Below are 72,089 nucleotides of genomic sequence, written 5' to 3'. Positions count from 1 at the left end.
TATAGGATGATGGCTCCTCGGTCGGCTTATTCCCCTTGGGTAAAAGGACTAGCCGCTGTAGCTTCCATGGTCTGGGGAAGGTCCCTTCGGACATGCACGCATTGAATAAATCCACGTACATTTGTGGATTGGTCTCAATAGCCGTGCGGAGAACGGCATTTGGGACCCCATCAGGTCCTGGTGCTTTGCCGTTCTTGATCCGTTGTAGAGCTTCGAGGACTTCTGCTCCCGTGGTGGCTTCTATTTCAGGTGGCGGTATTCTATCCATCACCCTCTGGGCTGCCACTTTCTCTGGAAATAGGGTTTCTACTATGTTAACCAGCAGATCTGCACACATTGGCGGCGGGGGACTGAACACTCGCAGTCTCTTCATTACCAGCCTGTATGCGTAGCCCCAAGGGTTCGCATCTGCGTCATCGCAGAGCTTTTCGAAGCATTTGCGCTTGGCATCCTTGATCTGCCTCTTCAAGCAGCGTCTGCTTTCCTTATATTCTCCTTGGAGCCTCTCGAATTCCGGGGAACCTCTCGAACGCTGGTATAGTCGTCTTTTCCGCTGGCACTCCTGCCTGGCGCTACCTATTGCAGCGTTCCACCAATACGTTGGCCTGCGGTTGTTCAGGCTTCTTCTTTTCCTTAGCATGGAGGCATCACATGCTTCCAGCGTATGTATAGCCAGTTGGCTTGCTCTCTCGTCAGCCGTACCATTGGTCTCGTAGTCCTCAAACATGGCCCGGACCATATCCGGCTCTAGCGTTTCGGTCTTATAACCGATCTGCTTACCAATGAGCGGGTTAGGTGCGCCCGTTTCCTGGATTTCACATATGAGGGCTTGGTGGTCACTCCCGGTGTATAAGCCACTAACTTCCCACGTTGTCCTGCGGCTGAGGCTGCTGCTCACGAACGTAAGGTCTATTATAGACCCCGTTCCAGCTCTGCCGAACGTCTGCTGTGTGCCTGTGTTCAGCAGTACGGCATCCAACGTCGCAAAGCATTCTAAGAGCGCCTGTCCCCTTGGGTTCGTTCTCGGGCATCCCCACTCCGTCGCCCAAGCGTTGAAATCGCCGGCTATGAGCGTAGGGTGTTTCTCCCGCGCATCTTCAGCAATCCTTTCCAGTGCCTGCGTCGCCTGCTGTAGACTGAGGCTCGGGGGCAGGGAGCAGCTATATATGTGCACTCCATTTATCCGGGCTCTGGCGAATCCGTCTCCGACGTATGTTTGCAGTAGTTGCTGTGTGGGACTCGCACAGCTCCATATCGCTGCCTTCTTGCTCGAGTCAGCAATCCACTCTCCCGAGTTGCGATTCCGGTATTGCTCGCTTATGACTGCTACATCAATACGGTGCTCCCTTATGGTCTGGTCCAGCAGCTGCTGTGCCATCTCGCAGTGGTTGAGGTTTAGTTGGATGATTTTCATCTATCCTTCATTTGCTGCATCGCCTTTTGGTACTGCGGGCACCTCGAACTCGTCGTTTGGTGCTTCGGGTCCTTCACCCGGTGGCGCTTGCAAAGAATGCAACTTGGTTCGTCTTTGCAATCTTTGGCCTGGTGGTCGGCTCCTGCGCAATTGTAGCAGCACTTCGTGAAGTCTTGGCTGCTCTTACAATTAGGCGCGATGTGGCCAAATTCCATGCACTTGTAGCATCTTCGGGGAGTTGACTTGGGTCGTATTCTGCAATACCCCCACCCCAGGCGAATTCTTCCTTTCTCCAGGAGGGGCTTTGCTATAGCCGGTGGAACTTTCAGAGTCAGGGTCTGCGTGCTCCTATAGGCTGGTCTGATGGAGATGGCTGCGGCCTCGCAGATTTCCACCCCTGCCTGCGCTTTGAGTTCCGCTAGGACTTCCTCTTGGGTGGACACTTCGTATATGTCCCTTACCTCCAAGATGACAGTTTCGGTAAGACTCCTTACTTCAACCGTGCTTCCTAGCGCTTCCTTGACTGCTGCCTGCATCTCGTGGGTTCTCGGGTCCGCCGATTTTTCCAGCATCAGCAACAGCTCTCCTTTTGCCGTGCGTCGCTCCCCTTGCACCGATTGCCCTAGCTTTTTAAGACTTGGCTCTGTCTTGACCTTCCTTAGAATGTCTGCATATGAGACAGTGCTGGTGGCGGCGATGACTATTGCATCGCTGCGTGGCGGTCTTGGTCGTTGCTGCTGCTTTGGCTTTGGCCTTTGCCTAGCTACGACCTTCACCCACCCCACATCTCGATCCTTTGGGGCGTCCTCCGGTCCCTTGCGAGCTACGGCGTCCCTCATTTGGCCTTCCTGCGGCTTCTTCTCCGTTTTTTTTGACTTTTTGGGTCCATGTTTTGGCTTCTTCGGCCTTGGGGACGGGGACGGGGACGGGTGGGTGGTGTTCCTGGGCTCTGGCCGTGCCCTCTTTCCCGCCCTCTCCGTCACTGCCGGCTGTGTAACCTTGGCTACAGCCTGCTCCGCAGAGATCGCCTGCCAGCACGATTCCAACTCTCGCTGCAGATATTCGATCGCATCCACCAGATCCCTCATTGGGTTCGTGATGGACCGCTTTGGGAGCACCATCAGCTTCCTCAACTCTCTGGCTTTTTGGCCCAAGCTCGCCAAATGCGCCATGGCCCTCTCCTTCTGGTCTGCTTGCTCCTCTTGGGGGCGCTGCAGCGCTGGAGGAGAGGATCTTGCGCGCTCTTCCACTGCTTCCGCCAGCTGGTTTGGCGATCGCGCCAGAGCATTTTTCCGGCGGAAGGGATTCTCCTCATCCCAGGCGAATGAGCTTGTTAGTGGAGTGCTGCAAGCCGCAGCTTGTTCCCGCTGATCGCTCATCTCCGATCTGGCCGTTGATCTGGCAACTCCGGTTGCTGTGGCCGCGCCCTCTATTGGCCAGACGCTGTCGTTTTCCAGCACTTAGCTCCGTGCCTTTAGTCAGCTGTTCTTCAGTCGTTATCCAACACCACTTGCGGTGTGCTTGGCCAATTTTGCCCAAAAACAAAAAGAAGGCAGCAACCAACAAGTGGCGCCAAGAATCACAGCGAAGAAGAATAGGAAAACAGGCACTTACCTGCTGTTCCTTCCCCCCCCCTTCGGCCTAGGGCTCGACGGCGTCCCACTGGGATTTCGGCCAGTACTATTGGCCTGTGTGTGTGTGTCTGTGTGTGTGTTTGTGTGTGTGTGTGCGAGTTTGTGGCTTTTCATGGCGTCACTGCAAGTGGCAGACAGTTGGCTGAACGCGAATGCCGAGTCGGAGAGTGTGCTCCGAGCTTGGTCTCTCTTTTTTTCCTGCCGTGTAAAGTTGGTGTGTTAAGTGGCATTTTATTGCCGCTTCACGGCTGTGTCACGTCCAGGTACAAGTGAGCACTCACCTCACTCATTATTCGCAGATTATTCGCGCTCTCAAAAGCACAGAAAACATGAAGTAGCTGTCTGCTTTGCTCTGCTCTTCTCATTCGAACATTGAGCTGGAGTTACTCCATTCTCCATTATCAAAGGAGGCGGCAGCAACAGGCAAATAAATTAGATGTTTAATTTGTGTGTCAGCTGTGTTTCTGCGTAGTTTAAGTGCTGACAGCTTTGGAAGTGCATTTCTCAGAAGGCAAACATTTGCGCAAAGAGCAAAAGCAACACATTACACGAGTGCATACATGTAGGAAACGAAGGAAAGAGAGAGACACGAAGCGGTCGTGTTTTCGTCGTGTCGTCGGGATAGAGCAGAACACGAGACTGGTGACACAAGAGATCGGTCGCGGTGCGAAATTGAATTGCAGTCTGGCCTATAAGTGCGAGAGAGACACTTGTCGAAGAAGGCGCATTAGTGTGAGCAGACATTCAAGAGAGCTGGAGCGACAAAACGACGGCAGACGGCAGCAAACACAGCAAGAATCAAAACCTTCGTTGTTGTTGTTGTGCATTGCGTCTGAGAGGCTAGAGCTACAAGGAGACAAGCGGCACAGAGACGACAATCTGAGCGCGTTCGTTCCAAAGAGAGCAGAAGCGACAAAACGACGGCAGACGGCAGCAAACACACCAAGAATCAAAACCTTCGTTGTTGTTGTTGTGCATTGCGTCTGAGAGGCTAGAGCTACAAGGAGACAAGCGGCACAGAGACGACAATCTGAGCGCGTTCGTTCCAAAGAGATCAGAAGCGACAAAACGACGGCAGACGGCAGCAAACACAGCAAGAATCAAAACCGTTGTTGTTGTTGTGCATTGCGTCTGAGAGGCTAGAGCTACAAGGAGACAAGCGGCACAGAGACGACAATCTGAGCGCGTTCGTTCCAAAGAGAGCAGAAACGACAAAACGACGGCAGACGGCAGCAAACACAGCAAGAATCAAAACCTTCGTTGTTGTTGTTGTGCATTGCGTCTGAGAGGCTAGAGCTACAAGGAGACAAGCGGCACAGAGACGACAATCTGAGTGCGTTCGTTCCAAAGGAAGCAGAAGCGACAAAACGACGGCAGCAAACAGCAAGAATCAAAGAACATTGATTGTTGTTGTGTTGCACTGCGTCGGACGGAGACTACAACTACAAGAAGAGCCAAGCAGCAAGGAGACGACCATTTTGTAACAGCAGAAGCAGCGACGATTCGGGAAGCGACAACGAGTTAACGGCGAACAGCGAGAGCAAGGCAACAGTGTTTCCAGATTTTGAGCGTCAAAATAAGCTAGATTTCACAAAAACACAAGCTAAAACAAGCTAAAAATTGTAAAAAACAGGTCAAAAAATAGGCTAAAAATAAAATTAAAAAAAAGACACATAGAAATACACATTTCTAATTGTGTTATTATTTTATCCAACTCGCTATTACTCGAATCGGTATATTTATCGCTGGAACGTATTAAATTTCAATATATCTCCGGTAATTGGTAGTTGTGGCAACATTTGCCATGACGGGGCAATCCATATCTGTAAAGTTCAAAAGAATTATAGTCGTATTCATCAGACAATTAAATATTACTAAAACAAACTTTATATTTAATATTGATATTAATTTTAATTAATATTAATATTTAACAGTCATTTTGTTCCTAAGCTTGGTCTTAACGATATTTATTTGACTGATTACACGTTCAATGGCAGCATTTGACCACGGTAGACTTAAAATTTCAATGGCAAATAAAGCGATTTCATCAAGAGGTTTGTTTTTGCCAGCATCTTTATAAGTCAGTACTTCTGACCAAAGCTTTATAGTGTCATCTGTACTTTGCCAAGGGACTAAGTGAATTTTGCCATATTGGGCAAGAACTCCATCTATATTGCTATAGTTGAAGTGTTCCAATATGGAACTGAGATCATTAGGATTTTTATTATGTTCGAGTACATTTTCTGCTGCAAAAACTTGCAGTTTTTCCAATGTCTCAAAATTATCTGGAAGTCTGAAATTAAACAGCAGATTATTATTTATTTTTAATATCAAATCCTATTGAAGTTGGAAAATAAGCTCCTTTATAAAATCCTTGCACCTCAATTTTACACAATTACACATTTCACACGATCGCCAAGTTTCTGTGTAGTAGTGACCGAAACTTTTCAACGAAAATATACCATAAATGAATTCTAAAATACCATGATACACCAAAATATGTACAACAAATATACTTTTTGTTCGATTTGCCTAAAAATATATGTAGGATATAAAAAGGGAAACATAAACAGAGTGAAATTAAAGAAGGCTAGATTTAAGGCTATAAGCATTTTCATAATATTTCAAGCCTTTCCGTTTTCAAATAAGCTAGATCTAGCCTTAAATAGGCTAAAATGGCAACACTGCAAGGCAAGGCAACAAAGAGAGGACGGCAACAGCGACATCGACAGGCAAGCGAGATCTGGATGTGGTGGTGTATGTGCGTCAAATTTGGAGTCTGGAAAGTTCTGCGCAGAAGCGAGAGTTAACAAGGGTATACCCATAGTAAGGTGAGCGTTAACAGAGAAGCGATCGTTTACAGTGACGACTTTAAAGGCGTTTTCGGAGTCGATGTTAACTGGAAAATTGTTAACAGGCCAGCAGTAATAAGGTTGTTTAAGTTGATTTAATTACATTTTCTTAGATATAAGCTAATATCAATTATTTTGTATTTAAATCGTCACGATGCAAGTTGAAGAGATAATGACACTGAGAGTCGCAGATTTGCGAGAGAAGTTAAGAGAGCTTGCGTTGCAGACGACAGGACGAAAGCGCTATTTGCAAGATAGACTATTAATACATCACGGTTTTCCAGTTGAGGATGACGAAGAGTCAGAGGATGAGTCCGTAGTAACAGCAGTGGATGATACCGTAGCAGTTCGACCAGGTACGCGACAGGCAGAGTATAAATCTTGGGTTACGCTAAAAGACGTGGAAGGTAGTGTGTCACAATTTTCGGGGTTCTAATAACCCCGACATCAATCAATGGATAGAGGAATTAGAAGAATGCGCAGCTACTGTTCAATGGAGTCAATTGCAATTATTCATTTATGCCAAGCAGTTGTTAGTTGGTGCAGCAAAATCTTTCGCTCGTAGTTTGCGTGATATTCGTTACTGGAATTTGTTGAAGGCAACTCTGTTGGATGAGTTTAGTGTTAAACTGTCGTCCGTAGAAGTGCATAGAATGTTGCAAAAGCGCCACCAAGCCAATTAAACTAGATGATGAGAGTTTAATCGAATATTTTGTGGATGGTATACCAGACGCTAGGGCAAGTAAGGCAATGCTGTACCAAGCTAGAAACTTAAAGGAGCTTAAATTTCAGATCGATGTTTACCAGAAAGCTAGAGGCGGATCCAAGCCGATGAGTAAGAATTGGCCGCTGAGTAATAAAAGTGAGAGTTCGGTGAAAGGGTCGATGGCAGAGAATTTTAGGAAATGTTTTAAGTGTGGAGAGAAATCGCATTTGAGGAAAGATTGTCCCAAAAATGATTTTTGTTGTTTCAAATGTGGCCAACCAGGACACCGTGCTGCAAGCTGTAATGTCAAGGTCGAAACCAGACAAGAAAAGAGATCGAATACGAACATTATTCGAGATAAGGAAGTCGTTGATAAGCAGTCAGGTATTTTCACTCCATCAGGTTTGGAATTAAAGGATATTAAGTACACGAATTTGGTATTCCAAGGTTTGATTGATACTGGAGCAGATTTGTGTTTAATTCGCAGGAGGGTATTTTTGAAATTTAGAAATCTTGAACTGATCGGCCAGGAGAAATGTTTAACAGGTATTGGAGATAGTCAAGTTGTAACTTTTGGTAGCTTTTCGATACCAGTGAAAATCGATGGGATTAAAATGGAGGTAGAATTTCATGTCATTCCAGACGAGGATATTGGTTTTGAAGCCATTTTAGGAAGGACTATTCTGGATCATGTTGACATGCAAGTTTCTAAGACAGGAACAAGATTTGTTCGTAGAGTTTGTGGCGAGGATAAAGATAAGAAACTTGATCAGGTAGCATCGTCCTCATGCGTGGAATTGTTTAATGAATATAAAGGCATTTGCATGTCAAGTATTGACGAAGTTGAGAAGGAGTTTTCAATTGATGTTGGTCATCTCAGTGAAGCACATGCTAGAGAGGTTAGGGGTATGGTAGGAAAGTACCAACCTCAGAGAAATGTAGATGCGCCGATAAAAATGAAAATTGTATTAGTGGATGAGATACCAGTTTTCCAGCATCCGAGACGATTACCGTTGTGTGAACAGGAAATCGTGGACAAGCAAGTGGAAGAGTGGCTGGCTCAGAAGATTATAAAGCCAAGTACATCGGAGTATGCATCACCAGTAGTGTTGGTACCCAAAAAGAACGGTAGCAAGAGACTATGCTGTGATTACCGAAAGCTGAATGAGAAAATAGTTCGCGATAACTTTCCGATGTCACATATGGATACAGTGTTGGAGAAACTGCAGGGTGCAAAGTATTTCACCACGTTGGATTTAACGAATGGTTTTTTCCATGTGCCTGTAGAAGTCGAGTCTCAAAAATATACGTCTTTTGTGACTCAGAATGGTCAGTTCGAATTTTTATATGTACCATTTGGAATTTCAAATTCTCCAGCGGTGTTTACCAGATTTATAATGGCTCTGTTGAGAGATTTGGTAAGGAATAATGAAGCAGCAGTCTATATGGATGACGTTATTATTTGTAGTCAAGATATAGAAGAGGGTTTGTTAAAATTGAGAAAAGTACTGAAGATAGCGGAAATGAATGGGCTACGTATAAATTGGAGAAAGTGTCAGCTGTTACGACAAAAGGTTAATTTTCTGGGGTATATAATAGAAAAGAATACGATAAGACCAAATGATGAGAAGACGAGGGCAGTCGAAAAGTTCCCAGTGCCAGTGGATAAAAAAGTAGTGCAGCGTTTCATAGGATTGACTTCTTATTTCCGAAAGTTTATTGAGGGTTATGCTGTTTTTGCAAAACCATTGACAGATCTGCTGCGGAAGGATGTTAAATTTGAATTTAAGGAGAGACATCAGGTTGCGTTTGAACAACTAAAGGTAGCATTGATTAGTAGACCTGTTTTAGAAATGTACAACCCGAAGTTGGAGACAGAAATCCATACTGATGCATCAAAATGGGGGTATGGAGCCGTGTTACTGAAAAAAAGTTTGGAAGACAGCCAATTCCATCCAGTTCAATATATGAGCCGGAGGACTAAGCCATGTGAAGAGAAATATCCTGCTTATGACCTTGAGGTTCTGGCAATTATCGAAGCTTTAGCGAAATGGCGTGTATACGTTTTGGGTATAAAGTTCAAAATTGTCACAGATTGTAATGCATTTACAATGACGATCAAAAATAAAAACGTGCCTTTGAGAGTAGCACGTTGGACCATGTACCTACAAGATTTTAATTATGTTATAGAACATCGCTCAGGAACGAAGATGATGCACGTTGACGCGTTGAGTCGTGTATCTTGTCTTATGGTGACCGAAAGTATAGCTCATCGTTTGAAAGAAGCTCAGCTAACCGACGATTGGGTTAAGGCTGTTAAAAGTATTGTGGAGGACAAGGAATATGAGGATTATTATATTCGGAATCAGATTTTGCTTAAGGATCCGGATAAGGAGCTTATCGTAGTACCAGCTCAGTTGGAAAATGAGATTATATCAATAGCACATAAGCAAGGACATTTTTCAGTTAAAAAGACACAAGATATCATTGAAAAGTCGTATTATATTCCGAAGTTAAAAGACAAAGTATGGCGCGTAATAAATAGTTGTGTCGAGTGTATCATTGTCAATGAAAAGACAGATAAACGTGAGGGTTATTTGCAACCAATAGACAAGGGTGATAGGCCGTTACAAACGTATCACATTGATCACGTTGGACCAATGGAAATGACTAAAAAACAGTACAATTATATACTGGTTGTCGTTGATGGATTTTCTAAGTTTGTTTGGTTATATTCTACTCGTAGTACAGGCGTTGAAGAGGTCGTTAAGTGTTTGGAAATTCAGGGGACTAGTTTTGGTAATCCGAACAGAATAGTGACGGATAGGGGTGCAGCGTTTATGTCCAATTTGTTTCGTGAATATTGTGAGAGGGAGAAAATACAGCATTTAATGATTGCCACAGGCGTTCCACGTGGGAATGGTCAAGTCGAAAGGATGCACAAGATATTGGTGCCTATGTTGTCGAAATTGTGTCAGGGTAATTCCGGTAGTTGTTATAAGCATCTAGGAAAAGTACAGCAAATGATCAACAGTGTTGAGCCGCGAAGTACCAAGGTAACACCTTTCAAGATATTGACTGGGCTAGACATGCGTATAGGAATGGATCCAAAAATAAAAGAAATATTGGAAGAATCACTTATCGAAGAGTTGAACAAGGACCGCGAAAAAATTAGAAAGGAAGTAGTTGAAAACATTGCACGGTTACAGCAGGAAAACAAGAAGAGTTTTGACTTAAAAAGGAAACTAGATAGACAGTATGAGGTTAATGAGCTAGTAGCTATCAAGCGTACTCAGTATGGTACTGGATTAAAGCTAAAAGGAAAGTATCTAGGGCCGTATAAGGTGGTTAGGGTAAAGAATCATGGAAGGTACGAAGTCGAGAAGATTGGGGATACTGAGGGTCCCTATAAGACCTCTACAGTTTCAGAATATATGAAACCTTGGCTAGACCCATCCGAGGCGAATGGTCCGTCAGGACAGCCGAATGTAGGAAACGAAGGAAAGAGAGACACGAAGCGGTCGTGTTTTCGTCGTGTCGTCGGGATGGAGCAGTAATCGGCTCTGAGAGAGCCGATAGCAAGAGAGAGAGATCAGTCAGTTGTCAGTTCAGCCACGCATCAGACGTACACGCATATAATTAGTCACAAACATACTTGTAAAACTTGGAGCTGTTATAATTTTAAGTCCAACATACTTATCAAATAAATGTTACTCGTTGCCATCAAGCAACTTAAACTACTACAAATTGGGGGCTCGTCCGGGATAAGCCCAAGACAACAACATTTACAAGTGAGATTTGTGCGTGTATTTGGAAATTTTGGCGAACACGAGACTGGTGACACAAGAGATCGGTCGCGGTGCGAAATTAAATTGCAGTCTGGCCTATAAGTGCGAGAGAGACACTTGTCGAAGAAGGCGCATTAGTGTGAACAGACATTCAAGAGAGCTAAAGCGACAAAACGACGGCAGACGGCAGCAAACACAGCAAGAATCAAAACCTTCGTTCTTGTTGTTGTGCATTGCGTCTGAGAGGCTAGAGATACAAGGAGACAAGCGGCACAGAGACGACAATCTGAGCGCGTTCGTTCCAAAGAGATCAGAAGCGACAAAACGACGGCAGACGGCAGCAAACACAGCAAGAATCAAAACCTTCGTTGTTGTTGTTGTGCATTGCGTCTGAGAGGCTAGAGCTACAAGGAGACAAGCGGCACAGAGACGACAATCTGAGCGCTTTCGGTCCAAAGAGAGCAGAAGCGACAAAACGACGGCAGACGGCAGCAAACACAGCAAGAATCAAAACCTTCGTTGTTGTTGTGCATTGCGTCTGAGAGGCTAGAGCTACAAGGAGACAAGCGGCACAGAGACGACAATCTGAGCGCGTTCGTTCCAAAGAGAGCAGAAGCGACAAAACGACGGCAGACGGCAGCAAACACAGCAAGAATCAAAACCTTCGTTGTTGTTGTTGTGCATTGCGTCTGAGAGGCTAGAGCTACAAGGAGACAAGCGGCACAGAGACGACAATCTGAGTGCGTTCGTTCCAAAGGAAGCAGAAGCGACAAAACGACGGCAGCAAACGGCAAGAATCAAAGAACATTGATTGTTGTTGTGTTGCACTGCGTCGGTCGGAGACTACAACTACAAGAAGAGACAAGCAGCAAGGAGACGACCATTTTGTAACAGCAGAAGCAGCGACGATTCGGGAAGCGACAACGAGCTAACGGCGAACAGCGAGAGCAAGGCAAGGCAACAAAGAGAGGACGGTAACAGCAGCATCGACAGGCAAGGGAGATCTGGATGTGGTGGTGTGTGTGCGTCTAATTTGGAGTCTGGAAAGTTCTGCGCAGAAGCGAGAGTTAACAAGGGTAAACCCATAGTAAGGTGAGCGTTAACAGAGAAGCGATCGTTAACAGTGACGACTTTAAAGGCGTTTTCGGAGTCGATGTTAACTGGAAAATTGTTAACAGGCCAGCAGTAATAAGGTTGTTTAAGTTGATTTAATTACATTTTCTTAGATATAAGCTAATATCAATTATTTTGTATTTAAATCGTCACGATGCAAGTTGAAGAGATAATGACACTGAGAGTCGCAGATTTGCGAGAGAAGTTAAGAGAGCTTGCGTTGCAGACGACGGGACGAAAGCGTGATTTGCAAGATAGACTATTAATACATCACGGCTTTCCAGTTGAGAATGAAGAAGAGTCAGAGGATGAGTCCGTAGTAACAGCAGTGGATGATACCGTAGCAGTTCAACCAGGTACGCGACAGGCAGAGTATAAATCTTGGTTTACGCTAAAAGACGTGGAAGGTAGTGTGTCACAATTTTCTGGTTCTAATAACCCCGACATCAATCAATGGATAGAGGAATTAGAAGAATGCGCAGCTACTGTTCAATGGAGTCAATTGCAATTATTCATTTATGCCAAGCAGTTGTTAGTTGGTGCAGCAAAATCTTTCGCTCGTAGTTTGCGTGATATTCGTAACTGGAATTCGTTGAAGGCAGCTCTGTTGGATGAGTTTAGTGTTAAACTGTCGTCCGTAGAAGTACATAGAATGTTGCAAAAGCGCCAGCAGAAAAAAGGAGAGTCGTTGCATGAGTTTTTGTATGCGTTAATGGAGATAGCCAAGCCAATTAAACTAGATGATGAGAGTTTAATCGAATATTTTGTGGATGGTATACCAGACGCTAGGGCAAGTAAGGAAATGCTGTACCAAGTTAGAAACTTAAAGGAGCTTAAATTTCAGATCGATGTTTACCAGAAAGCTAGAGGCGGATCCAAGCCGATGAGTAAGAATTGGCCGCTGAGTAATAAAAGTGAGAGTTCGGTGAAAGGGTCGATGGCAGAGAATTTTAGGAAATGTTTTAAGTGTGGAGACAAATCGCATTTGAGGAAAGATTGTCCCAAAAATGATTTTTGTTGTTTCAAATGTGGCCAACCAGGACACCGTGCTGCAAGCTGTAATGTCAAGGTCGAAACCAGACAAGAAAAGAGATCGAATACGAACATTATTCGAGATAAGGAAGTCGTTGATAAGCCGTCAGGTATTTTCACTCCATCAGGTTTGGAATTAAAGGATATTAAGTACGCGAATTTGGTATTCCAAGGTTTGATTGATACTGGAGCAGATTTGTGTTTAATTCGCAGGAGGGTATTTTTGAAATTTAGAAATCTTGAACTGATCGGCCAGGAGAAATGTTTAACAGGTATTGGATATAGTCAAGTTGTAACTTTTGGTAGCTTTTCGATACCAGTGAAAATCGATGAGATTAAAATGGAGGTAGAATTTCATGTCATTCCAGACGAGGATATTGGTTTTGAAGCCATTTTAGGAAGGACTATTCTGGATCATGTTGACATGCAAGTTTCTAAGACAGGAACAAGATTTGTTCGTAGAGTTTGTGGCGAGGATAAAGATAAGAAACTTGATCAGGTAGCATCGTCCTCATGCGTGGAATTGTTTAATGAATATAAAGGCATTTGCATGTCAAGTATTGACGAAGTTGAGAAGGAGTTTTCAATTGATGTTGGTCATCTCAGTGAAGCACATGCTAGAGAGGTTAGGGGTATGGTAGGAAAGTACCAACCTCAGAGAAATGTAGATGCGCCGATAAAAATGAAATTTGTATTAGTGGATGAGATACCAGTTTTCCAGCATCCGAGACGATGTAATGTGCCAGAAATTCATATTCGTAGAGGTGTGAGATTGTATGTACGGATGGAGGTTGTACATACTTTTTTTGACGGTCAGACACCAATAGTATAGCAGGATTTCGGAACGTGTACCTCTAGCTATGCTCTAACTAGCTCGCCGGAATGTCGTGGGATCTTTCCTACTCTCCTATCTGCTATACGAACACATTCGCAAAGATGTTTTAGGTACACTTGATTTAATGTTCAAAAGGAACTCTACAAAAGAAATCAAAAAGAAAAGAATGTGAATTTTAACTAACTGTTTAACCGACTACCGACAAATAGTCAGGCTATATTCCGTCGCTCTTGGGGAACTCAGATGACTTTGACCCCTTCTCTACCCTCCCTACCTTTGTATGCCGTTTAATCGACAGCATAACCCTAATCGAGCGCATCTCTATTTGATCATTGGACTTCCTCAGGCTCTACTCAGGACAAACACGAAAGGTTTAATGTTCCATTATTATCTACTAATTATTATTTAATAATTCAAAATTTAAGGGTTTGGACTTCATGGTTTTCCAGATAAGTATAAACTTAGCATAAAGTAATTAAATAAAGAAGGAGGAAATAGTATCCAGTTATACCTAGTTATATGTATATATGTATATAGGACTTATGTGTAGAGAATATGGCGTAAAAGAAATTAAATTGGAAAGAAGAGAACAATATGATAATTATATAACTAGAAGGCAAACGTGAAAGAAAAATTAGTAGCCGATCCGCTTTAAATTATGGCACGGATATGGTTGTTTTATATACCGGAATAGAAGTTTTATAAGACAGATACATATTTCGAAAATACTCGAGAATTCCGTTTAAGGAAGTTTCGTAACTCACTCATACTTTATACGAATTATCCGGCGTGTCCGTTGAGCTCAAGGGGCGACGTAGGAACATATTCTGAGGAAGGGAGAAAAATTATGAATATACAGGTCTTCACTTCTAATTCGGATGAAACACCGATTTTCTTTCCATTTCCATACCCGTACGACGACGATTTGCCACTCAACGGCGGATCTTAAAAAAAAGGGGTTTTCATTTGCGCTAATTTCTAATTATGGGTAATTATATACATTATTGGTTTTTTTTGTTTCTTTTTAAATCTAGACAATACAAAAATAGTTAGTGCGTAGCCTAATCTTTAATAAATGGAAAATCTCATGACGAGACTCAAAACTAATACTTTGGTACATTTTCACACGACGACTATTAAACGGCAGTGTGGATCGCCGCAGAATAATGTTTTATTTTCACAGTTTGAGAGCCACTCCACACATTGCGAAGAACTACATGCGAAAGCCTTAGCCGCGCGCTTAATTCATAAGCGAGAAGGGTGACGAGTGCGGCATATTAGTTTCTCCGAATTCGTAAGAAAACTATTCTTCTCGTCTTACTCCAAAGTGTACTTCAGCTCAAGTATGCCTCCACATAACTTCGGGTTTCACTCTAGTATATCTTCGGACGGCTCTTTCTGGTTTATTTGGTTGTAGTTATCGTTGGTTTATGTAGATGCTGGTTCCTGGGAAATCCGAGGTCTTTCCCAGATCTACTAAGAAATCGATGGACTTTGACGACCTCGTTCTTGGAGGGGGGGTCAATTGGTTTTTCTTTCCCAGTGTCGAACGTAGTAAGATTTCCAGCCCTATGATACGAGACTGTTAAAGCTGTGTCACTATTGTAAGGTCCAAATACCTTTTATTTTTTCTTAATCCAAAAGGAATAATGTAGTCCACCAGAACTTCAATTTACTTGGCACGTGTTTGATTGCACAACGTTTTCAAAAGCACTTGGATCTATATATTTGTATAAAAAGACACATCCGAATTCGCACAGCTTCACTATAGCAATGATCTAGCCAGAAGTTCTATTACTTGCATTAGCCCTTACGATCGGAACTTTACCTTCCACAACCAACGGGGTAATCGTACGATTTTAGACAAAGCTTACACCTTGCTTCCCTAGATAACGGAGTAATCGTACGATGCTAAGCAAAGCTTACACATAGCTTCCACGACTAACGGAGTAATCGTATGATTTCTAGTAAAGCTTTAAAACATAACTCCCACAGATCCACGCTGCTTCTCTAAATTAGACATTAAGCTCTTCAATGGAAGCTTTAACTACTGCTCTCTTGTAATTGATCTCTTATCTTGTTTTTGTAAAGAGCAGAGTTAATGTTAAACGCGAGGGCCGTACTTCCCAAGCTGTTCTCTGGAGTTTTAGAGTCACAACTGGCCACTACAACGATTACCGTTGTGTGAACAGGAAATCGTGGACAAGCAAGTGGTAGAGTGGCTGGCTCAGAAGATTATAAAGCCAAGTACATCGGAGTATGCATCACCAGTAGTGTTGGTACTGGTGATGCGACAGGCAGAGTATAAATCTTGGTTTACGCTAAAAGACGTGGAAGGTAGTGTGTCACAATTTTCTGGTTCTAATAACCCCGACATCAATCAATGGATAGAGGAATTAGAAGAATGCGCAGCTACTGTTCAATGGAGTCAATTGCAATTATTCATTTATGCCAAGCAGTTGTTAGTTGGTGCAGCAAAATCTTTCGCTCGTAGTTTGCGTGATATTCGTAACTGGAATTCGTTGAAGGCAGCTCTGTTGGATGAGTTTAGTGTTAAACTGTCGTCCGTAGAAGTACATAGAATGTTGCAAAAGCGCCAGCAGAAAAAAGGAGAGTCGTTGCATGAGTTTTTGTATGCGTTAATGGAGATAGCCAAGCCAATTAAACTAGATGATGAGAGTTTAATCGAATATTTTGTGGATGGTATACCAGACGCTAGGGCAAGTAAGGAAATGCTGTACCAAGTTAGAAACTTAAAGGAGCTTAAATTTCAGATCGCTGTTAAACAGAAAGCTAGAGGCGGATCCAAGCCGATGAGTAAGAATTGGCCGCTGAGTAATAAAAGTGAGAGTTCGGTGAAAGGGTCGATGGCAGAGAATTTTAGGAAATGTTTTAAGTGTGGAGACAAATCGCATTTGAGGAAAGATTGTCCCAAAAATGATTTTTGTTGTTTCAAATGTGGCCAACCAGGACACCGTGCTGCAAGCTGTAATGTCAAGGTCGAAACCAGACAAGAAAAGAGATCGAATACGAACATTATTCGAGATAAGGAAGTCGTTGATAAGCCGTCAGGTATTTTCACTCCATCAGGTTTGGAATTAAAGGATATTAAGTACGCGAATTTGGTATTCCAAGGTTTGATTGATACTGGAGCAGATTTGTGTTTAATTCGCAGGAGGGTATTTTTGAAATTTAGAAATCTTGAACTGATCGGCCAGGAGAAATGTTTAACAGGTATTGGATATAGTCAAGTTGTAACTTTTGGTAGCTTTTCGATACCAGTGAAAATCGATGAGATTAAAATGGAGGTAGAATTTCATGTCATTCCAGACGAGGATATTGGTTTTGAAGCCATTTTAGGAAGGACTATTCTGGATCATGTTGACATGCAAGTTTCTAAGACAGGAACAAGATTTGTTCGTAGAGTTTGTGGCGAGGATAAAGATAAGAAACTTGATCAGGTAGCATCGTCCTCATGCGTGGAATTGTTTAATGAATATAAAGGCATTTGCATGTCAAGTATTGACGAAGTTGAGAAGGAGTTTTCAATTGATGTTGGTCATCTCAGTGAAGCACATGCTAGAGAGGTTAGGGGTATGGTAGGAAAGTACCAACCTCAGAGAAATGTAGATGCGCCGATAAAAATGAAATTTGTATTAGTGGATGAGATACCAGTTTTCCAGCATCCGAGACGATGTAATGTGCCAGAAATTCATATTCGTAGAGGTGTGAGATTGTATGTACGGATGGAGGTTGTACATACTTTTTTTGACGGTCAGACACCAATAGTATAGCAGGATTTCGGAACGTGTACCTCTAGCTATGCTCTAACTAGCTCGCCGGAATGTCGTGGGATCTTTCCTACTCTCCTATCTGCTATACGAACACATTCGCAAAGATGTTTTAGGTACACTTGATTTAATGTTCAAAAGGAACTCTACAAAAGAAATCAAAAAGAAAAGAATGTGAATTTTAACTAACTGTTTAACCGACTACCGACAAATAGTCAGGCTATATTCCGTCGCTCTTGGGGAACTCAGATGACTTTGACCCCTTCTCTACCCTCCCTACCTTTGTATGCCGTTTAATCGACAGCATAACCCTAATCGAGCGCATCTCTATTTGATCATCGGACTTCCTCAGGCTCTACTCAGGACAAACACGAAAGGTTTAATGTTCCATTATTATCTACTAATTATTATTTAATAATTCAAAATTTAAGGGTTTGGACTTCATGGTTTTCCAGATAAGTATAAACTTAGCATAAAGTAATTAAATAAAGAAGGAGGAAATAGTATCCAGTTATACCTAGTTATATGTATATATGTATATAGGACTTATGTGTAGAGAATATGGCGTAAAAGAAATTAAATTGGAAAGAAGAGAACAATATGATAATTATATAACTAGAAGGCAAACGTGAAAGAAAAATTAGTAGCCGATCCGCTTTAAATTATGGCACGGATATGGTTGTTTTATATACCGGAATAGAAGTTTTATAAGACAGATACATATTTCGAAAATACTCGAGAATTCCGTTTAAGGAAGTTTCGTAACTCACTCATACTTTATACGAATTATCCGGCGTGTCCGTTGAGCTCAAGGGGCGACGTAGGAACATATTCTGAGGAAGGGAGAAAAATTATGAATATACAGGTCTTCACTTCTAATTCGGATGAAACACCGATTTTCTTTCCATTTCCATACCCGTACGACGACGATTTGCCACTCAACGGCGGATCTTAAAAAAAAGTGGTTTTCATTTGCGCTAATTTCTAATTATGGGTAATTATATACATTATTGGTTTTTTTTTTTTCTTTTTAAATCTAGACAATACAAAAATAGTTAGTGCGTAGCCTAATCTTTAATAAATGGAAAATCTCATGACGAGACTCAAAACTAATACTTTGGTACATTTTCACACGACGACTATTAAACGGCAGTGTGGATCGCCGCAGAATAATGTTTTATTTTCACAGTTTGAGAGCCACTCCACACATTGCGAAGAACTACATGCGAAAGCCTTAGCCGCGCGCTTAATTCATAAGCGAGAAGGGTGACGAGTGCGGCATATTAGTTTCTCCGAATTCGTAAGAAAACTATTCTTCTCGTCTTACTCCAAAGTGTACTTCAGCTCAAGTATGCCTCCACATAACTTCGGGTTTCACTCTAGTATATCTTCGGACGGCTCTTTCTGGTTTATTTGGTTGTAGTTATCGTTGGTTTATGTAGATGCTGGTTCCTGGGAAATCCGAGGTCTTTCCCAGATCTACTAAGAAATCGATGGACTTTGACGACCTCGTTCTTGGAGGGGGGGTCAATTGGTTTTTCTTTCCCAGTGTCGAACGTAGTAAGATTTCCAGCCCTATGATACGAGACTGTTAAAGCTGTGTCACTATTGTAAGGTCCAAATACCTTTTATTTTTTCTTAATCCAAAAGGAATAATGTAGTCCACCAGAACTTCAATTTACTTGGCACGTGTTTGATTGCACAACGTTTTCAAATTCACTTGGATCTATATATTTGTATAAAAAGACACATCCGAATTCGCACAGCTTCACTATAGCAATGATCTAGCCAGAAGTTCTATTACTTGCATTAGCCCTTACGATCGGAACTTTACCTTCCACAACCAACGGGGTAATCGTACGATTTTAGACAAAGCTTACACCTTGCTTCCCTAGATAACGGAAGCCCTTAACATAGCTTCCACGACTAACGGAGTAATCGTATGATTTCTAGTAAAGCTTTAAAACATAACTCCCACAGATCCACGCTGCTTCTCTAAATTAGACATTAAGCTCTTCAATGGAAGCTTTAACTACTGCTCTCTTGTAATTGATCTCTTATCTTGTTTTTGTAAAGAGCAGAGTTAATGTTAAACGCGAGGGCCGTACTTCCCAAGCTGTTCTCTGGAGTTTTAGAGTCACAACTGGCCACTACACCACAGTTGAGGAAGCGCTAGTTTTAACTGGCGAAGCCTAAACGGAAAAAGGACAGTTGCCTAGTGTTTCACTTGTATGTCTTTGAGGTGAAATATTCCTAAGTTTTTACCCTGTTCGTTCTTCAGTTGATAATAGGATGAGCCAACTCGTCTAGATACCACGGCTGAAATAAAAACCGGCGCTAACTTTGCATTGAACTTTTTAATAGCATTGCTTTGGCAGAAATTGCGGGCAAGTACTGGCTCTCCAACCTTACACTCTACTTTCCGACAGCGTAGATTATATCGCCTAGCATTTTGTGAATGTGACTCTTTCACCTTTTTCTTTGCCGATTCGCGAATAATTTGTAGTGCTTCCGGATAACTAATTCGCTAATCCTCCGATAAGAGTCTTAAGTGGCGAAGCAACTCATAGTCTTTGCCAATGAGCTACATACTCACGTATTTGCTTGTTCATTTTTGGCCAAAACAAATATCTTTTAATCTTTTCGATGGTTTTCCCTACTCCACTGTGGGCGGCATTGGGCGGGTCATGGGCTCGTGAGATTACACCTTGGGTGAATTCCCTAGGAATCCACAATTTCCAAGATAGATTATCTACACCATTATTTCCCTGATCAGGTTCGGTTCTTTTGTAGACAAAATCATTGAGAATCTTCAAGTCTGGTAATTTGTCTTGCTTAGCGCGAATATTATCAATTAAGGTCATATATTCTGGTGATTTAAATTCTGCGGCAGATAGATCAACTATCGGACCCTGCTCTTCCATTTCAGAAACAGTAATTTCCTCTTTACGCGATAGGGCATCCGCTACCACGTTTAGTGAGCCCTTCCGGTGCGTTATCTCAAAAGAGAATCCCTGTAGTTTTATGGCCCATCGAGCTAATCTACCAGACAACTCCTTCTGACGCATAAGCCATTGTAATGAGGCATGATGGGTTATCACCTCGAATGCCTGACCTTCCACATAAGCACGAAACTTTTTAATTCCCTTTATCACCGCTAAACATTCTAATTCCGTGACTGAGTAGTTTTTCTGAGCTTTAGATAGCTTCTCGGACATGAATGCTACGGGTAATTCTTCTCCTTCTTCGTTTTTCTGAGCTAACACACAACCAATTCCTACAGTACTAGCATCACATAACAGCAAAAAGGGTTTTGAGAAATCAGGAGTAGACAAAATGGGAGCTGACGTCAAGCACTGTTTAAGTTTTTCAAATGCCTGATTGGCCAAAGGGTTCCACGCATACGCTTTCGGTTTCTTTAATAGTTCTGTGAGGGCGCAACTTACCGTTGCATAATTGTCGACGAAACGACGGTACCACCCAGCAAGACCAAGGAATCGTCGCAATTGTTTCACCGTCTTGGGAACGGGGAATTCTTTAATAGCTTCAATTTTACTCGGATCCGTCTTTACCTGTCCGTATCCAATGATGAACCCCAGATACTTAATCTCACGCATGCAAAAGTGTGACTTGTCAATGTTTATCGTAAGATTAGCCTTTCGTAAGTGTACTGCAACTTCTCTCAGTAACATTAAATGGGATTCGAAATCGTCTGATAAAATTAGTAAGTCATCGAGGTAAACAAACACTCTCGTACGCAAGTTAGCAGGTATTACCTTATCCATTAAACGACAGAGGGTTTGTGAGGCATTGGTTAGACCAAAAGGCATAACTTTGTATTGATACAGCGGTCGGTTAGGTATGGTAAACGCGGTGTATTGGCGTGAAGACTCCTCTAGGGGAATTTGCCAATAAGCATGCTTCATATCGAGTCCCGTTATGTATTTGGCAGGTGGCAATCGACTGAGTATCCCATCTATATGGGGAAGGGGGTATGCATCTTTTCGGGTATATTTGTTGATCTCTCGAGAATCAAGGCATAACCTATTCTTGTTCCCTTTCTTTACTAGGACGCAATTGCTACTCCATGGACTATTTGAAGGTTCTATCACGCCCAGCTTAATCATCTTCTCTACTTCTTCGAACATCACTTTCTCTTTCGCGGGGGAAATGGGCCAATGTCGTTGTTTGACGGGTACTTCGGCATTGATTACCATAGAATGTTGTATTAGGTGTGTACGACCTAGTCCGTCGCATTCATATGACGGGAAGGTTCTTATTACCGCCTCTAATTGGTTACTTTGTTCTTCATTTAGGGAATGCATTTTAGGCGTTTCCTTCATAATCGTGTCGTCTCTATTCTCCAAACAGCTCACAGTTCCTTCTCGGGTCAATAATTGGGATAGAAGACCGAAATCTTTCCAAAAGTCAACTCCTAAATAAACATCTTGCTTTAAATCTGGTATGATAAAGAACTCTACTTCCTTAACTATTTTACGGAATTCAATCGGGACCACCAATTTGGACACTACGGTACAAGCTTCGTTGCTGGCAGTGCGTATGGTTCCCAAACACTTCTGAGACTGTGGGTGATGTGCTAAAAAGGTTGCTGCTCTCCCACCCAAACAACTAATGGTTGCTCCTGAATCCAGCAAAGCCTTATAAGTTTGCCCTTCGATCATTACCTCCGTGTACAATCGGTTATCTGAACTCAGAATAACTGCTGAGACTAAACGTTTTCGAACAGATTGGACCTTTTTCCAGAACGCTCGTCTCCGGACCGTCGATCGTTTGGGCTTAACTATCAATTTAAACCACGTATTCACATTTTCTGAATCTAACTCTTTGCTCTCCATCGTTTGAGTCGCTACATCTATACCTGTACAAATTTGGTGTAGTATCATATCCGGTTTTACGTCAACTACCCCTTCGGAAAGCCCTCTTAAGGTAGTTGGTTTACTTTCGTTTTGTTGCTGTTCTTGGTCGGATGTACTGACTGGGCTCCGGTCGGTACATCCCGTTTCAAGTTTTTCGCTGGGTTACATTTGACGCATCGAGGTTTATAAATATCCTTAGCACCACAACCATAGCAGAAAATTCGCCTTTCTCCTAAACAATCATCAAAACGATGCCCTTCCTGGTCGCAGTTCCAGCATACCAGTTTCTTACGATAAATCTGCGAAACGTCTTCTTCCTCCATATCTTCATTGTCCGTAAGTATTTCTGCTACATTCGGTTTGCTGAATTTATTTCGTGGAAAAGGGTTATGGTTGTCTTTACAGAAGTTTTCATGCTTGCGAACTTCTTCTCTCAGGCCAGTTCGATCGCTGATTTTGAGATGCAAGAGTTCATATCTGAGGGCCGTCTTTGCGTTACGTTTTAAAATGTCTACTAACTTATTTTCGCTAACCTCGTGTGAGAGCCTGGACACTAATTCTTCGACGGCCGTCTGGTAATCGTCAAACGATTCACCCTCTCTCTGACGGCGTTTTCTAATCAACTCCCACAAGTCATCTTTAGCATCATCGAATCGTTGTCTAAATGAGGCAGAAAAAGTTTGCCAAGAAAACTGTGGGTTCTTTCTATGGAAGTTCCAAAACCAATCGCTGGCTTTAGACGAGAAAAGCAGATGCATATTGTCACAGAGTAATTCGTAATCGTTATTTAAAGTGGAGGATGTAAGTGAACGAACCCTGTACAGGAATTCGTCGACGTGCATAGCGTCTTTGGATCCGTCAAACTTTAGTCGCCAACTGGCTAAGATATTAGCGGCCTTCCCAGGAGCTATTGCCCTGTTAGAGACATTTGGATGTGGTAATCCCCTTTCCCTTTCATTTTCTGAAGACAACGAGTTTCCTGTTATATTAGGCTCGTGATTTTGCCTTGTCGCTTGCACAGGCGTGCTATCTGAAGCTATAGTCATCCTACCTAATTGTCCGCGTAGATTTTCTTCGATCAAATTCTTAACGAATGAACTTAGTTCCACCATCATATCTTTCTGCTCACCTTTTATCAGGGCTTGTATAACCTCAAGGGTTCTTTCCGGCATATCTCCTTCGCCCGACCTATGGCTGATACTGCCCAAAGAATTATCCCGAAATTGTTGAGACTGCAACCTAGTATGCATCCCTCTGCGCGATGTAGTTCCCCGTCCCTGTTTAGGCCTAGCCCCTCTTGACTTTTGATGTCCTCTCTCTGAAGCGTTTGACTCCGGGTTGGATCCCCCTTCTAACGGCACTATACCCGAACCCATGTCGGGTGGTAATTCGGCTGCTAGAGTATTCTCATCAAACGAAAGTTCCTCCGGATTCAACTCCGCCCTACATACGGGGCAATTTCTGTTATTTTTCACGAATTCTTTCATGCAAGTATCATGATACCTGTGCCCACAAGATGCAGTACATATTAGTTGACTTCTTCTTATGGCTTCTTGACATATACCACAGATCTGGGCGTCCACGTCACCCGACGCCTTGCCCCCTGGGGTACGTTGTACTGGTGACATGTTAAGGTAACCCAGTAATACGAGTTCTGATCACTAAATGTGGAAATCCCTAATTATAGGACCAAAGCTTCAATAAGTTCTACAAAATTCTCCTAAATACCCAATATTTGTCCTTTTCGAGCTTGACTCCGTCCGATATACGCTTTCTCTTGTCGCCGGAATATAACCTCAATGAAATCTAATTTGGTCTATGGTATGTTTATGTGATCAGTAACCTTGGCAATGGCTAATTTCCAAATCTATATCTAGAAAATTAGACTTCCGAAAGCCATCGATACTCTTCCCTCATAAACTCTTTTGGGGTTATCCTATTATAATTTGGCCGACCTATCCGCCTTTGTGAATAGCTGTCGTATATTCGCAAATTAATTCTGGTAACAAAAAAAATCAGTTTCCATCCCTTGCTACCTGGCGGATTCTATTTGGTTAGGTATTCCGAAACTCAGAATCTTAAACCCAAAATTCCATCAATATCCTCCGTTACAGTAGTTGGACGGGAAGTATTAATTTTAATGTGGAATTTAAAATTGCAACGAGCAAAGTTTTTGGGGGTTTTAACCAGTAGTAACTCGTACTCTGGCCCCACGTTGGGCGCCAATCTATGTAATGTGCCAGATATTCATATTCGTAGAGGTGTGAGATTGTATGTACGGATGGAGGTTGTACATACTTTTTTTGACGGTCAGACACCAATAGTATAGCAGGATTTCGGAACGTGTACCTCTAGCTATGCTCTAACTAACTCGCCGGAATGTCGTGGGATCTTTCCTACTCTCCTATCTGCTATACGAACACATTCGCAAAGATGTTTTAGGTACACTTGATTTAATGTTCAAAAGGAACTCTACAAAAGAAATCAAAAAGAAAAGAATGTGAATTTTAACTAACTGTTTAACCGACTACCGACAAATAGTCAGGCTATATTCCGTCGCTCTTGGGGAACTCAGATGACTTTGACCCCTTCTCTACCCTCCCTACCTTTGTATGCCGTTTAATCGACAGCATAACCCTAATCGAGCGCATCTCTATTTGATCATCGGACTTCCTCAGGCTCTACTCAGGACAAACACGAAAGGTTTAATGTTCCATTATTATCTACTAATTATTATTTAATAATTCAAAATTTAAGGGTTTGGACTTCATGGTTTTCCAGATAAGTATAAACTTAGCATAAAGTAATTAAATAAAGAAGGAGGAAATAGTATCCAGTTATACCTAGTTATATGTATATATGTATAGGACTTATGTGTAGAGAATATGGCGTAAAAGAAATTAAATTGGAAAGAAGAGAACAATATGATAATTATATAACTAGAAGGCAAACGTGAAAGAAAAATTAGTAGCCGATCCGCTTTAAATTATGGCACGGATATGGTTGTTTTATATACCGGAATAGAAGTTTTATAAGACAGATACATATTTCGAAAATACTCGAGAATTCCGTTTAAGGAAGTTTCGTAACTCACTCATACTTTATACGAATTATCCGGCGTGTCCGTTGAGCTCAAGGGGCGACGTAGGAACATATTCTGAGGAAGGGAGAAAAATTATGAATATACAGGTCTTCACTTCTAATTCGGATGAAACACCGATTTTCTTTCCATTTCCATACCCGTACGACGACGATTTGCCACTCAACGGCGGATCTTAAAAAAAAGTGGTTTTCATTTGCGCTAATTTCTAATTATGGGTAATTATATACATTATTGGTTTTTTTTTTTTTCTTTTTAAATCTAGACAATACAAAAATAGTTAGTGCGTAGCCTAATCTTTAATAAATGGAAAATCTCATGACGAGACTCAAAACTAATACTTTGGTACATTTTCACACGACGACTATTAAACGGCAGTGTGGATCGCCGCAGAATAATGTTTTATTTTCACAGTTTGAGAGCCACTCCACACATTGCGAAGAACTACATGCGAAAGCCTTAGCCGCGCGCTTAATTCATAAGCGAGAAGGGTGACGAGTGCGGCATATTAGTTTCTCCGAATTCGTAAGAAAACTATTCTTCTCGTCTTACTCCAAAGTGTACTTCAGCTCAAGTATGCCTCCACATAACTTCGGGTTTCACTCTAGTATATCTTCGGACGGCTCTTTCTGGTTTATTTGGTTGTAGTTATCGTTGGTTTATGTAGATGCTGGTTCCTGGGAAATCCGAGGTCTTTCCCAGATCTACTAAGAAATCGATGGACTTTGACGACCTCGTTCTTGGAGGGGGGGTCAATTGGTTTTTCTTTCCCAGTGTCGAACGTAGTAAGATTTCCAGCCCTATGATACGAGACTGTTAAAGCTGTGTCACTATTGTAAGGTCTAAATACCTTTTATTTTTTCTTAATCCAAAAGGAATAATGTAGTCCACCAGAACTTCAATTTACTTGGCACGTGTTTGATTGCACAACGTTTTCAAATTCACTTGGATCTATATATTTGTATAAAAAGACACATCCGAATTCGCACAGCTTCACTATAGCAATGATCTAGCCAGAAGTTCTATTACTTGCATTAGCCCTTACGATCGGAACTTTACCTTCCACAACCAACGGGGGAATCGTACGATTTTAGGCAAAGCTTACACCTTGCTTCCCTAGATAACGGAGTAATCGTACGATGCTAAGCAAAGCTTACACATAGCTTCCACGACTAACGGAGTAATCGTATGATTTCTAGTAAAGCTTTAAAACATAACTCCCACAGATCCACGCTGCTTCTCTAAATTAGACATTAAGCTCTTCAATGGAAGCTTTAACTACTGCTCTCTTGTAATTGATCTCTTATCTTGTTTTTGTAAAGAGCAGAGTTAATGTTAAACGCGAGGGCCGTACTTCCCAAGCTGTTCTCTGGAGTTTTAGAGTCACAACTGGCCACTACAACGATTACCGTTGTGTGAACAGGAAATCGTGGACAAGCAAGTGGAAGAGTGGCTGGCTCAGAAGATTATAAAGCCAAGTACATCGGAGTATGCATCACCAGTAGTGTTGGTACCCAAAAAGAACGGTAGCAAGAGACTATGCTGTGATTACCGAAAGCTGAATGAGAAAATAGTTCGCGATAACTTTCCGATGTCACATATGGATACAGTGTTGGAGAAACTGCAGGGTGCAAAGTATTTCACCACGTTGGATTTAACGAATGGTTTTTTCCATGTGCCTGTAGAAGTCGAGTCTCAAAAATATACGTCTTTTGTGACTCAGAATGGTCAGTTCGAATTTTTATATGAACCATTTGGAATTTCAAATTCTCCAGCGGTGTTTACCAGATTTATGATGGCTGTGTTGAGAGATTTGGTAAGGAATAATGAAGCAGCAGTCTATATGGATGACGTTATTATTTGTAGTCAAGATATAGAAGAGGGTTTGTTAAAGTTGAGAAAAGTACTGAAGATAGCGGAAATGAATGGGCTACGTATAAATTGGAGAAAGTGTCAGCTGTTACGACAAAAGGTTAATTTTCTGGGGTATATAATAGAAAAGAATACGATAAGACCAAGTGATGAGAAGACGAGGGCAGTCGAAAAGTTCCCAGTGCCAGTTGATAAAAAAGTAGTGCAGCGTTTCATAGGATTGACTTCTTATTTCCGAAAGTTTATTGATGGTTATGCTGTTTTTGCAAAACCATTGACAGATCTGCTGCGGAAGGATGTTAAATTTGAATTTAAGGAGAGACATCAGGTTGCGTTTGAACAACTAAAGGTAGCATTGATTAGTAGACCTGTTTTAGAAATGTACAACCCGAAGTTGGAGACAGAAATCCATACTGATGCATCAAAATGGGGGTATGGAGCCGTGTTACTGCAAAAGAGTTTGGAAGACAGCCAATTCCATCCAGTTCAATATATGAGCCGTAGGACTAAGCCATGTGAAGAGAAATATCCTGCTTATGACCTTGAGGTTCTGGCAATTATCGAAGCTTTAGCGAAATGGCGTGTATACGTTTTGGGTATAAAGTTCAAAATTGTCACAGATTGTAATGCATTTACAATGACGATCAAAAAGAAAAACGTTCCTTTGAGAGTAGCACGTTGGGCCATGTACCTACAAGATTTTAATTATGTTATAGAACATCGCTCAGGAACGAAGATGAGGCACGTTGACGCGTTGAGTCGTGTATCTTGTCTTATGGTGACCGAAAGTATAGCTCATCGTTTGAAAGAAGCTCAGCTAACCGACGATTGGGTTAAGGCTGTTAAAAGTATTCTGGAGGACAAGGAATATGAGGATTATTATATTCGGAATCAGATTTTGCTTAAGGATCCGGATAAGGAGCTTATCGTAGTACCAGCTCAGTTGGAAAATGAGATTATATCAATAGCACATAAGCAAGGACATTTTTCAGTTAAAAAGACACAAGATATCATTGAAAAGTCGTATTATATTCCGAAGTTAAAAGACAAAGTATGGCGCGTAATAAATAGTTGTGTCGAGTTTATCATTGTCAATGAAAAGACAGATAAACGTGAGGGTTATTTGCAACCAATAGACAAGGGTGATAGGCCGTTACAAACGTATCACATTGATCACGTTGGACCAATGGAAATGACTAAAAAACAGTACAATTATATACTGGTTGTCGTTGATGGATTTTCTAAGTTTGTTTGGTTATATTCTACTCGTAGTACAGGCGTTGAAGAGGTCGTTAAGTGTTTGGAAATTCAGGGGACTAGTTTTGGTAATCCGAACAGAATAGTGACGGATAGGGGTGCAGCGTTTATGTCCAATTTGTTTCGTGAATATTGTGAGAGGGAGAAAATACAGCATTTAATGATTGCCACAGGCGTTCCACGTGGGAATGGTCAAGTCGAAAGGATGCACAAGATATTGGTGCCTATGTTGGCGAAATTGTGTCAGGGTAATTCCGGTAGTTGGTATAAGCATCTAGGAAAAATACAGCAAATGATCAACAGTGTTGAGCCGCGAAGTACCAAGGTAACACCTTTCAAGATATTGACTGGGCTAGACATGCGTATAGGAATGGATCCAAAAATAAAAGAAATATTGGAAGAATCACTTATCGAAGAGTTGAACAAGGACCGCGAAAAAATTAGAAAGGAAGTAGTTGAAAACATTGCACGGTTACAGCAGGAAAACAAGAAGAGTTTTGACTTAAAAAGGAAACTACATAGATAGACAGTATGAGGTTAATGAGCTAGTAGCTATCAAGCGTACTCAGTATGGTACTGGATTTAAGCTAAAAGGAAAGTATCTAGGGCCGTATAAGGTGGTTAGGGTAAAGAATCATGGAAGGTACGAAGTCGAGAAGATTGGGGATACTGAGGGTCCCTATAAGACCTCTACAGTTTCAGAATATATGAAACCTTGGCTAGACCCATCCGAGGCGAATGGTCCGTCAGGACAGCCGAATGTAGGAAACGAAGGAAAGAGAGAGACACGAAGCGGTCGTGTTTTCGTCGTGTCGTCGGGATAGAGCAGTAATCGGCTCTGAGAGAGCCGATAGCAAGAGAGAGAGATATCAGTCAGTTCTCAGTTCAGCCACGCTTCAGACGTACACGCGCATAACTACTCACAAAAACATACTTAATGTAAAACTTGGAGCTGCTATAATTTGAAGTCCAACATACTTATCAAATAAATGTTACTCGTTGCCATCAAGCAACTTAAACTACTACATACATACTTGAGTCCCTTAAGCTATGGACGGTATGGAAAGCTTTACAAGCTATTGAAATTTGCGAGCATTTTTGAACTTTTAGATGAGAGTGATGTTCAAAACTTTGCTTTTGAAATTATAAACCCCAACAGAAAACGAAACACTCAGTTTTACCATACCATATCAATTACGCTGGATGTTGGTGAATCGAGAGAATAGTTTCACGTGCTTGTAAGTTGTCAAAAATCACTTAGTTTGAATCTCATTTAAATACCTACATACCTACATTTTACCGAATAGATTTACTTAATGTTATTGTTAGCCGTGACAAAAAGTAGCAAGAACTCTTCAGTCGACATGTTGTTAATGTTAAATTAATGAAAACTTCTTAATAAATTAAAATGTCTTTACTAGCAAAAATAACATTCAGAAATATGGGAAAATATTAAACAAAGTTGAGTAAAGCAAACGCATTGTCTGTGCCCCGAGTGGCAAGACGACGCACACGTTTAGATGTTTGAGGGATAAGTGCTTCGGCTCTAATGTACAAAAGCAGATGGCCAGAATATTGCACGAGCTTGGCCAAGATAAAAGCCACCTGAGTGGAACAGGAGTACAAGCAGGAGTGAAAATATCATTTGCTTTTGCCTTCAACTTCGCTTGTGCTTGGCAGTGATTTTTTGGCATCAGGGAGTGCACTTTAATTACTAAATCGACAGGGCGGCAGGCAGTGTGTGGCAGGAGCGAATAAGTTTGCATACAGTTGTTGCACATACGCCCTGGTGTGTGTGAGTCCTGTGGCAGGACGCACCTTTGAAGTGTCTGCCATAGATTTCTGCTCTTCCTTCTGCAGCGGCTGCTGCTGCGGGCTCAGCGTCAGCTCGGCATCGGTTTCAGCCTCATCATCATTGATACGCAGCTTGGGTATGTTGCGGAGATTCCATGTGTAAGTGGTGCTCAAAAAGTCGCTGCCGTCGTCGGTTTCGGAACTGGTGGAGGGATAGGAGGTGGCGTCTTCGACTGACGCCGCAGGCAGCTTCATAAAGAACACCGCATTCCCAGTCGCGCCCCCATCATCCTCCGACTCCGCCTCTGAGTCATCGCTGGCATCGCTTCCCTCATTTGCCGGGTAATTGGCTTCCGATGCATAATCCGATTCCAGGGTGACATCCTTCAGAAGCTTTGATTGCTTCAAACCGTCCTGTACCTGTACCAAATCATCCTCATCACTGTCAACACTGTAAGTGTCAGTGTCAATGTCAGTGTCACCCAGCACGTCCTCGTCTCCGCCATCCCTCAGCTCGTAGTCAAGAGCATCCTCATCGTAGGAGCACTTTCGCTGTATATAGGCCGCGGCCTGTGCCTGGGCCTCCTCCTCGCTCATTCTGCCAAAGCTCTGAGATACCGTGGCCAAGGTGGAATTTGGGGTATTTCGGCAATCGCCGAGAGCTTCCGCTGCATCTCCAGCAGGCGCATCTCAATGGAGCTGGCCAGAATGCGTCCTGCACGGAATCCATCAGAAAGGGCAGGATCTTTACTCGATTAACTCTGGGATTTGTTGGGGTTGGGGGTTTTATTCAATCGACAAGCACAGAGGCACACACAAAAAATATATTCCGAATTATGTACATGATAGATAGGATACAGGACAAGGGGTCTAGGGGGACTGTAGCCGGAGCTTCTTCACTTCGCCCTGGATGCAGTGGGCAGGGCCAGCAGCATATTTTCGATGGTGCTGCTGCGTAACTCCCGATTGTCGCCGACCTCCGAAAAGAAGCGCCGAATGTTCCGCATGATGCGGTGATGGGGCAACTCCTGCCAGAAAAAACGGTGGTTCGATTGGGAATTGCGGGGGAGTGCAAACAGGAGACAGGAGAGAAAACAGATAGAATGGGTTAGTTTCGCTTTACAAATGTTGTTGGCATGCAATTATGTCGGCGTTGATTCACCTGCTCCTCCTCGTCCGAGGACGAGTCCTCGCTGAGTTCAATCACCACCTCGTTGCCCTCGTCACCAAGCTCCGTTTTGGTTTTCTTTTTCTTGGGCTTTGGCGGCTCGGGCGGGTCTTGCCACATGATCGGATGCCAACAACGTGAGCCAAGCAGGGGGGTTGGGTGGAAGTCTACAAAAATATAGATACAAATCCAAGTGAGTACCGAGAAGTGTAATGGGACTGGGGCTAAAGCTGGACCTGGATGTGGGTACTCGTTAGGTGGGAGGTCATGCGATGGAGACAGACCAGAGAAAACACTCACCACTGGGCGGCGGCATCGGCTTTGGCACTCGCATCACAATCGACTTCTCTTCGCCGGCCTCAAACTGCCCCAGTTGATCGTCCTCCTCCATGCTGTGAGGAAACATACATACATATGTATTTTTGTCATTACATAACGTTAAAGAGCCCAAAAGTGTCTCAGACGCAGGCATAACACACACAGATAGATGGGCATCTGGGGCAACCTACTTGCGCAGCAGGAAATGTATCTTCTTGGGCGAGGCGTTGATTTTCTCGTGTGCCTGGGTCAGCGTCAGCTGCGTGGCGTCGTCTTCGTTTATCTCGAGTATAATATCGCCCAGACGTATGCCCGCCTTGTCAGCCAGACCATCGGGTGTAACCTGCGAAGTCGGGTTAAGGATTGATAATGAAACTGTCCAAAAGTCCCTTCACATTCCGCTGATCACATTAAACACACACTTAAACCATGCGATACGACTGTCGGGGCGCAATTGACCAGAATACTGCGTATCTCTGGTTAAGGTTGGGCAGGTATACACGATATTAGAACGACAGATGCAAATGACATATACATACTACTATACACACTCGTATTGTAGTGTACCAGAGCTTAAATATATATATATATGTAAACAGATATATAGGCCCTTGATATCAGCAGATGACTATGACTGAACTTAAGGACGGCGTACAAATATGGTTGGTCGTGTGCACTCTTGCTAGGCTCGGGTCTAGCTCGCCGGATGGTCGGGGTTCTTCCTCACCTAATTGTACTATCGTAATCCACTACATTTAAATAGTGCACTTTACGGGAAACTATAAGTGATTATACAAAAACAAAGTAAACTGAAATACTGATAGCGCCGACACGCCAAATAAAAGCCCTACTGAATTATTTCTATTTAGAGAGAACCTAGGTGTTGATTGCCCCTCTCTTCTGTACCCACCCTACCATGACAATGCGTTCGAGTTCTTGCATTGTCCCTTGATGAATCCTTTACTAAGATTTACCACATTTTATAAGATCCTGGCACGGATACTCGACAGACCATTTTTATGATTTTAAAGATTCATTTCAATTCAAAACGATTAATATTTTAATATAATGGGAGACTTCAATTTCAATATTCATTACGTTGCAGTTGTAGAAACACAACAATTGACTTAGGTTCTAATTTGTGGGTAATATTCCCTTAATCTTAATTATCATATAAGTTTAGTTATAAATTCATTATTTTAAAGCATAAAAATTATTAGGGTATAGATATATATAGTTAAATATGCGACACTTCAGTTTAAGTTTTAAAAAAGGTTTTATTCTTTCACTTAAACTTAGCGCACATTGGTTAGTTATTTCCCTGACGATGACTGAGGTCTGATGTCTTGAACGGAATTAACTTTGGTTGAATTCTCCGACGGTGTCGCGATTGACGTTTGTCTTGAACAGAACTGAGTTGGCTTCTTAGATGTAGACTATTTATATTATGATGCTCGGTTTGGGATTCGGATTTGGATTCGTAGGCGTTGGCTTCGACTTCGGCTTCGGAGATGGAGTACGTGACTCGATCGATATGTGGGAAAGGCGGCTTTTGATGAAAGGCTTCCGCTGCGTATGAGCGGTGTTGCATTACTTGGGGGTGGCTGAGAATAGGGCCTCTGATTGGTCAGCTAGGATGGTGTGATTCTTGAGAATCGATTAGTAATTGATCTCTGAAGAGTGGCGTGATTCTGGTGCGGCTGGATTCTAGTGCGGCTGGATTCTAGGGCGGCATCTATTGTTTTATGTTCAACTTCCAGTTTAGCGTGTTTGTTTACATTGCCTGCAATCGGCTACGCGTGGTCCATTTCGAGCGTGAGATTGTTTATGAGGGTTCGAAGCTGAGGGTGTCGTATTGTTTATAGTATTGTGGGTGCAGGGTAATAGACATAGACAAGGGTATGCGGAGCATGGACTATAGATATGTCACTCCCCATTGTTAGATTTAAGCCTGACCTCAGGCGATTATCCTTGGATATAGTTCAGGTGCGTCTAAAACTGTGCCTGCTGGGGATTCCTCGTCTTCGTCTAAGGATGTTTCTATGTGCGGGTCGGTTTTAGGCTTATTGCTTTTACTTAGATTAAACAATTTGTAGCTTAATCCTATTATGATTATGACAAATATTTAATCGCGTATTTTCTATTACGATTTCTTTGGTTTGCAAATAAGACAATGGTTTAATTTTTGTTACGTTATTGTTGATGTAGATGCTTTGTGCAAATTCTGGTATGGAGGTGGATATTAAGAATTCATTTGACTGTATACTGCAATTATGTATTTTTATTAATGCGTTACCTTCTTCTTTTATTTCTTGGTTTAGGCAATCTTGGTTTAATATGGTTTTTGGTAATTTCCAAGTTAACAATATATTGGGTTCTATGAAACTTATTTGAAAGTTTTGGTGTGCTTTGGTGTATGGATATTTTGTTTCTACTTGTTTGACTATTCCTGAAATACATTCGTCATTTATTTTTCGTTTTGTTTCTTTTTCATATACCTCGTTTTCTAGAACGTAATAATTGTTTTGCGTTAGGTCAGTGAGGATGTTACTATCTTCATCTGGATATGGGACAATTTTAAGTATAGGAATATTTCTGGTCTCTCGTGGGATGTTGGAAATTATTAGTATTTCGTTAGTGTCTGATTTCAACCAGGTAGATGTTTTGATATTTAATAATTTCTCTGAATCGATGTGTTTCAGGTAATCCTGCCTCAATAATTTTGGATTAAAGATCCCTAATCTTGTTAGCTGCATGCCGAATTCAATATCCTCTATGTACTCTGTAAAATGTTGAAGGTTAAATATTAATATATCTAGTTGCTTATTTCTATCATTATCCTTGTTTAATTTATTGACAACTTCTATGCCAGAATTTACTGCTTGAATTACTAAGTTTAATTCGTTAGCTTGAACACTGTGGCTAGCCAGATTGTTTATTTTCCCTTCTAATTCGACTTTATCATCTTGATCTAATGTTCCAAATAGATATTTATATACTGTGCCTACTGCATTTATAAGGCCTCTTTTGTTTCTTTTGGCTATTTTGATGCCGTTGAATTCACGTTGCAATTTCTCGATTAAATATTGAACTTGGATTACGTTATTATATTGGGTTGCCTGTTCTAGTAAACTCTGATATGTTTCATCTGTTCTTGTTATATTAATTGTTAGATAATGGTATTCATAATAATAATAATGTTAATGGTATTTGTTTTGAATATGAGATATCCATTCCTTGAATTGATGGGATCTATCTCTATATTCTGTCCGGAAGACTGTAGGACGGTGAACATTAGTAAGATTATAATCTTAATCATGTTGTAGCTCCGGATTCCCAGTACTCTCTTCGGGTACTCTGCAATTATCGTATTTACTTTTATTAGATTTTTTCTTTCTTTTGAATTTCGTTTTATAGTGGGTGATTTTCCTCCCTCTATTTTTCTCTTCAAAGTGCTTTTCGTCTCCCTGCCTAATTTCCCGTTCTTTTGAACGGGTTGGTTGTTTTTGTTTTAACTAGGGGTGCATTCTTGTAGCGTGTGTCTACTTCAAAGTCGATTCTATCGTTATTCAAATGATTGATCTTCCTAACTGTATTCAGTTGGGTGTTATAATCTGGTAGTCCGGCGTACAGGAAGATATCAGCTGGGGATCTTTTTGTAGTATTATGAACCGTTTTATGGTTATAAGTGTATAGAATTAACTCGAATTTTGTGAGCTTGTTATCTATGCATTCCTCACTTGAAATGATTCTTAATTTTTCATTGATCGTTTTATGTAGTCGTTCTACATCAGAAACTCCGTTTTTACTGGTAGTGATTTCGATTTTCACATTTTCCGCATTCAACCATGCTTGCAATGCTGCGCACATAAAGGCTGAATCTTTGTCGGCTTTAATTCCCTGTGGCTTGCCCATTTCGTTAAAGACTTTTATGATGGCTCTCTTGGTTTTTAACCAGTCACGACTCTTAACTTCTACAAGGGTAGCGAATTTAGAATATACATCAATGCATGATAGGAATTGTTGATTGCCTACCAAACAGAAATCCATGACATACTTTTCTCTGATATTTTGTATTTCAGGGTGATTTCGAAGGTTAGATTGGTGTTACGATGCTCTGTTTTAGCAACGTTGCACGAAGTACATTCATTGATAATATTTTGGATTAACTTTTGATAATCGGGGAAGTAGAATTTTCCTTTAAACCAATTAGTGGTCTTTTCGATACCTGGGTGAAGTAGCTCTTTATGATTCTTCAATATTTGTTCTTTGAATTCGGAGTAGTTCGGAATATTTATGAGTTTGGTACTGGATTTAATCAGTTTAGTGAAGTGATTTGGACTGATTATCTCCAGGAATGCCCTTTGGAACAGTGGGAAGTCTACTTCGTTATGGAAATATAGTGCACTCTTTTTGGTACACACATATTCCTTTATTATATCTTTTGCTAATGATTCTGTCATTTCGGTATATGTGATTTTTATCAGTATCTTGTGGAAATAGTGGGATGTTTCTACCTTATCCTCATTACCTTTAATCAGTTCTATTTGCCTATTATAGTAATTGATTGGTCTCTCTGTAAGTGGAATATAATTTGTATTATCTTCTTGCGCGCTATGGACCGTTGCACAATCACTATTAATAGTTTCCCCGAGTAGGTTTTTGTTAATCTTTACTCTTGATAGCGCATCGGCTACATTGTTCTCCTTTCCGGGTAAATATTTTATTTTGAAGTCAAATTCATTTAATTTGATCTTCCATCGTTGTAGCTTCATATTTGGTTCCTTGAGGTTATTCAACCAAATCAAGGGTTTGTGATCACTCAATATCTCAAACGTTCTACCAAACAGGTATGATCTGAAATACTTAGTTGCCCAAACTATAGCTAGTAATTCCTTTTCTATTGCTGAATAATTGATTTCGTGTTCGTTTAAGGTTCTACTTGCATAGCAGATTGGTTTGTGGTCTTGCGACAACACTGCTCCTAATGCAATGTTACTTGCATCGGTTGTTACCGTGAACATTCTGTTGAAATCTGGGAATGCGAGGATGGGGTCTGAGGTGATAAGTACTTTCAATTTTTCGAAGGCCTCGACGTATTTTTCCTCTGTTGGGTCTATGACTGCTCGTTTCTTTAATTTGAGTGTCATAGGTTTTGCTATATTAGCGAAGTTGGGAATGAATTTCCTATAGAATCCACATAAACCTATGAATGATTTTATTTTTGTGGTTGTATTGGGTATTGGGAAGTTTATTATGGCAGATATTTTCTTTGGATTAGGAACTATGCCGTTAGTTGTTACTACATGGCCTAGGAATTCCGTTTCTTTCTTCAGGAAATCACACTTATCCATTTGTAGCTTTAATCCAGATTTCTGTTATACAGGGGTGGTCAAAAGTATTTACACAACGAGTTTTTGTTTGCATGTTCAATTTCAGGACCTTTTCCTGTGGTTGTTGAAAGCTAAATAAAAAAAAAACTTTTAGGCCAAAAAGATTGATCTACTAGCAATTGAATGAGAGAAGAATTGGAAAAGATAACTGTTTGTACGAATAAGGAGAAGCAAATTAAGTGATGCTTATCAGTTGTCAAAATTATTTACACACATTTTTAATGCTGCAGAAGTATTTACACAAAACTTTAAGTTAATTTTTTATTATGATTTAATGATTTTTTTAAAATTTGTTGGATGAATAATAATAATAATGATTAATATTTTGTAATTCCACCTTTGGCATCAATAACTGCTTGCAACCTGGCTGGTACTGATTCCACTAAGTGGCGATCATATCCAAGTTCCAATTTCGACCAAATTTCCTTTACTTCCTCGATGGTAGCGTCGCGTTTTCGGTTTTTATCAATGATATGATAAAACATTTTCTATGATTTTGAGATCAGGGCTCTGCGCAGGCCAGGGAAGAAGAGCCACATTGAGATCTCGTAAAAATTTTGTAGGTGCCGATCCCTTGTGGCATGGAGCATTGTCTTGCTGTAAAATCCAGTCGGAGATGGGAAATAGCCTGTCACCAGACACAAAAGCATGTTCATTCAGTATAACGAGATACCGGGTCTGATTCAGAGTGCCTTCTATTGGAACAAAGTCTCCAAATCCGTAGTAAGACATGCACCCCCAGAACATCACTGTGCCTTCACCAAGTCTGTTTAATGGTTGCACTGCACTTTGTTTTTTTGCTTGTCGTAGGCATAAATCTTTTACAGAATGAGCCTTGGAACTGGAAAGCTACTTCAAATGTCCATAAAACATTGTACCAAAACTCCTTTGGTTTTTTAACGTATTCCAATGCGAATGAGAGGCGTTTTGCTTTATTTGCCTCGGAAATTTCTATTATTTTTCGCACTGTATACGTTCGTATGTCGATCGCCCTCAATCTCCGACGTATTGTAGCATCACAGACTTTTTTGCCAATCAATTGTTGCGAATCTGCAGACAATTTAACTGGGCTTATCGACGGATTTTTATCGACTATGCCAATTAAACGTCTACATTCCCGTTCATTCATCGCTTCTTTCCTTCCACTTCTTTTTAAATTCTGTAAATTTCCATTCGTTGTCCTTTTTCTTTTCCAGATTATAAACGGTTTTTCTACAAATTTTGTAAGTTTTGGCCAGTTCCGACGCTGAAACCCCGGTTTTAAATTTTGTAACGATCTCGGATCGAGTTTCAACAGACAACTCCTTTGTCTTCACCATTTTACTAAGTTAATTTTAAATTTTAAATTAAATTTACTTATTGCAACTGCAATAAACGAAAAAAAACGACTGCACTAAGTCAAACCAAGTCTAAGAATAAGCTCTAATTTGCATTTTGTAAATACTTCTGAAGCAATGCAAATTTGTGTAAATACTTTTGACAACAGTTCACATGCTTCTATTTTTAGCCCATTAACAGTTATTTTTCCAATTCTTCTTTCAACCAATTCCTAGTAGATCAAGCTTTTTGCCCGTAAAGCTTTTTTTTGTATTTTGATTTCAACAACAACAAAAACAACTCCTAAACTTGAACTTGAAAAAAAAGGTCTTTGTGTAAATACTTTTGACCACCTCTGTATGTCACTGCTACAAGAATATTTCAAAACTTTGCCCCGCCCACTTCCGCCCCCACAAAGGGCGAAAATCTGTGGCATCCACAATTTCGACGATACGAGAAAACTAAAAACGCCGAATCGTAGAAGATGACTATATCTTCAAGAGTGCAAAATCTGAACCAGATCGTATAATTATTATAGCCAGAATCAAGAAAACAATTTCATTTTTTCTCGCCCTGTCTCTCTCTAACACACACGTAGCATAGGCGGCTTTGCTTAGAGTAAAACATTAGCGCCTAGATCTCAGAGACTATAAAAGCTAGAGCAACCAAATTTGGTATCCACACTCCTAATATATCGGACCGAGACGAGTTTGTTTCAAAATTTCGCCACACCCCCTTCCGCCCCCGAAAAGGATGAAAATCTGGGGATATTCACAAATCTCAGAGACTATTAAGGCTAGAGTAACCAAATTTGGTATTCGCACTCCTGTTAGATCTCACTATAAAACGTGTATCTCAAAATTTCGCCCCACCCCCTTCCGCCCCCACAAAGGACGAAAATCTGTTGCATCCACAATATTGCGGACACGAGAAAACTAAAAACGCAGAATCATAGATAATGATCATATATAACAGATTGCTGAATCTGGATCAGATCAGATAATTTTTGTAGCCAAAAGCAAGCAATCAATTTTCAGTGGCTACGCAGCGCCCGACGTCACGCTCAGACTGATTTTCTGTCTCTCTCGCACGCACTCTTTGTCGTGTCGTTTAATACTAGCGGCGTCTGCCGGAGGAGAGCCATACTGACTTAGTATCGGGTATAACCGTAGAGTTGCGGTGTCCGCAGCAACTCACAACGTTCCCCCTCGTTATACCCGATACTCAAAATGAGTATTGGGGTATATTAGATCTCAGAGACTATAAAAGCTAGAGCAACCAAATTTGGTATCCACACTCCTAATATATCGGACCGAGACGAGTTTGTTTCAAAATTTCGCCACACCCCCTTCCGCCCCCGCAAAGGACGAAAATCTGGGGATATTCAAAAATCTCAGAGACTATTAAGGCTAGAGTAACCAAATTTGGTATCCGCACTTCTGTTAGATCTTACTATAAAACGTGTATCTCAAAATTTCGCCCCACCCCCTTCCGCCCACACAAAGGACGAAAATCTGTTGCATCCACAATATTGCAGATTCGAGAAAACTAAAAACGCAGAATCATATTTTTGTAGCAGTGACATATCACAGAAGTCTGGATCCAAAACATCGTTGCTCTAGCTCCTATAGTCTTTGAGCACTAGGCGCTGAAGGGGACGGACAGACGGACGGACGGACAGACGGACAGACAGACATGGCTCAATCGACTCGGCTATTGATGCTGATCAAGAATATATATATACTTTATGAGGTCGGAAACGATTCCTTCTGGACGTTACACACATCCACTTTTACCACAAATCTAATATACCCCAATACTCATTTTGAGTATCGGGTATAACGAGGGGGAACGTTGTGAGTTGCTGCGGACACCGCAACTCTACGGTTATACCCGATACTAAGTCAGTATGGCTCTCCTCCGGCAGACGTCGCTAATATTAAACGACACGACAAAGAGTGCGTGCGAGAGAGACAGAAAATCAGTCTGAGCGTGACGTCGGGCGCTGCGTAGCCACTGCAAATTGATTTGTTCCTATTGGCTATAAAAATTATCTGATCTGGTCCAGATTCAGCAATCTGATAGATATGGTCGTTATCTATGATTCTGCGTTTTTAGTTTTCTCGAATGTGCAATATTGTGGATGCAACAGATTTTTGTCCTTTGTGAGGGCGGAAGGGGGTGGGGCAAAATTCTGAGATATACGTTTTATAGTGAGATCTAACAGAAGTGCGGATACCAAATTTGGTTACTCTAGCCTTAATAGTCTCTGAGATTTGTCGATGCCCCAGATTTTCGTTCTTTGCGGGGGCGGAAGGGGTGTGGCGAAATTTGGACACGAAACGGTCAAGGTCCGATATCACAGGAGTGTAAATACCAAATTTGGTTGCTCTGGCTCTTATAGGTTCTGAGATCCTTGAACACATATTTTGCAATTGGCAAAACCGACCATAAAACCTGTGTGTTAGAGAGAGACAGAGCGAGAAAGAATGAAATTGTTTTCTTGATTCTGGCTATAATAATTATACGATCTGGTTGAGATCTTACATTCTAAAACATATAGTCATCCTCTACGATTCTGCGTTTTTGGTTTTATCGTATCTTAAAAAATGTGGATGCCACAGATTTTCGTCCTTAGTGGGGGCGGAAGTGGGCGGGGCGAAGTTTTGAAATATTTTTGTAGCAGTGACATATCACAGAAGTCTGGATACAAAACATCGTTGCTCTAGCTCTTATAGTCTTTGAGCACTAGGCGCTGAAGGGGACGGACAGACGGACGGACGGACAGACGGACAGACAGACATGGCTCAATCGACTCGGCTATTGATGCTGATCAAGAATATATATACTTTATGGGGTCGGAAACGATTCCTTCTGGACGTTACACACATCCAGTTTTAACACAAATCTAATATACCCCAATACTCATTTTGAGTATCGGGTATAACGAGGGGGAACGTTGTGAGTTGCTGCGGACACCGCAACTCTACGGTTATACCCGATACTAAGTCAGTATGGCTCTCCTCCGGCAGACGTCGCTAATATTAAACGACACGACAAAGAGTGTGTGCGAGAGAGACAGAAAATCAGTCTGAGCGTGACGTCGGGCGCTGCGTAGCCACTGCAAATTGATTTGTTCCTATTGGCTATAAAAATTATCTGATCTGGTCCAGATTCAGCAATCTGATAGATATGGTCGTTATCTATGATTCTGCGTTTTTAGTTTTCTCGAATGTGCAATATTGTGGATGCAACAGATTTTTGTCCTTTGTGAGGGCGGAAGGGGGTGGGGCGAAATTCTGAGATATACGTTTTATAGTGAGATCTAACAGAAGTGCGGATACCAAATTTGGTTACTCTAGCCTTAATAGTCTCTGAGATTTGTCGATGCCCCAGATTTTCGTTCTTTGCGGGGGCGGAAGGGGGTGTGGCGAAATTTGGACACGAAACGGTCAAGGTCCGATATCACAGGAGTGTAAATACCAAATTTGGTTGCTCTGGCTCTTATAGGTTCTGAGATCCTTGAACTCATATTTTGCAATTGGCAAAACCGACCATAAAACCTGTGTGTTAGAGAGAGACAGAGCGAGAAAGAATGAAATTGTTTTCTTGATTCTGGCTATAATAATTATACGATCTGGTTGAGATCTTACATTCTAAAACATATAGTCATCCTCTACGATTCTGCGTTTTTGGTTTTATCGTATCTTTAAAAATGTGGATGCCACAGATTTTCGTCCTTAGTGGGGGCGGAAGTGGGCGGGGCGAAGTTTTGAAATGCTTTTGTAGCAGTGACATATCACAGAAGTCTGGATACAAAACATCGTTGCTCTAGCTCTTATAGTCTTTGAGCACTAGGCGCTGAAGGGGACGGACAGACGGACAGACGGACAGACGGACGGACGGACAGACAGACAGGGCTGAATCGACTCGGCTATTGATGCTGATCAAGAATATATATACTTTATGGGGTCGGAAACGATTCCTTCTGGACGTTACACACATCCACTTTTACCACAAATCTAATATACCCCAATACTCATTTTGAGTATCGGGTATAATAATCAGCAGCACGAGGAAGAGAGTGGCAGCGACTGCGAAAAGTGTGAGAGAGGGACAGAGGGAAGAGAACAAAAAGAAGCAATGCCGGAGCAACTGGGTCTCCAGTGGTCGACGCCGGAGACAAAGAAGAATGCGCCCATTATCAAGTTGTCCTGCGGCATCGGCGACACAGATGCCTTTCCCGCCTTCGATGTCGATTCGGATGCGTATGCCTCCAACGACGACACCAAATGGGGTTTCCTGGTAACCGGCGGCGCCGAGTTTTACATGCCGCTAACAGTCTTCCAGGTGAGTGGGTCACAGTGGATGGGCACAGTCTGGGAGTCCTACCATCTGCCTCTTGATAGTTCTGCAACAGCTGCAATTGCGATTCTGTTATTACACGAGTACCCTTTGCAGAGGGTATTATGATTTTCGCCAAGTGCTCACAAAACAGAGAGGATAGCGGAGTCGACATGAAAACTAGTCCGACAGTTTTAAATACGTTTCATTTGGAACCTTCAAAATCGCAGCAATAAGTCAGTCCTTGCAGGCACAGTAATTTTGCTCTAACCAAAATTCAGAATGCTTTAGTTTCATATATTATTTCTTTATAGCTCAGATAACATGTGGATTCAGTAGGAACGAGCGATTGGCAAGGGTATCAATGACTTCGTTCATTCGAAGATAGCTTTCATTGTTGTTGTCGATATTTTTTGGTCGAGTGCCAAGAAGCGAAACTCGAAGTTGAAATTTGATTCAAATTAAGCCATGACGACGAAGTCACTTCCAACGTAAATTGGATGGCTGCCGCCTAAAAGAAAGGCACATTTTATTGTTTCTCCCCGCGTTCCACGTTCGATCTGTGTTTTGGGGGCATCTGCAGCGGATGCCGTGCCATGACGTTCGGGGCCGCCACGCCGCCTCTTTTTGGCTCACTTGAGTCAAGTGAATGTACAATATTTGGGTTAACAAAAGGCGCCTATTATTCTACATATTGCATGCATGAACATAAGTATGTGCATTGCGCTTCAGTCCAATAAATCAATTAAATAAGTTTTGTATCTGAGATATATACAAATACATTCACCGACTGCTGACTTCTCTTATGATTTATTTCGAATATTGCATTGTTTATCCTACAGCTATGAAACGCACTGTACTGTAGATAGCCCAACAAAACTATTTGTATTGCCACATTTTACTTTTGACGTTTCGCGTTTGGCTTAAAAGAACAAATATAATTTTTTTTTTTTGTTTGAAAAAACTTTTAAAAATGAGCCAGCAAGTGGGAGGGTATGCTGAACCAATTGGGAGGTGTGTTACTTGTTCCATGCGGGGGCGGAAGGGGGTGTGGCGAAATTTTGAAAAAAACTCGTCTCGGTCCGGTATATTAGGAGTGTGGATACCAAATTTGGTTGCTATAGCTTTTATAGTCTCTGAGATCTAATATACCCCAATACTCATTATACCCGATACTCAAAATGAGTATTGGGGTATATTAGATTTGTGGTAAAAGTGGATGTGTGTAACGTCCAGAAGGAATTGTTTCCGACCCCATAAAGTATATATATTCTTGATCAGCATCAATAGCCGAGTCGATTGGGCCCTGTCTGTCTGTCTGTCTGTCTGTCTGTCCGTCTGTCCGTCTGTCCGTCCGTCCGTCTGTCCGTCCCATTCAGCGCCTAGTGCTCAAAGATTATAAGAGCTAGAGCAACGATGTTTTGGATCCAGACTTCTGTGATATGTCACTGCTACAAAAATATTTCAAAACTTCGCCCCGCCCACTTCCGCCCCCACAAAGGACGAAAATCTGTGGCATCCACAATTTTAAAGATATGAGAAAACCAAAAACGTAGAATTGTAGAGAATGGCCATATCTTTAAGACTGCGGAATCTGAATTGGATCGTATTATTATTATAGGCAGCATCAAGAAAACAATTTCATTTTTTCTCGCCCTGTCTCTCTCTAACACACACGTAGCATAGGCGGCTTTGCTTAGAGTAAAACATTAGCGCCTAGATCTCAGAGACTATAAAAGCTAGAGCAACCAAATTTGGTATCCACACTCCTAATATATCGGACCGAGACGAGTTTGTTTCAAATTTTCGCCACACCCCCTTCCGCCCCCGCAAAGGACGAAAATCTGGGGATATTCAAAAATCTCAGAGACTATTAAGGCTAGAGTAACCAAATTTGGTATCCGCACTTCTGTTAGATCTTACTATAAAACGTGTATCTCAAAATTTCGCCCCACCCCCTTCCGCCCACACAAAGGACGAAAATCTGTTGCATCCACAATATTGCAGGTTCGAGAAAACTAAAAACGCAGAATCATAGATAATGACCATATCTATCAGACTGCTGAATCTGGATCAGATCAGGTCATTTTTATACCCAAAAGGAACAAATCAATTTGCACTGGCTACGCAGCGCCCGACGTCACGCTCAGACTGATTTTCGGTCTCTCTCGCACGCACTCTTTGTCGTGTCGTTCAATATTAGCGGCGTCTGCCCGAGGAGAGCCATACTGACTAAGTATCGGGTATAACTGTAGAGTTGCGGTGTCCGCAGCAACTCACAACGTTCCCCCTCGATTTTATACCCGATACTCAAAATGAGTATTGGGGTATATTAGATTTGTGGTAAAAGTGGATGTGTGTAACGTCCAGAAGGAATCGTTTCCGACCCCATAAAGTATATATATTCTTGATCAGCATCAATAGCCGAGTCGATTGAGCCATGTCTGTCTGTCCGTCTGTCCGTCTGTCGGTCCGTCCGTCTGTCCGTCCCCTTCAGCGCCTAGTGCTCAAAGACTATAAAAGCTAGAGCAACGATGTTTTGTATCCAGACTTCTGTGATATGTCACTGCTACAAAAATATTTCAAAACTTCGCCCCGCCCCCTTCCGCCCCCACAAAGGACGAAAATCTGTGGCATCCACATTTTTAAAGATACGATAAAACCAAAAACGCAGAATCGTAGAGGATGACTATATGTCTTAGAATGTAAGATCTCAACCAGATCGTATAATTATTATAGCCAGAATCAAGAAAACAATTTCATTCTTTCTCGCTCTGTCTCTCTCTAACACACAGGTTTCATGGTCGGTTTTGCCAATTGCAAAATATGAGTTCAAGGATCTCAGAACCTATAAGAGCCAGAGCAACCAAATTTGGTATTTACACTCCTGTGATATCGGACCTTGACCGTTTCGTGTCCAAATTTCGCCACACCCCCTTCCGCCCTCGCAAAGGACGAAAATCTGGGGCATCCACAAATCTCAGAGACTATTAAGGCTAGAGTAACCAAATTTGGTATCCGCACTTCTGTTAGATCTCACTATAAAACGTATATCTCAGAATTTCGCCCCACCCCCTTCCGCCCCCACAAAGGACGAAAATCTGTTGCATCCACAATATTGCACATTCGAGAAAACTAAAAACGCAGAATCATAGATAACGACCATATCTATCAGATTGCTGAATCTGGACCAGATCAGACAATTTTTATAGCCAAAAGGAACAAATCAATTTGCACTGGCTACGCAGCGCCCGACGTCACGCTCAGACTGATTTTCTGTCTCTCTCGCACGCACTCTTTGTCGTGTCGTTTAATATTAACGGCGTCTGCCGGAGGAGAGCCATACTGACTTAGTATCGGGTATAACTGTAGAGTTGCGGTGTCCGCAGCAACTCACAACGTTCCCCCTCGTTTTTTATACCCGATACTCAAAATGAGTATTGGGGTATATTAGATTTGTGGTAAAAGTGGATGTGTGTAACCTCCAGAAGGAAACGTTTCCGACCCCATAAAGTATATATATTCTTGATCAGCATCAATAGCCGAGTCGATTGAGCCATGTCTGTCTGTCCGTCTGTCCGTCTGTCCGTCCGTCCGTCTGTCCGTCCCCTTCAGCGCCTAGTGCTCAAAGACTATAAGAGCTAGAGCAACGATGTTTTGGATCCAGACTTCTGTGATATGTCACTGCTACAAAAATATTTCAAAACTTCGCCCCGCCCACTTCCGCCCCCACAAAGGACGAAAATCTGTGGCATCCACAATTTTAAAGATATGAGAAAACCAAAAACGTAGAATTGTAGAAAATGACCATATCTTTAAGACTGCGGAATCTGAATTGGATCGTATTATTATTATAGCCAGCATCAAGAAAACAATTTCATTTTTTCTCGCCCTGTCTCTCTCTAACACACACGTAGCATAGGCGGCTTTGCTTAGAGTAAAACATTAGCGCCTAGATCTCAGAGACTACAAAAGCTAGAGCAACCAAATTTGGTATCCACACTCCAAATATATCGGACCGAGACGAGTTTGTTTCAAAATTTCGCCACACCCCCTTCCGCCCCCGCAAAGGACGAAAATCTGGGGATATTCAAAAATCTAAGAGACTATTACGGCTAGAGTAACCAAATTTGGTATCCGCACTCCTGTTAGATCTTACTATAAAACGTGTATCTCAAAGTTTCGCCCCACCCCCTTCCGCCCACACAAAGGACGAAAATCTGTTGCATCCACAATATTGCATATTCGAGAAAACTAAAAACGCAGAATCATAGATAATGACCATATCTATCAGATTGCTGAATCTGGATCAGATCAGATCATTTTTATAGTCAATAGGAACAAATCAATTTGCAGTGGCTACGCAGCGCCCGACGTCACGCTCAGACTGATTTTCTGTCTCTCTCGCACGCACTCTTTGTCGTGTCGTTTAATATTAGCGGCGTCTGCCGGAGGAGAGCCATACTGACTTAGTATCGGGTATAGCCGTAGAGTTGCGGTGTCCGCAGCAACTCACAACGTTCCCCCTCGTTTTATTTATAAATTTGTGCTTGCTCTTGCTTGCGGCGCTTCTTCTCTTGTCTATTCTCTCGTTTGCTCTTTTGCTTGTGAAAACTTTTAACGTTGTTCTTTTTGCTTGCTTGTTTTCGTTTCCCTGTCAAAATTTCACCCGTGCAAAAATATTATTTGTATTTGTGGCTTGCCGGCTGTTCAACGAGCGTCTGGCAGAAGGATTTTTCCACGCTCGCTGGTTGTTGGAAAGTTCGTAGAATCAACCTTCAATCTTGGCCAATATTGCGAGTTATATAACCAGCAGAGCAGACTGAACGGATTGTGCAATTTCGGATTTCGATTTGAAAGGAAATTGCAATTGCAATGGAAATCGCTGCAGGCAGAATGCTTTAGCACGCCGGATACTACCGGAATGACTGCCCCTTGGCCGTTAATTATGAAAAATGAATTCACACATTCGCCTTCCTCTTCCCGCTGGGCTCCCCGCTCCTCCCTCTTTCTCTCTGGCTTCTCCGTAACTTCCACACGACTGCACTCGACGACTCGGGCAACTAAAATAATTTTCGAGAAGTTTTCCTTTGTGCCTGCATTCACGTTTTTTTGTTATTCATTCTTTATGTCTGCCGCCGCCGCCTGCCAGCCTCTCCCCTTTACTATATTTCACTTAGATTTTCCCGCCTCTCTCTCTCTCTCTCTGACTCTGCCCCTACCTCTGCCTTTCTGCTGCGTGGCTGGGATGCCGTTCTTGCCTCCCGATGTGTTGCACTTTTTGCCGAGCTCTTTGTCTACACTTTTTACCCGCAGATTATATGTACATCTGTTGCAGAACTATGCGAACATTCAATTTGTGTGTAGAATGTGAGGGTAACAGTTATTTAATTGAATCCCCAACAGACTTGCGGGCCTTGGGCGCTGGTTGATGATAGAAGGAACAGTATAAATCGGTAAATGTCGATCGGCAGCTGGGCACCATACCCTCTTGCTCCCCTCCAGCATACTGAGCGAGTACTGAGTAAACATATTAGAAAGAAAGTGTTTTAGCTTACATTTTGCGCAAGCATGGTAATCAAATAAACAGTATCAAATAGAAAAGAAAGCTTACAATTGACCTTCATATAGAAGTATTTCAAATTTAAAATATTTCATATTTAAATTAAATATTTTTATATTTAGATTAAAACTATTACATGCAAATTGTATATACTAATTTATGTTAAAGTGTTTTACACTTAGATTAATTTTTGACCGTTTTAAAAAGACTTATTAACACTTTTATGTATTTCATCTCACTTAATCACCGAATTTAAGCCATATTTAAACATGGCTGTGTCTATTTTTAATATGCCACTTTTCTCTGAGTGTATGCACATAAATAACTCTGTAAAATAACAACTTATAATTGGAGATAGATAATTAAATTTTTTTATTACAAAATTCAAATTTTAATGATTGCCTGCGACGTGCCAGAGCTCTACACAAAAACAGATGGATGTCATTCTGATGGAAAATTTGATTATGAGCAAAATAGTTTCGCCACAAGATTGGCAGAGCGAAAACGGACTGGAAGCGAACAGAACAGAACGTGACATATCAACCGAAACGAACTACAGCAATGGGCACTGAGGAACAGGAGACAGGCAGGCCTTACAAAAGGATGATGCCAAAAGAAAAATGGCAACAGAAGAGTAACATTTTCAATGAGTCCAAACACCAAGTACACAAAACAAATCTGAATTCATGGAAGGAATACTTCCACCATACGCAAACGAGAAAACTTACTTCAAAAAGAAACGAAGGGAAGCCGAACCGAAGCGTCAGATACCCTCGCAGATCTCTTGTTCCACTAACAACTGAACAATAGACGCCTTGGAGATCAGATCTTGACAGCTTTCAGCACGCGGGAAAGATGAGCCAACTGGGGAGCAAGTTTTTATATAAATTCTCAGACAGATGAAAGAAAAAACGGTCAGAGACATAGCAGCACGACTTTTGCTCTTTCTGGTGATCCAGAATCCATAAGTATTGAAAAATGCATGCTTCTTTGCGCTGAAAATATCTGTGCAAAGTAGTCCCAATACCCTCTTCAAGGGTAGAAACACCGACACAAATACAAGGCCCTTATCAGACTGGCACATCGCATCATCGCCACTGAGCTGTGACGACATTGACGGCGTTGTCTTGATAAGGGCGGGAGCAGGCGCTGATAAGGTGCTCCCCACAGCCGAAGAAGGCGAAAGTAGGGTAGGGAAATGTCAAAAGTTGGGAACGCCTGTTCGGGGCTTTTTCCAGTTTATTTAAATCTACTTTATGTTTAATGTGCGGGCTCATTCGATGTAGGTTGTCTCGTTGGCCTCCTTGGAGCTCACCTCCATCACCTCGCATCCTTGGGCGTAGTCCTCGATGCTGGTGTTGTCCGGTGGAGTGATGGCAGGCACTGGTCCATCCTCTTTCTCAGCCTGACTGTCTTGATGAAGGGGATCCTCATCATCATCCACAATATCAGCTCTGTGCGAGTCCTTGATGGCCTGACGTCTTCTCCTGTTGGCTTTCTCCGGCTCAGGTTGCTCCTTCTTCTTCAACTCCTCGGAGGATTCCCCCGAGCTATCCGTCTTGGCTTTGGCTTTTTCCTTGTCATTTCCATGTTCCTCCGATGAGCTGCTGGCGTCCTTGCCAGCCGCCTCTGTGGATCTTCTTTTCCTATGTTCTGCTTGTTCCGGTTCTGCCTGTGCCGGCTGCTGCTCCTTCTTTTTTAACTCCTCGGAAGATTCGCCGGAGCTGTCCGCCTTGGCTTTGGCCTTATCCTTTCCATGCTCCTCCGAGGAGCTGCTGGCGTCCTTGGCAGCCGCTTCAGGCGATCGCTTAACGACAGTCTTCGGACCACTGCTCTCGTTGCTGTCCCAACCCTCACTCAATATCTCATCGCCCTCTACACTCTCTGCCAGCTCCTTCTCCAACTCCATCTCCATCTCACTCTGCAGGCTGGATCCCCTCTCGGCGGACTCTTCTACACTCAGGGGCAGGGCAACTGCCGCACTAAGGACGAGGGCCGCCAGCGACAGGAGCAACAAGGATTGCTGCATTGTGATTTACCTTATAATCCGCTATCGATATTCAGAAACAAATTTTGCCTCTTTGCCTCCAGATTTCTGTATTTGAACCTCGCGCTGCCAGTTGTGTTTTCCCACTAACTGTGGGTGCCCTGAAAGGTTTCCCACGAAACCTCAACAAATTTATTATCGCCTCGAATCCGATTGTCCGTCTTAAATGTAATTAAAGCATCCATCAAGCAAGTCGTGCCTGATAACGGCCCCAGCCATTGGCACAGTCATCCCCATCTATAAGTAAAGCTGCTTCAATGTGCCAATAGATTGCCTTCCCGTCGAACATTCACTCTTCCTTTTGCAGACTGCGCAATTGCCGGATTGTGCCAATTGCGATTTCAGACCGGGACTGGACTGGCTTGCATAATTCATAAAAACAAATTGAGGGGATGGGGACCCGTAAACAGAATCTAACTGAGAACGAGAGCCGAGACCAGCTCAGATGCGGATCATCAGAAGTTCAGGCCGAGGCGTAATTTGTAATTATCGACGCGTTCCCAGAAATAAAAGCAAAACACTGCACAAATACTCGTATATGTACGTACATACATATGTATATGGAAATCGCTGTACACGCAACCCGTAACTGGTCACAATTGGCGGTGGCCTGCTGACGAAATAAATTATACTTTCGGAAAGCGGAACGTGACGACGCGCCTTGAGAGACCTCGCAAGTTCAAGTATACACAAGATGCCGAATCTTTTCTGGGCTGAGTTGAGACGAAAATATCTTTTAAGGCGTACAAACAACAGAGCCAAAGGACTTTTCACAAGTCCTGAATCGCATTTTAAGACGTCCTGTGAGCGGCCTATCGAATCCATATGGGAGCCTTGACGAATTTCCACCGCAATTATTTCGTGCCTACTGTTTACTCGACTATTAAAGGACGATAAACCATTTTATTCCCGTTCACGTTCACCTGAAGCCGTCATTAATGTAGGCGCGGCCAAATAAGCGCCTTGAATGAAATGGAAGACAAATTTATTGAGCACCATCAAAGGGGACTCGATTGGCCCTGGCGGAGAGGAGTCCTCCACCCCGCAAAAGTTCTTTAACTACCCCGCCAGGACCGGCTTATTGAATACGATTCCCAGATGGCCTCGACACATCAAAGGCAGCGCGAGGCAAGCAAGAAAAAAGCCTCTCCTGTCGTCTCTTATGTTTAATTTAAGTGAATTTTGGATTCGCTGAATCAGTCCGATACCAGCACCACCTCCTACAATACTCACAGAACAATAAAAAGAAAAGTATTAAGAGCCGAAATCCACTCCAAGTGCGGCAGTATTTTCTATGCAAATTACTCTTTTCAACACTGCAGAACTTTATGCAAATCCAAGGCAGGCACCAGATGCCGCAATAATAAAATTAATACACAAAAAGAAAACAAACAAAAAACAAACAACAGAGAAGTGCCACACGCCTCGTAACATTTTGTCATATTTATTAAAAATTTATCAATGTCATAAAGTTTCCCCACAATCACACGGGCGCGAACAAAAGGAACGATCAATCAAATTTAAAGCAGCCCCAAAAGGATACCACAAATGGGACACCAAAATATGAAGGGGGAGTGATAAAACAGAAAGCTTTAAATTAAAGATATGTGGAGAGGCGGCAGAGAAATCAAAATTATATGCCATGCTATATAAGTTTTTAACTTAAATGTAAGATGTAACAAATCGCCGAAATCCAAGTAGCGCCACTATATTTAGCAGCGGACACTTCTTGAACTAAAAACGATCGATTGCATTCACTAAGAGTCTCGCTGCTGGGGAATTCGTGTAGAATGTATGTAGAATCATTTAGAATTGCCAGTCTAGTCTTATATTTTACATTTATGTCCGGTATTTGAAGAGTTTTGGGATATTTTAGTTTTGTGGTAGACGAGTGAAACTGCCATAAGGAAGCATTGCGAACCATAAGGTATATGTATTCCTGATCTTCATCAATAACCGAGGCGATATAGCCATTTCTCTCTGTCCATTCAGCTGTCCTTCCCGATGAGCGCCTAGATCTCAGAGACTATAAGAGTTAGAGTACCAAAACTTTGTGTATGGAGACTCTGTGGGTTCCGATACAAATTCCGGTGCGTGCGTATACAATTTATTGTATAGGTTACATAAATTATACGATTGCATACATATCTACCTAAGTACCCACTATGAAATTGTTGTTAATATATTACCGTTATCTTGAGAAATAGCTGAGACAAAAAAAAATGCAAATCCAGCTTATTAATGATTGGAAAACAGTATGGAATACAACATTAAATTCCGTATATCTCTTAGGAAATCTGTATTGCTGGGTTTTCCGTAAGATTTGTAAGGTTCACCCATGTTTTAGTTGTCACTGTCATACATTTAACTCACATCATATGTGCTACGAGTAGTTTTAGGTACACAACAACTTATCGCTAATACTAAAAACATACTCCACAACAAGTCAAACACATTAGCATGGATACAGAAGCCGACCCCACTTCAGACACTGAGCCCATCGATACCACAGAGATCGCAGACGAAAACTCGCAGACGACCAGTCCCAAAATGTCCCAGATCTCCAACATGTTCAAAATGGCTCTGAGGATCCAAATCTGGCGCCAGAGTCCGAAGCACAGGGCCAAGAAGAGCCCGAGAAAACAGAGAAGGTGAACTCCATTCTCCCTCCGGAAATACCAGAAAATAAAGAAGAGTTACAGGAGCAGGGCGATTTGGCAGAACTAGCCACATTAAAGGACGATGAAAGTGTTAAGGAACCGGAAGATGTTAAGGAGCCAATGTATGTTTCGGGCGAGGATTTAAAAAAGAAAAAAAAAGCAGAGCGAAAACTTCGCATAAAAGAAATGGGAGAGAAGCGTTTCATAATTAGTGACGACACCTCAAGGCGATTGTTTGGTGCAGGGGACCTAGAAGAGGAACGAATCGCCGATGAAGAAGATGATCACACGGAGTTCCGCGAGATGCGGAAACGAGAGGAGAAATTGCAGGCTCGTTACACGCATCTGCTGGAGGAGGATTACGAGGATGCGGTGCTCCGAGATGTGGAGGACAATGATTACTCCGACATTGACGTGGAAATATCGTCCATGAGCATTCCGAGGAGAATTGATAAGGGCACAGATACCGTTCGACTGAAGGAGGACTTTCTCAACGACTTTGATTTGCCCAGTTTGTCGGACTACTCCGAGGAATCCTTGGTGCATGTTAAATTTCTCATCAAACAGGAGTCCATCATCCAAGCGGCAGTATCAGATGTTGGCATTTTTGTTGATCCACTAACCGGCGAGGTTCTGAGCAGCACAACCTCCACCTGGTCGGAAGAGACCCAAAGGGTAGAAGAAGAGGAGGCCATAGAAGCGGAAGAAGAACCAGTGGAATGCCCCGAGATGTCTAACGATGACCTGCCAGTCCCAAAACTTCAGGGTGACCAGTCTCTACACGATTTTCACCAGTTCCGGCAATCCTATCTTACCCAGAGTCTGGGAGAGAAAGAACGAGATAGCGATGCCGAGGCCCGTACGCACCGAACCGAGCTAATGATTATTACCCAAACCTTTCTCAAAGATCTCATCAACGCGCTTGTCAACAAATCGGAGACCATTAATTAATTAAACTACAAGCGAAGCTAGAACATGCGAGTATTCTCCCAGCTAGACCCGGAAGACGCAAGATCCTACGGTACGCGGTACACCGCGTCCCTAAACCAGGTCGATTTTATGAGGAATCGATTCATTACGGCCAAGCGCAAGAACAGCAGTCTTATGAACAAAGTGCTCCTGGAACTGCACTACACTCAAACCAACGCCTCGCGCTCTGAAGCGCATTTGAATCAGACGGTACGACATTATCTCTCCCTCCAGGATATGGAGTACCTCAAGCGGCTGACGGATCGTGAGCTGAGGCTAATGAATGTCAAGCGAAACGAGATTAGCGACACTCGTCTCGTCCTCATTACCATGAAGCACACTTTGGGTCGTTTAACCGAAGTAAGTGCTTGCGACCAGATGTGGGTCCAGGATCACCTTTTGCTTTCTTCTTTCCCCAGAAAATCAATCAGTTGGAACGTGTGGGCGATGATCTGTACATAAACGACTTCATATCCATTCAGAATCAGGTTATTACTTCGGATAAGAAGATCGAGGGTATACCATAGATTTTTAGCTCCAACTCATGCCATTTCTAATCTATCTAATACTGTCTCCAGAACGAAATATTGAACTGAAGAAGCTCCGTTGCAAGTACCATGTGGACCTGCATGTGATTCCGCACAACCGAGAGAAGGCGCTGGCTCTTTCCCATAAGCTTCAGCTCTGTAAGGCCTCCCTAGAAAAGCTTTTGGACACGCAGCACGCGAAGAGAGAGGATCTTTATCGTGCGAAGATGGACCGCACAAGGCTCCGCAAACAGCAGAAGGAAATGTCGTACCAGGGCGGCGTCCTGTCGATGCCCTCCCTGATGTACGAATACGATAACACAGTGAACGGGCTGCTGGTGAAGCGAACCAGCGTCTTCAAGCTAAGGGAGACCCTGAAGAACCTCAATCGTCGCATACAAGAGTATGAATCGATCTCCATCTAGGAATATTCGACCAAATTGTGCTGCACAATAAAGATAGAAACTCCTTGCTACAGATATTCATAAGGATCATTCTTTTGGCCTTATATTGCAGCCTGTTTTACCCTTTTCAGATCTCCAATTTACCAAGTGACACGCTATACTTGACTCGATACGAGTATTATCAAAACCTATAAAGGATACAACCCCCATAAGTTGAGTGGCTTGTCGTTTGCCGTTCTCCCAATCCACATTCCAAAACGAGGGGAACGTTGTGAGTTGCTGCGGAGACCGCAACTCTACAGTTATACCCGATACTAAGTCAGTATGGCTCTCCTCCGGCAGACGCCGCTAATATTAAACGACACGACAAAGAGTGCGTGCGAGAGAGACAGAAAATCAGTCTGAGCGTGACGTCGGGCGCTGCGTAGCCACTGCAAATTGATTTGTTCCTATTGGCTATAAAAATGATCTGATCTGATCTAGATTCAGCAATCTGATAGATATGGTCATTATCTATGATTCTGCGTTTTTAGTTTTCTCGAATGTGCAATATTGTGGATGCAACAGATTTTCGTTCTTTGTGTGGGCGGAAGGGGGTGGGGCGAAATTTTGAGATACACGTTTTATAGTAAGATCTAACAGAAGTGCGGATACCAAATTTGGTTACTCTAGCCTTAATAGTCTCTGAGATTTTTAAATATCCCCAGATTTTCGTCCTTTGCGGGGGCGGAAGGGGGTGTGGCGAAATTTTGAAACAAACCAAAACCAAATTTGGTTACTCTAGCCTTAATAGTCTCTGAGATTTTTGAATATCCCCATATTTTCGTCCTTTGCGGGGGCGGAAGGGGGTGTGGCGAAATTTTGAAACAAACTCGTCTCGGTCCGTCTCGTCTCAATATTGTGGATGCAACAGATTTTCGTCCTTTGTGTGGGCGGAAGGGGGTGGGGCGAAATTTTAAGATATACGTTTTATAGTGAGATCTAACAGGAGTGCGGATACTAAATTTGGTTACTCTAGCGTTAATAGTCTGTGAGATTTATGGATGCCCCAGATTTTCGTCCTTTGCGGGGGCGGAAGGGGGTGTGGCGAAATTTTGACACAAAACGGTCAAGGTCCGATATCACAGGAGTGTGAATACCAAATTTTGTTGCTCTGGCTCTTATAGGTTCTGAGATCCTTGAACTCATATTTTGCAATTGGCAAAACAGACCATGAAACCTGTGTGTTAGAGAGAGACAGAGCGAGAAAGAATGAAATTATTTTCTTGATTCTGTCTATAATAATTATACGATCTGGTTGAGATTTTACACTCTAGAACATATAGTCATCCTCTACGATTCTGGTTTTATCGTATCGTTAAAATTGTGGATGCCACAGATTTTCGTTCTTTGTGGGGCGGAAGTGAGCGGGGCAAAGTTTTGAAATATTCTTGTAGCAGTGACATATCACAGAAGTCTGGAAAAAAAACGAGGGGGAACGTTGTGAGTTGCTGCGGACACCGCAACTCTACGGTTATACCCGATACTTAGTCAGTATGGCTCTCCTCCGGCAGACGCCGTTAATATTGAACGACACGACAAAGAGTGCGTGCGAGAGAGACAGAAAATCAGTCTGAGCGTGACGTCGGGTGCTGCGTAGCCAGTGCAAATTGATTTGTTCCTTTTGGCTATAAAAACGATCTGATCTGATCCAGATTCAGCAATCTGATAGATATGGTCATTATCTATGATTCTGCGTTTTTAGTTTTCTCGAATCTGCAATATTGTGGATGCAACAGATTTTCGTCATTTGTCGGGGCGCAAGAGGGTGGGGCGAAATTTTGAGATATACGTTTTATAGTAACATCTTAAAGGAGTGTGTGTACCAAATTTGGTTACAATTTGGTTTAAAAAAGAAAAAAAAAGCAGAGCGAAAACTTCGCATAAAAGAAATGGGAGAGAAGCGTTTCATAATTAGTGACGACACCTCAAGGCGATTGTTTGGTGCAGGGGACCTAGAAGAGGAACGAATCGCCGATGAAGAAGATGATCACACGGAGTTCCGCGAGATGCGGAAACGAGAGGAGAAATTGCAGGCTCGTTACACGCATCTGCTGGAGGAGGATTACGAGGATGCGGTGCTCCGAGATGTGGAGGACAATGATTACTCCGACATTGACGTGGAAATGTCGTCCATGAGCATTCCGAGGAGAATTGATAAGGGCACAGATACCGTTCGACTGAAGGAGGACTTTCTCAACGACTTTGATTTGCCCAGTTTGTCGGACTACTCCGAGGAATCCTTGGTGCATGTTAAATTTCTCATCAAACAGGAGTCCATCATCCAAGCGGCAGTATCAGATGTTGGCATTTTTGTTGATCCACTAACCGGCGAGGTTCTGAGCAGCACAACCTCCACCTGGTCGGAAGAGACCCAAAGGGTAGAAGAAGAGGAGGCCATAGAAGCGGAAGAAGAACCAGTGGAATGCCCCGAGATGTCTAACGATGACCTGCCAGTCCCAAACATTCAGGGTGACCAGTCTCTACACGATTTTCACCAGTTCCGGCAATCCTATCTTACCCAGAGTCTGGGAGAGAAAGAACGAGATAGCGATGCCGAGGCCCGTACGCACCGAACCGAGCTAATGATTATTACCCAAACCTTTCTCAAAGATCTCATCAACGCGCTTGTCAACAAATCGGAGACCATTAATTAATTAAACTACAAGCGAAGCTAGAACATGCGAGTATTCTCCCAGCTAGACCCGGAAGACGCAAGATCCTACGGTACGCGGTACACCGCGTCCCTAAACCAGGTCGATTTTATGAGGAATCGATTCATTACGGCCAAGCGCAAGAACAGCAGTCTTATGAACAAAGTGCTCCTGGAACTGCACTACACTCAAACCAACGCCTCGCGCTCTGAAGCGCATTTGAATCAGACGGTACGACATTATCTCTCCCTCCAGGATATGGAGTACCTCAAGCGGCTGACGGATCGTGAGCTGAGGCTAATGAATGTCAAGCGAAACGAGATTAGCGACACTCGTCTCGTCCTCATTACCATGAAGCACACTTTGGGTCGTTTAACCGAAGTAAGTGCTTGCGACCAGATGTGGGTCCAGGATCACCTTTTGCTTTCTTCTTTCCCCAGAAAATCAATCAGTTGGAACGTGTGGGCGATGATCTGTACATAAACGACTTCATATCCATTCAGAATCAGGTTATTACTTCGGATAAGAAGATCGAGGGTATACCATAGATTTTTAGCTCCAACTCATGCCATTTCTAATCTATCTAATACTGTCTCCAGAACGAAATATTGAACTGAAGAAGCTCCGTTGCAAGTACCATGTGGACCTGCATGTGATTCAGCACAACCGAGAGAAGGCGCTGGCTCTTTCCCATAAGCTTCAGCTCTGTAAGGCCTCCCTAGAAAAGCTTTTGGACACGCAGCACGCGAAGAGAGAGGATCTTTATCGTGCGAAGATGGACCGCACAAGGCTCCGCAAACAGCAGAAGGAAATGTCGTACCAGGGCGGCGTCCTGTCGATGCCCTCCCTGATGTACGAATACGATAACACAGTGAACGGGCTGCTGGTGAAGCGAACCAGCGTCTTCAAGCTAAGGGAGACCCTGAAGAACCTCAATCGTCGCATACAAGAGTATGAATCGATCTCCATCTAGGAATATTCGACCAAATTGTGCTGCACAATAAAGATAGAAACTCCTTGCTACAGATATTCATAAGGATCATTCTTTTGGCCTTATATTGCAGCCTGTTTTACCCTTTTCAGATCTCCAATTTACCAAGTGACACGCTATACTTGACTCGATACGAGTATTATCAAAACCTATAAAGGATACAACCCCCATAAGTTGAGTGGCTTGTCGTTTGCCGTTCTCCCAATCCACATTCCAAAACGAGGGGGAACGTTGTGAGTTGCTGCGGAGACCGCAACTCTACAGTTATACCCGATACTAAGTCAGTATGGCTCTCCTCCGGCAGACGCCGCTAATATTAAACGACACGACAAAGAGTGCGTGCGAGAGAGACAGAAAATCAGTCTGAGCGTGGCGTCGGGCGCTGCGTAGCCACTGCAAATTGATTTGTTCCTATTGGCTATAAAAATGATCTGATCTGATCTAGATTCAGCAATCTGATAGATATGGTCATTATCTATGATTCTGCGTTTTTAGTTTTCTCGAATGTGCAATATTGTGGATGCAACAGATTTTCGTCCTTTGTGTGGGCGGAAGGGGGTGGGGCGAAATTTTGAAATACACGTTTTATAGTAAGATCTAACAGAAGTGCGGATACCAAATTTGGTTACTCTAGCCTTAATAGTCTCTGAGATTTTTAAATATCCCCAGATTTTCGTCCTTTGCGGGGGCGGAAGGGGGTGTGGCGAAATTTTGAAACAAACCAAAAACCAAATTTGGTTACTCTAGCCTTAATAGTCTCTGAGATTTTTGAATATCCCCATATTTTCGTCCTTTGCGGGGGCGGAAGGGGTGTGGCGAAATTTTGAAACAAACTCGTCTCGGTCCGTCTCGTCTCAATATTGTGGATGCAACAGATTTTCGTCCTTTGTGTGGGCGGAAGGGGGTGGGGCGAAATTTTAAGATATACGTTTTATAGTGAGATCTAACAGGAGTGCGGATACTAAATTTGGTTACTCTAGCGTTAATAGTCTGTGAGATTTTGGGATGCCCCAGATTTTCGTCCTTTGCGGGGGCGGAAGGGGGTGTGGCGAAATTTTGACACAAAACGGTCAAGGTCCGATATCACAGGAGTGTGAATACCAAATTTTGTTGCTCTGGCTCTTATAGGTTCTGAGATCCTTGAACTCATATTTTGCAATTGGCAAAACAGACCATGAAACCTGTGTGTTAGAGAGAGACAGAGCGAGAAAGAATGAAATTATTTTCTTGATTCTGTCTATAATAATTATACGATCTGGTTGAGATTTTACACTCTAGAACATATAGTCATCCTCTACGATTCTGGTTTTATCGTATCGTTAAAATTGTGGATGCCACAGATTTTCGTTCTTTGTGGGGCGGAAGTGAGCGGGGCAAAGTTTTGAAATATTCTTGTAGCAGTGACATATCACAGAAGTCTGGAAAAAAAACGAGGGGGAACGTTGTGAGTTGCTGCGGACACCGCAACTCTACGGTTATACCCGATACTTAGTCAGTATGGCTCTCCTCCGGCAGACGCCGTTAATATTGAACGACACGACAAAGAGTGCGTGCGAGAGAGACAGAAAATCAGTCTGAGCGTGACGTCGGGTGCTGCGTAGCCAGTGCAAATTGATTTGTTCCTTTTGGCTATAAAAACGATCTGATCTGATCCAGATTCAGCAATCTGATAGATATGGTCATTATCTATGATTCTGCGTTTTTAGTTTTCTCGAATCTGCAATATTGTGGATGCAACAGATTTTCGTCATTTGTCGGGGCGCAAGAGGGTGGGGCGAAATTTTGAGATATACGTTTTATAGTAACATCTTAAAGGAGTGTGTGTACCAAATTTGGTTACTCTAGCCTTAATAGTCTCTGAGATTTGTGGATGCCTCAGATTTTCGTCCTTTGAGGGGGCGGAAGGGGGTGTGGCGAAATTTTGACACAAAATGGTCAAGGTCCGATATCACAGGAGTGTGGATACCAAATTTTCCCGCACAGGCACATGCTCGTACATACTCGTAGATATAGATACACATATGTATGTATATACTGTATAGTGGAACCCTTTTTCATGTGGTTTGGTCGTTGGATGCTTAATCTACATAATTTTTGGACCCTTTCACAAGCGGCAGATTCAGCAATCTGATAGATATGGTCATTATCTATGATTCTGCCTTTTTAGTTTTCTCGAATCTGCAATATTGTGGATGCAACAGATTTTCGTCCTTTGTGGGGGCGCAAGAAGGTAGCGCGAAATTTAGAGATATACGTTTTATAGTGACATCTTAAAGGAGTGTGTGTACCAAATTTGGTTACTCTAGCCTTAATAGTCTCTGAGATTTGTGGATGCCTCAGATTTTCGTTCTTTGCGGGGGCGGAAGGGGGTGTGGCGAAATTTTGACACAAAATGGTCAAGGTCCGATATCACAGGAGTGTGGATACCAAATTTGGTTGCTCTGGCTCTTATAGATTCTGAGATCCTTGAACTCATATTTTGCAATTGGCAAAACCGACCATGAAACCTGTGTGTTAGAGAGAGACAGAGCGAGAAAGAATGAAATTGTTTTCTTGATTCTGGCTATAATAATTATACGATCTGACTGAGATTTTACGATCTAGAACATATAGTCATCTTCTACGATTCTGCGTTTTTTGTTTTCTTGTATCGTCGAAATTGTGGATGCCACAGATTTTCGCCCTTTGTGGGGGCGGAAGTGGGCGGGGCACAGTTTTGAAATATTCTTGTAGCAGTGACATATCACAGAAGTCTGGATCCAAAACATCGTTGCTCTAGCTCTTATAGTCTTTGAGCACTAGGCGCTGAAGGGGACGGACAGACGGACGGACGGACAGACGGACGGACGGACAGACGGACAGACAGACATGGCTCAATCGACTCGGCTATTGATGCTGATCAAGAATATATATACTTTATGGGGTCGGAAACGATTCCTTCTGGACGTTACACACATCCACTTTTACCACAAATCTAATATACCCCAATACTCATTTTGAGTATCGGGTATAATAAAACCAAATTGCCGAGAGACCACCATCAACCGCGACCAGCGGATATGTGGTGTCTCGCCAATTATTTGCTTTGAATTAAATGTATGCTTGCTCTAGCGCAGTGTCCACCGAAAAATGTTTGCGCAGGTAAACGTAGTCCCGCAGAACAGAGCACTCCCTGGCGGGGCTTCCGTCGGAGATTGGGCCCATTAATCGGCGGGCATATCCCAGCTGACGAATGTCGTTGAGAACTGAGGACACACATTCGTCAATACTGTCTTGTCCGAGAACACCGACATGCGAGACCTGTAAAGTAATATATAAAATACATATAGCAATTCTGGCTGACCAGAGGATCATATTCCTGTTTTTTATTGGGGCCCTGAACACGGTCAGATTATTTCCATCTCGTCATGTTTTTTTCTAACCTCAAATACCACAATGCTCAAAAAATGGTGGAAACTTATTTGAAAAATTCATCGGATTCGCTTGAAACTCGTTGCTCGTTATTTTTGGGGCCGCTGAAGCCCCAACAACTACAGATTTTCGAAGCTCCGAAGCACTGGATATCCTCAAGCGTTACTTTAAGCGGCGAGCGCTGGAGCTGCAGGAGCAGGAAGATCAAAACCAGGATCAGGATCAGCAGTACGATAAGCAGAACGTTCTGGAGCTGTTCGCCCAGAGGAGTGGTGCGTGCCATACAAACACCCATCACCAGCTACCGCCCGACGGACAGCAACTGTCCGGACAGCAACAGAAAAACTGCAGCAGTCCATCAACGATATTGCTCCCCAGGCAAAGAGGCAGGCGTAGCAGCAAGTGCTAGTGCAACACCAGCTGGAACCTACGACACCGTAGCATCATTTGAGCAGCATATTCAATGAGACTGCAAACTAGAAGGATTCCTCCACTTTGGCTGTGGCGCGGCCACAATGACAGCAACAACAGCAGCCCCAACAGCAGCACCAACAGCATCGTCAATAACCAGGCAACGGCCGTGCACGACAGCAACTCGCCCAATCAAATGCCCAGTATGGAGGCAGCAGCAGGAGTAAGTACATGCACTTGAAACTTGACATTGACAAAACCGCATCATCACTTCCAATAGCTATCGTCATTGCCGACTTACAATAAATCTCAGGTAGAGGCGGTTGACCCGTTTGACAATATATGGCTAAGTCGGCACAGCAGTTGTCACATCCATCGCCCATACTGCGGTACCTTATTTAATTCAATGAAGAAAGTTGTCCTCTTTTCCTGTCCCTTTTTATACCCGATACTCAAAATGAGTATTGGGGTATATTAGATTTGTGGTAAAAGTGGATGTGTGTAACGTCCAGAAGGAATCGTTTCCGACCCCATAAAGTATATATATTCTTGATCAGCATCAATAGCCGAGTCGATTGAGCCATGTCTGTCTGTCCGTCTGTCCGTCCGTCCGTCTGTCCGTTTGTCCGTCCGTCCGTTTGTCCGTCTGTCCGTCCCCTTCAGCGCCTAGTGCTCAAAGACTATAAGAGCTAGAGCAACGATGTTTTGGATCCAGACTTCTGTGATATGTCACTGCTACAAAAATATTTCAAAACTTCGCCCCGCCCACTTCCGCCCCCACATAGGACGAAAATCTGTGGCATCCACAATTTTAAAGATATGAGAAAACCAAAAACGTAGAATTGTAGAGAATGACCATATCTTTAAGACTGCGGAATCTGAATTGGATCGTATTATTATTATAGCCCTGTCTCTCTCTAACACACACGTAGGCGGCTTTGCTTAGAGTAAAACATTAGCGCCTAGATCTCAGAGACTACAAAAGCTAGAGCAACCAAATTTGGTATCCACACTCCTAATATATCGGACCGAGACGAGTTTGTTTCAAAATTTCGCCACACCCCCTTCCGCCCCCGCAAAGGACGAAAATCTGGGGATATTCAAAAATCTCAGAGACTATTAAGGCTACAGTAACCAAATTTGGTATCCGCACTCCTGTTAGATCTAACTATAAAACGTGTATCTCAAAATTTCGCCCCACCCCCCTCCGCCCACACAAAGGACGAAAATCTGTTGCATCCACAATATTGCACATTCGAGAAAACTAAAAACGCAGAATCATAGATAATGATCATATATATCAGATTGCTGAATCTGGATCAGATCGGATCATTTTTGTAGCCAAAAGCAAGAAATCAATTTTCAGTGGCTACGCAGCGCCCGACGTCACGCTCAGACTGATTTTCTGTCTCTCTCGCACGCACTCTTTGTCGTGTTGTTTAATATTAGCGGCGTCTGCCGGAGGAGAGCCATACTGACTTAGTATCGGGTATAACCGTAGAGTTGCGGTGTCCGCAGCAACTCACAACGTTCCCCCTCGTTAAATAGTATATTCATCCTCTTTAATCGGCTTTTTTGTCGGCATGACCCGTTTTTGTGACGAGCTGTTGGCATTACTGGCAAAATATACATTCTAGGAAACGTTATACTAACAATTTAAATATAGTTGGCAGTTAGTTCTAGTTGGCCTAGAAGAACTGAGTGACTCAGAACCAGAAAATAAAGTAAGTTATTCTGAGGGGTTTGGGAGGGAGTCCTTATACACTTCTTCGGCACTTCATCTTTAATTTCGCGATTATCTGTTTTTAAAGTGTAACCTTTAACCTGTGACCTTCACTGGTGTGAGGTTAGACGTCTTTTTATACCCGATACTCAAAATGAGTATTGGGGTATATTAGATTTGTGGTGAAAATGGATGTGTGTAACGTCCAGAAGGTATCGTTTCCGACCCCATAAAGTACATATATTCTTGATCAGCATCAATAGCCGAGTCGATTGAGTCATGACTGTCTGTCCGTCCGTCCGTCCGTCCGTCTGTCCGTCTGTCCGTCCCCTACAGCGCCTAGTGCTCAAAGACTATAAGAGCTAGAGCAACGATGTTTTGGATCCAGACTTCTGTGATATGTCACTGCTACAAAAATAATTAAAAACTTTGCCCCGCCCACTTCCGCCCCCACAAAGGACGAAAATCTGTGGCATCCACAATTTTAAGGATATGAGAAAACCAAAAACGCAGAATCGTAGAGAATGACCATATCTTTTATACTGCAGAATCTCAATTGGATCGTATTATTATTATAGCCAGCATCAAGAAAACAATTTCATTTTTTCTCGCCCTGTCTCTCTCTAACACACACGTAGCATAGGCGGCTTTGCTTAGAGTAAAACATTAGCGCCTAGATCTCAGAGACTATAAAAGCTAGAGCAACCAAATTTGGTATGCAGACTCCTAATATATCGTACCGAGACGAGTTTGTTTCAAAATTTCGCCACACCCCCTTCCGCCCCCGCAAAGGACGAAAATCTGGGGATTTTCACAAATCTCAAAGACTATTAACGCTAGAGTAACCAAATTTAGTATCCGCATTCCTGTTAGATCTCACTATAAAACGTATTTCTCAAAATTTCGCCTTATCCCCTTCCGCCTACACAAAGGACGAAAATCTGTTGCATGCACAATATTGCAGATTCGAGAAAACTAAAAACGCAGAATCATAGATAACGACCATATCTATCTGATTGCTGAATCTGGATCAGATCAGATGATTTTTATAGCCAAAGGAAACAAATCAATTAGCAGTGGCTACGCAGCGCGTGACGTCACGCTCAGACTGATTTTCTGTCTCTCTCGCACGCACTCTTTGTCGTGTCGTTTAGTATTAGCGGCGTCTGCCGGAGGAGAGCCATACTGACTTAGTATCGGGTATAACTGTAGAGTTGCGGTGTCCGTAGCAACTCACAACGTTCCCCCTCGTTTTGTCTTATTCCTTGTCTTATTCTTAGTCCTTACACCACTGCGTCCTTTTCTCTTTATAAGAACTTCAGTCATTCCTCAGTCTACACACCCAAACGTGAATTATTGCTCCCATAAATAAAGTAAAGAGCTAAAGACGACATACCAGAAGTATCGAAAGTCCATTCGCAGGCTTAAAGAGGAAATTAACACAAAATCTGATTAGAAATGAAGCAGAGCATAATTAAAAGCAGTTAGGTGTCATAAAGCGTATGGAGGATCTCTCAGACGTCAACTAAGGTGATTTTCTTCTTGTCAATGTGCCCAAAATTTACTCATTCCCAGCGCCCTGAAATTCAAGTGTTTTTCTCGATCTGGCTGGACTGTACTCCTGAGAATGGTCAACGGGAATTAGAAATTTAATCGCAATTGGAGCAAAATCTTGTCAGGCAGTAATATTATTGCTTGTAGGGCCGAATTTAGGGCAAGAGTATAGAACATTACGGATAAGCATAGTTTTCTTTTGTAATGCTTAAAAGTGCCGATCCATAGTAACTCCGAAAGTGGATCGTTAGCTGCAAGCTTTCCGAAAAGCTTTCTAAAGAGAGTCGGCGCACAGCGTACGCATTTAAGCGAAAGACGTCACGTTTACCTTGACCCAAGAGAGTAGCGTAGCGTAGGGAGAGCATAGATTAAAAGCTTGACCGAAATTTCGCTCAAATGGGCGAAAGATCATCCGATTATGCAGTTAAAGTTCCTAAGATCATCCGATTATGCAGTTAAAGCTCCGAAGATCATCCGATTATGCAGCTAAAGTTTCCAAATATCATCCGATCTTCGAGCTTTTGGTTCGGTACCGCTTAGCTGAACTTGCAGAAGTTGGGCTGGAGTTATTGATAGGAATCAATTGATTAAAGCGGACGTGTTTGTGCTATACTCGGGGATAAATAAATATATATATATATAGTTTAATATCCGCAACTCGAAATTTAGTTTTTAAAAAAGATTTTATTTTTAGTACTTAATTTCTTTATGTCACAAGATTGGTTGAATTCCCCGACTTAACTTTACGTCTGTTTGTCTCAAACGGAACTGATCTCTCTGCTGCTGGCTAGTTTCCATGAGCCCTTCTCTTGGAACTCCCGACTCTGGCTTCGAGCGTTGCTTTCCTCGGCTGCATCTTCGTGTCGGTGGCGTACGTGCCTGGATCGATATTTGGGGATGCGTCGGCTTTGATGAAAGGCATCCACTGCTGGCGATCGGTGTTGCATTACATGACGGAGCTAGGAATGTGATACTCCTTGGTTTTATGTCTAGCTTTGATTGGTCCTCATGAGTGGCGTGATTCTAGAGAATCGATTTCTCGAGAGTGGTGTGATTCTAATGTTGATGAAACAATGTGGTCCATTGTTTATATTATGGAGGCCCTAGCGTGGAGTATTGGAAGAAACAGTTATTGATTCTTGAGTGGGGTCCTGTTACTTGTGTTGGTGGGGTGGATGAATTGTACATAAACATAATGTGTATGGGATGTGGGGAATTATGGATATGTCACTCCCCCAACGTTTGTTATTAGCCTGTCCCTAGGCGATTACCCTCGGGTATAGTGACGGGGTGTCAAGTGCGGTGGCTGAGGTTGGTTCCCCTTCAGCTTCTATTATAGGGTTAATACATTTAACCGTGACTCTTTTAGAAGTTTTCTTAAATTTAACAGCTACATAACTTAGTAGTACTAATATAATTATGACAAATGAAATTAGTAGACTTATTTGTAATAGGTTACTATATTTGGTGTATTGCATAGTTATTTCATTAGTTTGGACATACGACAGTGGTTTTATTTTAGTTATGTTGTTGTTGACATAAACATTCTGGGCAAAATCTAACATTGTGTTTGATATTGTAAATTAATTTAATTGGATTGAACAGTTGTAGATTTTTATAATGGTATTTCCTTCCGCTATGATTTCTTGGTTTACACAATTCTGGTTTAGCGTTGTTTTTGGAAGATTCCATGTGATTAGTATTTTGGGTTCAATAAAGTTTATTTGAAAGTTTTGAAAAGTTTTGGAATATGGACATTTAGTGGGAATTTGCATTAAAATTCCTTTTATACAATTGTCATTGGTTTTCAATCTAGTTTCTTCAACAAATACTTCTTCATTTTGTATGTAGTACTTGTCGTATGTCATATCTGTTAACATGTTATTTAATTCGTCTGGATACGGAACGATTTTATAGATTGGTACTTTTCTAATGTCTTTGGGAATGTTGGAAATTATTAGAATTTCGTTGGTAGCGGATTTTAGCCATGGAGGTTTTTATATTTAGTATTTTCTCAGAATTTATTTTTTTCCAGGTAGTCTTGTTTTAATAATTTTGGATTAAATATACCGAGCCTAGTTAATTGCATACCTAGTTCTATATCTTCGATATATTCTGTGAAATGTTGTAGATTGAATATCAAAATTTCTATTTGTTGATTCATGTCTTTTTCTTCATTTAGTTTGTTTATAACGTTTATTCCGCTATTAACTGCATCTATTACCAAATTTAGTTCATTCATTTGAATGCTATGGCTGGCTAAATTTTCTATTTTTTGTTCCAAATCGACTTTATCTTCCTGATCTAGTGTTCCAAAGAGATATTTGTATGCTGTTCCTACTATATTGATTAGGTCTCTTTTATTTCTTTTGGTTATTTTTAGCCCGTTCATTTCGCTTTGCAATTTGTCTACTAGATATTTTATTTGGATTATGTCCTGGAATTTAGTGGCTTGCATTAATAAATTTTGGTATAGTTCTTCGGTTTTAGTTACATTAACATTTAGATAATGGTATTCGTAATTGATAGGTATGTTAATCGATCCAGTTTTGAATATCATATATTCGTTTTGGGATTTTATAGGATTTATTTCTATGTTTTGGCCCTATGAGGAAGATGAGGATATTCAGAATTACGCTGAATTTAAAGAAACCATATTAAAGGATCATAAAGGCTTACTCCATCCAGGGATAGAGAAAACCGTCAATTGGTTTAGGGGAAAATACTATTACCCGGATTATCAAAAACTAATCCAAAACATCATAAACGAATGTCCTACTTGTAATATTGCCAAAACAGAGCATAGAAATACGAAGTTGGCATTCGAAACTACACCGGAAATACTGAACATCAGAGAGAAATACTTTATAGATTTCTATATGGTTGGTAACTAACAGTTCCTATCATGTATTGACGTATACTCTAAGTTTGCCACTCTTGTAGAAGTAAAAAGTCGTGACTGGTTAGAAGCAAAAAGAGCCATCATGAAAGTTTTTAACGAGATGGGCAAACCAATTGAAATCAAAGCCGATAAAGATTCAGCTTTTATGTGCACAGCATTGCAAGCATGGCTGAATGCGGAAAACGTCAAAATAGAGATCACTTCCAGCAAAAATGGAATATCTGACGTAGAAAGATTTCATAAAACAGTAAATGAAAAATTAAGAATAATATCTAACGAGGATAACCCAGAAGATAGATTCACGAAGTTTGAATTAATTCTTTATACTTATAATCATAAAACCAAACATAATACCACAAATAGGACACCAGCTGATATATTCATTTATGCAGGCTCACCTGATTATGACACCCAGCTAAATAAAGTGAATAAAATCACTCAATTAAATAAAAACCGCATAGAGTATGAAGTAGATACCCGCTATAAACTATCACCTCTAGTTAAGTCTAAGGTAACAAATCCTTTCAAAAGGACGGGCGAAATTAGACAGGTAGACGAAAAACATTATGAAGAAAAGAATAGGGGTAGGAAAATAACTCATTATAAATCAAAATTCAAGAAAAAGAAGAAATCTAATAGAAGCAAATATAACAGTTCCTATCATGTATTGACGTATACTCGAAGTTTGCCACTCTTGTAGAAGTAAAAAGTCGTGACTGGTTAGAAGCAAAAAGAGCCATCATGAAAGTTTTTAACGAGATGGGCAAACCAATTGAAATCAAAGCCGATAAAGATTCAGTATTTATGTGCACAGCATTGCAAGCATGGCTGAATGCGGAAAACGTCAAAATAGAGATCACTTCCAGCAAAAATGGAATATCTGACGTAGAAAGATTTCATAAAACAGTAAATGAAAAATTAAGAATAATATCTAGCGAGGATAACCCAGAAGATAGATTCACGAAGTTTGAATTAATTCTTTATACTTATAATCATAAAACCAAACATAATACCACAAATAGGACACCAGCTGATATATTCATTTATGCAGGCTCACCTGATTATGACACCCAGCTAAATAAAGTGAATAAAATCACTCAATTAAATAAAAACCGCATAGAGTATGAAGTAGATACCCGCTATAAACTATCACCTCTAGTTAAGTCTAAGGTAACAAATCCTTTCAAAAGGACGGGCGAAATTAGACAGGTAGACGAAAAACATTATGAAGAAAAGAATAGGGGTAGGAAAATAACTCATTATAAATCAAAATTCAAGAAAAAGAAGAAATCTAATAGAAGCAAATATAATAATTCCTGAGAAACCGAGGAAGTTAATGGAATCGGAGAACTTCAACACAATTAAAATCCTCATCTTCCTCATAGGGCCAAAACATAGAAATAAATCCTATAAAATCCCAAAACGGATATATGATATTGAAAACTGGATCGATTAACATACCTATCAATTACGAATACCATTATCTAACTGTTAATGTAACTAAAACCAAAGAACTATACCAAAATTTATTAATGCAAGCCACTAAATTCCAGGACATAATCCAAATAAAATATCTAGTAGACAACTTGCAAAGAGAAATGAACGGGCTAAAAATAACCAAAAGAAATAAAAGAGGCCTAATCAATATAGTAGGAACAGCATACAAATATCTCTTTGGAACACTAGATCAGGAAGATAAAGTCGATTTGGAACAAAAAATAGAAAATTTAGCCAGCCATAGCATTCAAATGAATGAACTAAATTTGGTAATAGATGCAGTTAATAGTGGAATAAACGTTATAAACAAACTAAATGATGAAAAAGACAGGATAATAAATTTCTAAATAGCCTTTTTGGAATGGAGGAAAATCTATTTCGTTATGTAAATATAATGCGCTCTTTTTGGTGCATAGATATTCCTTTATTATATCCTTCGCTAAGGTGTTAGTCATTTCCTTATACGTGATCTTGATGATTAGCTTGTGAAAATAACGAATTGTTTCTACCTTATCTTCATTGCCTTTTATTAGCTCAATTTGCCGATTGTAATAGTTAATTGGTCTTTCCGTGATAGCAATGTGATTTAGATTGTCTTCCTGTGCGCTATGTACAGTTGCACCAACGCTATTGGAAACTTCTCCAAGGAGACTTTCATTAATCTTTACCCTTGATAAGGCATCAGCTACATGATTTTCTTTGCCTGGTAGATATTTCATATTTGGCTCCTTGAGGTTGTTCAACCAAATCAAGGGTTTATGATCGCTTTGTATCTCGAATGTTCTACCGAACAGGTATAAACGGAAATACTTGGTTGCCCATACGATCGCTAATAATTTCCTGTAGAACCCGCACAGACCTAAGAATGACTTTATTTGTTTAGTCGTTTCTGGTATTGGAAATTTGACAATGGCAGAGATTTTGCCTGGATTTGGTACTATTCCTTCAGTAATGACTTCAGTAATTCCTAGGTCATGAATTCAGTTTCCTTTTTCATGAATTCACATTTATCCATTTGTAGCTTCAAGTTGGCGACAACAAGTGTTCTTCCAATGAAGTGGAAAATATAATGATGTCATCTATACAAAGCAATCTTTGAAGATTAACTCTTCTAGCAGATTGTTCATACATCTTTGGAAGGTAGCTGGGGCAGTGGTTAGCCTAAAGGGCATACGAGTGAACTCGTAATGTCCATGCTTAGTGGAGAACGCAGTTTTGGGGATGGAGCTAGGTTCCATGGGTATTTGATGGAAACCTTTTGCTAAATCGATTGTCGTAAAATACTGACATTTACCTAGTTTGTCTAGGATTTCATCCATTCGTGGAGTTGGGAATTTGTCCTTAACTGTTATTTCATTTAGACTTCTATAGTCTACTACCATTCGATATTTTTGCTTTCCTGAAGCATCTGTCTTCTTCGGAACCATAGATATGGGCGAGCAGTAAGGAGAATTCGACTTTCGAATTATTCCCTGCCTGATCATATCTTTGATTTGCTGGTTTACCTCCTGATCATGTATCTGGGCATATTTGTATGGTCGTCTGTAGACCGGGTCTTCATGTTGAGTTTTGATCTCGTGCTTGATTGTACTTGTGAAAGTCAAATTGTCACCTTCTCTGTACTGCACATCCTTAAACTCATATAAGACCTTCTTTAACTCTTCACTCTCTTCGTCGCTTAAGTGTTCCAATCTTAATTGATTACATTCCCTTAATTCACTGTCTAGAGCGGAAGCGAAGTATTGATCTCCCTCTGGAGATGGGTCAAGGCACTTAGGTGCGATCTTTTCTTCTTTTGTAGAGGGATCAGTGCACTTCTGTGCGGTCTTGCCGGCTTCAATAGCTTCTCCACTCTGAATGATTGGGTACGACCTAGCTCCTAGTGTTACAGTGTCATTTCTGTAATCGATGACGGCTTTACTTGCCATCAAGTATTCTCTTCCTAATAAAATATCATAATTTTCGGAAAAGTTATGTATGTAGAACTTTTGTTCGGACGGACATGTTTTGTTCGCATTCCTCATTATACTCTTAGTTAAACGGACAGGTCCATTGATGGTATGGACCGTAAGGTTATCGTCTTTTATCTCGTATAATTTTCTTTCATGATGTTGATCGATGATCCCGAGTCA

The 72,089-nt window shown here is 41.9% G+C and overlaps 4 protein-coding genes and 1 pseudogene across 4 annotated transcripts; 3 read left to right on the top strand and 2 right to left on the bottom strand.

The window, feature by feature from the left end:
- Positions 1-30,155: 30,155 nt before the first annotated feature.
- LOC117191085 lies at positions 30,156-31,940 on the bottom strand (annotated as a pseudogene).
- Positions 31,941-49,363: 17,423 nt separating this feature from the next.
- Positions 49,364-50,304, bottom strand: LOC117191795 (transcriptional regulator ATRX-like). The gene has a single exon (XM_033396555.1). The coding sequence runs from the start codon at positions 50,195-50,197 to the stop codon at positions 49,442-49,444; it is 756 nt and encodes a 251-aa protein (XP_033252446.1). The 5' UTR covers positions 50,198-50,304; the 3' UTR covers positions 49,364-49,441.
- A 2,371-nt stretch (positions 50,305-52,675) lies between these two features.
- Positions 52,676-53,826, top strand: LOC117191680. Its single transcript, XM_033396481.1, has 2 exons — positions 52,676-52,823; positions 52,898-53,826. Exons 1-2 carry the CDS (start codon positions 52,676-52,678, stop codon positions 53,824-53,826), a joined length of 1,077 nt encoding a protein of 358 aa, XP_033252372.1.
- Positions 53,827-54,846, top strand: LOC117191742. The gene is made up of 3 exons (XM_033396526.1): positions 53,827-54,204; positions 54,264-54,360; positions 54,423-54,846. The coding sequence occupies exons 1-3, from the start codon at positions 53,851-53,853 to the stop codon at positions 54,794-54,796; spliced, it is 825 nt and encodes a 274-aa protein (XP_033252417.1). The 5' UTR covers positions 53,827-53,850; the 3' UTR covers positions 54,797-54,846.
- Positions 54,847-57,285: 2,439 nt separating this feature from the next.
- LOC117191741 lies at positions 57,286-58,491 on the top strand. Its single transcript, XM_033396525.1, has 3 exons — positions 57,286-57,849; positions 57,909-58,005; positions 58,068-58,491. The coding sequence occupies exons 1-3, from the start codon at positions 57,496-57,498 to the stop codon at positions 58,439-58,441; spliced, it is 825 nt and encodes a 274-aa protein (XP_033252416.1). The 5' UTR covers positions 57,286-57,495; the 3' UTR covers positions 58,442-58,491.
- Positions 58,492-72,089: the final 13,598 nt, after the last annotated feature.

Source organism: Drosophila miranda, assembly GCF_003369915.1.
Source record: "Drosophila miranda strain MSH22 chromosome Y unlocalized genomic scaffold, D.miranda_PacBio2.1 Contig_Y1_pilon, whole genome shotgun sequence".
Lineage (NCBI taxonomy): Eukaryota > Metazoa > Arthropoda > Insecta > Diptera > Drosophilidae > Drosophila > Drosophila miranda.
The sequence above is the reverse complement of the archived record's forward strand: the minus strand, read 5'-3'. Positions and strand labels throughout refer to the sequence as shown.

Coding starts and splice junctions, on each gene's coding strand:
- LOC117191680 (XM_033396481.1), top strand. CDS start 52,676: ATGGATACAGAAGCCGACCCCACTTCAGACACTGAGCCCATCGATACC. Junction 52,824..52,897: donor GATCCAAATCTGGCGCCAGA/GTCCGAAGCACA, acceptor CGGAAATACCAG/AAAATAAAGAAGAGTTACAG.
- LOC117191742 (XM_033396526.1), top strand. CDS start 53,851: ATGCGAGTATTCTCCCAGCTAGACCCGGAAGACGCAAGATCCTACGGT. Junction 54,205..54,263: donor CTTTGGGTCGTTTAACCGAA/GTAAGTGCTTGC, acceptor TTCTTTCCCCAG/AAAATCAATCAGTTGGAACG. Junction 54,361..54,422: donor TTCGGATAAGAAGATCGAGG/GTATACCATAGA, acceptor TACTGTCTCCAG/AACGAAATATTGAACTGAAG.
- LOC117191795 (XM_033396555.1), bottom strand. CDS start 50,197: ATGCAGCAATCCTTGTTGCTCCTGTCGCTGGCGGCCCTCGTCCTTAGT.
- LOC117191741 (XM_033396525.1), top strand. CDS start 57,496: ATGCGAGTATTCTCCCAGCTAGACCCGGAAGACGCAAGATCCTACGGT. Junction 57,850..57,908: donor CTTTGGGTCGTTTAACCGAA/GTAAGTGCTTGC, acceptor TTCTTTCCCCAG/AAAATCAATCAGTTGGAACG. Junction 58,006..58,067: donor TTCGGATAAGAAGATCGAGG/GTATACCATAGA, acceptor TACTGTCTCCAG/AACGAAATATTGAACTGAAG.